Source organism: Arvicola amphibius, chromosome 17 (genome assembly GCF_903992535.2).
Source record: "Arvicola amphibius chromosome 17, mArvAmp1.2, whole genome shotgun sequence".
Classification (NCBI taxonomy): domain Eukaryota; kingdom Metazoa; phylum Chordata; class Mammalia; order Rodentia; family Cricetidae; genus Arvicola; species Arvicola amphibius.
In genome coordinates, this window is record NC_052063.2 from 29,922,790 (window position 1) to 29,994,878 (window position 72,089).

General features: G+C 44.6%; 1 protein-coding gene across 1 annotated transcript; it reads left to right on the forward strand.

Moving 5' to 3' along the window:
- The first annotated feature begins 16,441 nt into the window (after positions 1-16,441).
- Positions 16,442-58,075, forward strand: Best3 (bestrophin 3). The gene is made up of 9 exons (XM_038315003.1): positions 16,442-16,593; positions 20,378-20,472; positions 20,929-21,162; positions 35,946-36,100; positions 37,657-37,734; positions 38,166-38,318; positions 42,024-42,104; positions 43,769-43,920; positions 57,163-58,075. Exons 1-9 carry the CDS (start codon positions 16,442-16,444, stop codon positions 58,073-58,075), a joined length of 2,013 nt encoding a protein of 670 aa, XP_038170931.1.
- The last annotated feature ends 14,014 nt before the right edge of the window (positions 58,076-72,089 follow it).

Below are 72,089 nucleotides of genomic sequence, written 5' to 3' on the forward strand. Positions count from 1 at the left end.
CTTTGTGCTGTTTAAGAACCAGTGAGCTTCCTCCTGACAGCTTGAGCACTTGGCCTCAATGCCTCGTGACTGATGGGGAATTAATATGTGTATTAAATGATACGTTATCAACCTGCTTTCATTTTAAAGAGGACATGCACTCTGAATATTTTTCTCTTAAAAATCAGTCTTTCCTGGGAAAGATTGCATTGGGATCCTAGGGGAAATCAATATGACTAAAATTCTTTGGTGACTACCGCCCTTAAGAAATAAGACTCGAGGGGAGCGGTGGAGGCGGGGAGAGGGGGCAGTCACTCACCTCTTCATCTTTCTCCCTAAATACAAGAAAAAAACCTACCTAGGTGGTCTTGTGGAGGGTCCCAGACACCTAGGTCAGAGAAGCAGGAAGGCAGAAAACAAAGATTATCGCAAATGTGGAGATCTAGAAAAATGCTACCCGTCAACAGCTGCCCAGAGGTGAGAAGTTCAGACAGTGAGCAGATGACAGACAGGGAGGAAAAAGTAAGAAATGCAGACTTGTGGGAAGACGAAAGGAACAAAGGGGCGGGTGGAAGATAGACAGGTCAGACTCACCCACTTCAAAACCAAAGTCAGACTACTGAGGAGCCCCTAGACTGTGGCACAAAGAAAGAAATGGCTGATCTAAAGACCTGAACTCTTGAGTTAGGCTGAACCAAACGCTGTGTGTGTGTGCGCGCACACACACACACACACATCACACATACCACACAATATATACACCACACACACATATACTACACACCACACACAATACACACATATACACACACCTCACAAATATCACACACACCTCACAAATATCACACACACCTCACAAATATCACACACACGCCACACATATACACATATCACACATAATACACACATACACTACACACCACACACAATGCACACATATACACACACCTCACAAATACCACACACATGTACACACCACACACACATATACACATCACACATAATACACACATACACTACACACCACACACAATGCACACATATACACACACCTCACAAATACCACACACATGTACACACCACACACACGTACACACATCACACATAATACACATATACACTATACACCACACACAATGCACACATATACACACACCTCACAAATACCACACACATACACACATGTGCACATATGCTACACAATATACACACACAAGAAATACTACACACATACACATTACACATGCCACACACATACACACACACAAAATAATAATAATGAAAACAGACACAAGAACAAGTTTCTGAGAGATAATCTGGTCCTTTATGACTATAGTAATCACACACACACACACACACACACACACTACTGGACACCAGGCAATTTCCTTATCTACATATAGAAGTGTGACCTATGGTTGGAGTGATCGGTGTGGTTTTTGTGTTTCCAAATCTCCAGGAAAGAGAATCATCAAACAGTCTAACTATATGGCTGGATGTATTCTGAGGCCTTTTTTCAGGGTCAGGGCACAGGTATTTGTTTTGGTTGGTTTTAGGTACACGTTAGCTTCCTAGACTCCTTTAAACTGTCCCCCAAATAGCTGAGTTTCAAGTTAGTATTAGGGAGTCCTAGGAAATGAACGATGTGGGGAGGGGAGGCGCCTGAGTGTGTAGGATGGAGAATGGCTGTGTGAAGGGCAGGTTTACCGTCACCTCAGGGAAGCTGTCTGTCCACTCAGCCTGCAGCTCCCCTCAATCCTCTCTCTGTTAGTGATACTCGATTCCGCAGCCTATAACTCTTCCCTGCCTGACAACAACCTGTGTACCTATCTCCTCTAGATAGTGAATTCCTTGAAATCGGGGGCGGGGGGAAGGGGGTGTGAATTCTTACTCATCTGTATATTTCAAGTTCCTAAGGCCAGAAGAGGGCACCAGATCTCATTACAGATGGTTGTGAGACACCGTGTGGTTACTGGGAATTGAACTCAGGACCTCTGGAAGAGCAGCCAGTGCTTTTAAACTCTGAGCCTTTTCTCCAGCCCCTATTCCAAGCTCCTAAGGCCAGGCCTGGCACACAGCTGTTACTCAGAATCTTTTTGTAGAATGATTGGAGCCAGACACATGCCCCCTCCCCCATCCCTTCTGCCTTATGAAATGTCTGACCTCATGAGGCATATTGACTTATAAAACTTCCTGAACGACTATAACGCAACAGAAAATACATTGTTTTGTGCCCCCAGATCATTTTAGCCTCTGGATAGGCAATTAAAGTTTATGTGATCTGATTATTAATATTTATCACTAAACCTTGAGAACTGTCTCTAGCATTTTTTTTTTTTTTTTTTTTTTTTTTGGTTTTTCGAGACAGGGTTTCTCTGTGGCTTTGGAGCCTGTCCTGGAACTAGCTCTTGTAGACCAGGCTGGTCTCGAACTCACAGAGATCCGCCTGCCTCTGCCTCCCGAGTGCTGGGATTAAAGGCGTGCGCCACCACCGCCCGGCGAGAACTGTCTCTAAACTGCAGGATGACACACTAATTGGAAGACCAGAAAGGCATATAGGTGCTTCACACAATGGGCAATTAATACTACTTAGCTTAACAGTTATTAAAAATTTACAAGTCTTAGAATTAACACTAAGTAGAGGCTGCTAATTTTGGGTTCGCGGATCCTTAGCAGGTCTAAGGATGAACTCAGAGGGTGGGGTGGGACACGCAATGAATCACAAAACGATGAGGTTTGCGAATGTGTACATTGTGAAAGAGAGGCGCTCATAGCTCTTATTAGTCCTGGAGGAGAACCAGGATGATCCCAAAATAATGAAATACATGACATCAAACCTTAAAGGAACCTCAAAAGAAATATGCACACAATGCTGGTCAAACCATTGCTCGAGAGGGGGTGATGACCCGAGTGGACGCTAACAAGGGAACTCAGGGATCTATAGGACATGAAGGATGTGCAGCACACAGGTCACCATGTGCTGTTTAATGACACAACAGGTTGCTGCCACCTCATGATTTTTTTTCTACATGAAAAGAGCTTTTTCCTCTATAAGGCAATTTGTCAAAATTGCTTCTAAAATCCTAAAAGGGGCCTGTTCCGTTTTCCCCATTGGTTCCTGCATTTTAGGTCATCTTCAGAGAAAAACCTGATTGATCGTGGCATCCCCCCTTGTGGACTTGAGATCCCATATCTACAAATAAGTCCTGCACAATGACAACATGTACCATCTCACCTGAACGACTGTTGCTTTACATTTTCTTAGCCAGGATCTTTGTAGAAAGGAGAGAGCTTTAACACAACGACACTTTGTAATTAAAGTCTAATGACCTGGTTATTTTAACGTTTAGATTCGGAAATGTATTTTCTCACCATCTCTTACTGCTACAAGAGCTACTGACAGCAAAAGAGAGAAGATTATTGCGACTGAATCCACACGCTCCGTTCAGATATCATCTTTGAGAAGCAACCAAGAAACCCTTTAGACTGCTGGGCAGCCAGATCTAATCTCCCAGTCTAGACTAAATAAAAAAATCCATACATATAGAATTGGTGAAAGGTAATGGTGATAAGATATATGGTTTGCTGTTATTTGTTGCCTTTCAAAAACTGGGAAACAAAAGTAAGTATCTGTGCTTTAATGAAAGAAAGAGAAAAGATTGAGTTACCACAATGTGTAATGAGATCTCATTTGTGGAAATTGCAGGCATACATGCACACCTGGGCACGGACCAGAGCTCATTGTCTGAAGCAGCCTAGGATTGTCCTAAGTGGACCAAAACCCACTCCCAACTTCAAGGTGAACTGCTCTATCACGAGACTGACCCCGCCTCAGAAAGACTGTGTACAGTGGGTGTCCGCTGTGAGTGCTCTGGGCTCTTCTCAGGAATTCTCATACCCCCAGAGTGCTGCCCCAGGAATCCAAAGGACTGTGTGCTTTCCAGGTTTGTTTGGGTACCCCAAAGTTTCATATCTCCCATTATATAAGATGGATGAGTGGCAAGTTTTTTCTTTTGCCAAGTGGGAGAAGGGCGATTATGAAAAGCACAGGAGAGAGCACATATAAAGAAACTGTGTTTTAAAATTCGCTTAAAACAACCCATACTCATATTCCCTTAGAAATACATCAATACACCTGCACAGCGAGCCATAGAATCTGTCCAAATGCAACAGACGAATGGATAAAGTGTGCATATCTATGACATTATGCCATTTCCAGAACAACAAACAGAACTGGAGATTGGCATGTTAAGTGGAATGATCCAGACCCAGAGAGGCAAGCGTTACATCTTTCCTCCCGTGTGTGGAACCCGAGCACTCTGTGTGCATGCGTGCGTGTGTGCGTGCGTGCGTGTGTGCGTGTGTGCGCACATGCGTGTGCGTGTGTGTGCATGAGTGTGTGTGTGTGTGTACTTGTGTGTGTGCGTATGCCACACATGTGCACACTATACATGGCATGAAAATAGAAGGGGAATTATTTGAGAGGTAGGGAGACAAGAGAGGATAATGCGGATTGCATATGGTCATAGTACATGGCATGTTTGCATGAAAATACTATCAAACTCTTTGCTTTCTACCATACACTTAGCAAAAACTTGGCTTAGAAAATCATGTCTACCCAGAAGCAAGCATACACCACTGCTTTTGCCTACCCCTGTTAACTCATAGTATGGAGACTGAAGCCTAGTTGGTGGCCTGGCGAAGACAAGGACCTACTAGGTCTTCCCACAAGCAGACTGGTGAGTTTTCAATTCTCTCAAGCGCCGTTTTTGCTGTGATCTTGGATGAATTTCACTTCTTCGAGGGTCATTTCTGTTGTTCGCCAAGTGAGAAGGGAGAGGTGGATGGTGCCCTTCCTTTGTTCCTCCACAACACTCTCCTGTCAGTTCTGTGTGCAAAGGCCCTGAAGTAGACATGTTTGCAGTGACCTCTCACTTCTGACTGGGTGTGTCAAATGGAAAGCCCTAGCAACATGGAGTGACCCTTCCACAGGGGTCACCTAAGACCATCAGAAAACACAGATATTTGCTTTACCCTTCACAACAGTAGCAAAATAATGGTTATGATGTAGCAACAAAAATAATTTTATGGTTTTGGGGGGTCACCACAATATGAGGAACTGGTTTGTGTGTGTGTGTGTGTGTGTGTGTGTTTGTGTGATCTTTCAAGACAAGATTTCTTTGTAACTTTGGAGCCTGTCCTGGAACTAGCTCTTGTAGACCAGGCTGGCCTCAAACTCGCAGAGATCTCCCTGTCTCTGCCTCCCAAGTGCTGGGACTAAAGGCGTGTGCCACCACCACCTGGCTAAGGAACGGTATTAAAGTTTCTCAAGAGTTAGGAAGGTTGAACAATCCTGGTAAGCAGAGTAAAACTGGTGTACCTGTCAAGCCCTGTCTGGCTACTGTGGGTAGATGGAACCTGGCCCTGATGCCTCAGACCTGGCCTTAACGTTCGGTTGCCTTCTCCAAATTCTAGCATTTTTTTCTCCTTCCCCTTCAGCTGTAAGGGTGACGATGTTTTTCCAGGTGATCCCACCCAATTCATGGTAGACCACAACCGCAAGCTGAAATAAAACCCTCTCCTCCTCAAGTTGCTTTTTGGTCATGACTAAGTCAAGAGTCAAACTAGGGTATGGGGAGGGGGTCATACATTGTAAATAAGAAAGAAAGAAAGAAAGAAAGAAAGAAAGAAAGAAAGAAAGAAAGAAAGAAAGAAAGGAAGGAAGGAAGGAAGGAAGGAAAGGAAGATTTAGGCATTATTAGAGAAAACTTTGTATGTTTTGAGCTTTGTATTGTGACTTTCTTAGGTAGAACAGTTGCAAAACATAGCGCATAGTTCCCAAAGATTTGCCTGATTTCACATAATGTTAATACTTTACCAACTGGTTCACTGACTGATCAAAGCAGGAGGCTCGCTTTGACTGTATCCTGTTTGTCTGTTCCTAGCGTGGAACCCAGGGTCTTGCATACGCTAGGCACACACTCTATTAGTAAGCTGCACCCCCAACCCTGATCAACTCTGTTATTGACCTGGCAACTTTATCTATCTCTACCGTTTATCTCATAAATATCCTAGCTAGACCGAGATCCAGCAGTCATTTCTTTGCTCTCTCTTCCTACCTGCAACATCCCATAGCCTTTCTCTCCTTGACTCTTGAAAGGCACTGGTCCGATGTCCTGTCAGCTCTGGAACGCGGTGTTCTGATGATAGAACCCAATGCTCGGAGCATAAAACCCTGCACACAAATATTACACTCCAGCTAGCTAGTTCTCCCCAGAAGTTATTCTGGAACTACTTTAAGCATGTCACAGGACTGAGCGAGTAAGTGCAGGGTCCTTTGAAGAACTGGCGATTTCAGGGAAAATAGAAACTGAGCCTGCACTTTGTGTGTGTGTGTGCCAGAAACAGTCTGTCAGATAAGACTTGTCTAAGAGGCTGTCACCATAGGAGAAGGTCAAGCTGGGTACTTTATGAGAAAAGAGATCTAGCTGGTGGGTGGGAAGCTCAAGAGTGTATGATGCGGGAGCCTGTCAAGGGCCTTTGTGCCACAGTGCTGTGTGACAGAAAGACAAGCCGGCTCATGCGAGGGAGAAAGCATTAGGAGGCAGGATTGCTTCTCTCATGACTCTTTCGGAAAGACACTAATCCTTAGAAGAGCTCTGCCACCCAGCACTCTGACAGTGAAGATAAGCTGGCAGCTTGTGCTGTTGGGAGACACAACAAACCATACAGTGAAAAAGAGGGTGGAGAGAGGTGTCTACTGTATATTTAACAGTAAGTCATTAGTGCGCAGTTTAATATTCTGTCTATTTAGCAGAATTACAGTAATAGGTTCTCGCCTAGGGCCTAAGACCTGTCTCATCACAGGTCCTTGGCCTTGTAATGGGTTTGGGTTTGATCTTGTGAAGTGAGACAAATCCAGCGAAAACGTGGTTGGTTACATTACTCCCGCAATGCTCATGCCACTGTTGCTGCAGGGGCCATGTCTTGCCAGCCCAGTGACTTTTGTAGGTTGCAAGGGTCACAGCAAATATGGCTAGCAGTTAATTTTCTTGCCTGGTAGTATACATCGTACCTTCTGGCACCGTGAAAGCGCCAATAGGGATGGCGCTTCCAGGTGAGCTCCAGTTTTGTGCGCTGGGCACTCTAGAACTTGAGGGAAAGCCAAACGCAATATCAGTACCCTATAATGTTTGGGGGTCTATGGAACCTCACTGGTCAACAGGCCATAGGACGACCTTCAACTTTCTGAAGAACCACCAGTTCATTTTTTACTTTTGATTGGACCAACGTTTCTAATTTTTACCAGCAAGGTGCAAGGGTTTACATTTCTCCCTATCCTTGCCGAGTCTCCTGTCTCTTTGATTTTGTTTTTGTTGTTGTTTTAGACAGGATCTTGCTCTGTAGTCCAGGCTGGCCTTGAACTCCTGGTCCTCCTGCTTTAGCTTCCGGTGCAATGCCTTTCCCAGATTTGTTCGCAGTTCATACCCAACCTGTGTTCGTCTGACTTGCGTTTACTCTGTAACTAATGATGTCAAGGATCTCATCGTGTAAATCATACAGATTCGTAAGGATCTCTGTTGTTCCTTTTCATAGCCACATGTGTCTCATCTACCTAATGCACCACTGTAATCAACCACTCTCCTACATATGGGAATATAGTATTTCTTTCCAGCATTTTGCAATTTCAAACCATACTACAATGAATGCGTTGGCACATATGCATTTTTTATCATGACCAGACAGTGGGCTCTTATGGCATGAAGACAGCACAATGGAGACAAAGCCATATATTATGAACGAGAGAAGCAAAGAAGTTCGGCTCCTGAGCAAATGGGAGCTAACAGTCATCAAAGAAATGGACAGACAACTTGCTTCTCAAGGGGAGCAACAGGTTTTTATTGATTTTTTTTTCGGGAGTGGACTGAAGTTTGGTAATTGTTGGTCAAGGGGAAAATTTCAAAAGATGTTTTCCTTCTTGTACACAGGTATTCTAGCCTTCAGATTTGCTGCACAGAGGGCACTCAACTAAACCTAGGAACTGCTGAGCTACCATTGTTTGCATAAACATCCTGACCTTGCAAAGGCTTTCAGGTCTCTACAAAGAAAATACCCTGTTGCAGAATTCACCTACCCAAGACATCATCTGTAGCAGCGCTGGGCCAGAGCAAGCAGTGTTAGGTGCAACTGTGTGACCTCCCAAACTGGTGATTTTTTAAAATGCGTCTGAGAGCAACAGTGTAGATTTTCCCAAGACAGGCTAACATCTGAGCTAATTCTGGGGCTTCCCCAGGTCATTTTCCAAGATGAGTCTTTTCCTTAGCCACAATCCCCTGGCCTGCTTGTCATCTCTGTGGCCACCTCATATCCCATCAGGTCTAGTTTGATCCAGTCATAACAGGTTCTCAATCTGTAAACATTCTGGCTTTGTGGACTAATCTGGTGTTTTGTGAGAAGCTATTGAGACCACACATCTAACCAGTAACAGGTTAAAGACCCAAAGTCAATTTGACTTCTGGCTGTGTGTGTGTGGGGGGAGTCCCTACCCCTTCTGTTTGTAGGTATACTTAGGGTCCATGGAAATGGAATTGCCAAGGGCAAGATGTCAATTTACCTGCAATTTTGTTATATATTATTGAAGTTAGTAGTGGAAGCAGGAAGCAGAGGGAGGGCTCAATCTAAAGCACAGGAGCATCAAACCCAAGTTGAGTTTGTCTTACTTTTCTATTGCTGTGGCAAGACACCACAACCACAGCAACCAGTAAAGGAAAGCGTGTATTGGAGCTTATAGCTTCTGAGGGTTAGCGTCTATGACTAGCATGGTGGGGAACATGGTGGCAGGCAGGCCTGGCCCTGGGACAGGAGCTAAAAGCCTACATCTCAACCCATAGACACACAGAGAGAGAGAGAAAGAGAGAGAGAGAGAGGGAGGGAGGGAGGGAGGGAGGAGGGAGGGAGGGAGGGAGAGAGGGAGGGGGGAGGGAGGGGGAGGGAGGGGAAGGGAGGGAGGGAGGGGGAAGGAGGGAGAGGAGGGAGGGAGGGAGGGGGGAGGGAGGGAGGGAGGGAGGGAAGGAGGGAGAGGGAGGGAGGGAGGGAGGGGGGAAGGAGGGAGAGGGAGGGAGGGAGAGAGAGAGAGAGAGAGGGAGGGAGAGAAAAGGAGAGAGAGGGGGGGGTGAGAGAGAGGGAGAGAGAGAGAGAGGGAGAGAGAGAGAGAGAGAGAGAATGTCGAGTCTTTTGAAACCTCGAAACCTCAAAGCCTCCAACAAGGCCACACCAACCCTTCCCAAACAGTTCCAACTGAGGACCGAGCATTCAAACGCATGAGCCTGTGGGGGCTGTTCTCATTTTAACCACCACAGAGTTGAGAGAAGGTTGAGTTGAGCTGAAGGTATCAGCCTGGAAAATGTGATGGGTAACTTTTCCCACTTCGCGGAATTTAGAATCACCACAAGAACAAATCTCTGGCCATTTCTGTGAGGTGGTTTCTAGATCAGGTTAACTGAGGTGAGGAGACCTACCTGCTGTTCCGTGGGCTGGGGTGCTCGACCGCCTGAAAGGGAGCCGGTGCAATGAGTGCCGGCATTCCCCATGCTCTCCTCCCTGCCTGGGGGTGAAATCAACTAGTTGCTTCCTGCTTCTGCTGCGGTAGCTGCCCTGTGGTGATGAACTGTGTCCTGTGGAACTGAGAGCCACAACAAACACTTCCTTTTGTCTTTGTCTTTGATCAAGTATTGTGCCATAGCAACAGAACAAAATGGCAGCACCGAGAAGGGAAAGTGGCCAAGAAGCTATTTGCAATGTCTAACTACTGGGAAAGGGAAAACAAGTTTTCTCCAATGGAGTGTCACTGGGGATGTCAACCACATGCAGAGATAGACCCCATGCTCGGGAGTAGCTGGCTAACACAAAACAGACTCCATGTGTTTGCGTGTGCTTTTGTTTTGTTTCGTTGGTTTGATTTTAAGGTTTTTTTTGCTTCTTTTTTTCTGAGATAACACGAAGAAGGATGCGGGGATCATCTAGGAGAAGTTGGGGGAGAAAGACTTTAATCAGAATACATTATATTAAAAATTAATATTTAATTAATAAAATATTAAAATATGGATGTTACCTTTAAAATACAGTTTATATGAGGTAAAAACTAAAGTTTCTCTTTGACTCCTTTAGTCCAAATCCAGGAGCCTCCCCAGCAGGTTACCATTCAGGACCTATGACGAGGTACAAAATCTAAAAGGATGTCTGAAAAGTGTTCCATCAACCAAATCAGGAAACCAGAAGCAACGAAAGCTTTTCATCTCCACCTGTATCCCACCATTGTACTTGTGCTTTGAACCTGGGGTCACACGTAGCCCAGACCGGCCTTGAACTCGCGACCTGCTCGAGACAACTGGCCTTGTGTTCCACCTCCCGATTGCTGAAACAATGTGTCTGTACCGGCACACCCGGCTCATCCTCTTATTTCAGGGTAATATTTCCCTGTACCTTTCCTTGATCTACACAATAATATGATTTCCAAACACTGGTTGTGAAGTAACAGAATCTCATAGCTGTTCAGAATAAACAATATACTTGGGTTTACTGAGTTTTGGGTTGTTGTTGGTGGTGGTGGTGGTGGTTTTGTGTGTGTGAAATTGAACTGATTTATAATTAATTCTATGCTGTAATTCTTTTTCCCCTCTAGCAATCTGGAATGTGTTTGAGCAGAGCGTACCATCCACTTAAGAAATGGCATTGATTATTGAGCGCAGGATATGTATTCAGCACTATAAGTCATAACTCTCTAGACTCAGAGCTTTCATTTCTAAAATAGAACCAGGTTTCCATAGCGGCCATTTCAACAGAGATCACCTTCAGAGCTTGAACTAATGCGTTTTCTGTTTTGTTGAGTTGGCATTTAGTCTCGGCCCCAGGAAGTCTGATGACTCCTCAAATATCCAGTCTCCTCTGGGTTTAAAGCTGAAAATTTGTAACATGCAGCAGTATTGCTAGTTCTGGGGACTCACTTTTGCTCCCTGAGATCCAAGAGAGAGCCTGCTTGAGGAGGTTTTTCCATAGCCTTTGGCTGGGGATGGGGCAGAGTTCCCCAGCTAATGGCGTGTGTGTCAGAAACGTTGCCCACCGGCAGTGCCACGTGACTTCCCAAGCTGGTTTAGAGCCATAGAAAAGCCATTGAAGAAGCCCCAAACCAGGAAAACCCAAGATGGAATAGGGCGTGAGTTCTCGGGAATCTTACCACCTAAGGGGCTCAAAAAAAAAAAAAAAAAAAAAAACCACACACACACAAAACACCATTACCTATAGGAATAAGAATCGCTGTATACAGTTCGTAAAACATTGTTGAGAAAAGGATGATTTAACGGCAGGTGGGGAGATGACGCGGTCAGTGGTGCGCTCGCCTTGGAAGCTCGGAGTTCCATCGCAAGCGCCCACATGAAAATGCTGGGTGTGCTGGGTATGCTGTCTCGAGTTCGTAGTCCCAGGGCTAGAGAGGTGGAGACATGTGGCCCCCTGGGGCCAGTCAGCCTGGTCTACTGGGAAAGTTCTAGATCACTGAGAGGCTCGGTCTCAAAGCAAAACAGACGGACAGTAGAAAATAATCATATGAGAGTTTTCTTTTCCTTTTTTTTTTTTTTTTTTTCTTTTCTTTTTCCTTCCGAAACAGGGTTTCTCTGTGTAGCCCTGGCTGTCCTGGAACTCTCTCTGTAGACCAGGCTGGCCTCACACTCAAAGAGATCCGCCTGCCTTTGCCTCCCGAGAGCTGGGATTGAGGGCGTGCACCGCCACCACCAGCTTCCATAAGAGCTTTTAAGCTTTAAAGCTTTTTTTTTTTAATGGCGTTTTGTTTTATTTAAGTTTTGACTTTAGTCGTGTCTATCCGTCTGTGTCTCGTGACTTGTTTACGTAGGGATGGATGCCCTACTTCATCTGTTTTTGATGTTCCGTAACAGAAAAACCACAGCCTGATGGGAGCTGTGATGGTGTTTACCGAGCACCCAGTAACAATGCTTACGCTGCCCGGCAAAGCACGCTGGGCTCCTGGTTCTCAGTTACGACTGCCGCAAAATATGCTGAGTTTGGGGGACCACCATACACCCATTAGGAGGTGCAGCGGGGAGGTAGAGAGCCCGCACTGTTTCTCTTTTGTACACATGAGGGTTTGAATAAACTCCCTAGGGCTCACCAGTCCCGAAAGCCTTTGTAAGTGCGATTGCAGGTCTATCCGCGACCACTCTTCGTGGCAGCTCACACATAAGATGTGAAATACTGTGTCTATGCTTTCTGCATATTCATAAATCCCCCAAGATACTCACTGTTGGGAAATAGTGAGGGAAAGTGATCATCAAACAATAATAATATCCAATATCTGTAGCTGGAGCCCCAGTGGTGCAATCAGGTAGCACACAATTACTAAGTGAATATTCATTACTTACAGGAATGAGGTTAGGAACAAGGGATTAAGGGCAGAAACGTAAAAAACACCTACAACTGTTGGGACTGTAAAACACTTTCAGTTTGACAACGTTGGTCAAATGCACTTACAATTTAATAATTCTTTAATTTTTAGTTCTATGGATTTCTTCCATTTTATATATTCTTAAGGGTTTTAGGGGGAGGGGTTTGTCCATTTGTTTGTTTGTTTCTTTGTTTGTTTGTTTTTTGCTTGTTTGGTTGGTTGGTGTTTTGAGACAGAGTCTAATTTATTAGCCGAGGTTGTCCTGAAACTTGTTGAATCGCCCAGGCTAGGCTTGAACTCATGGCAAGTCTCCTGCTTCAGCTTCCCAAGTGATAGAATTACAGGCATGACCCACCAGGCATAGCCTAGTGTTGATTTTTCAGATATTTTCTTCTCCGTGTTTCTCTATAAAAACAAACACATTTCCCCATCATTCTCCTTAAGCTCACGGCGCAATGACAGGCACACGAGTTACTTCAGAGAGCTGAAAGGGTTCCAGGAAACGGCCCTCAGACTAATTATTCTACCACCTAAGGAACTCGGGTGAACATTCCCTTTTAAGGAAGAAAACATGCATTGTTCTCAATCCGAAAGTAACCACTCAAATAATTTAAAGTTTTCCCTGTTAACCACGGCGAAAACATGGTAAACCCACGTGTTGTGGTTTTTCACTACGCCACATTGTCACATATCATAATTCTCTGTGAACTTCTAAAACATTCACCCCACAACACACCACACACATATACTACACACAAACACACACACCCCTAGATACACATGCATACCACATACATACCATACACATGCCCACAAATATACATACGTGCATGTGCTTACACACATATATACACCACCTGCATGCACACACATGCACATCACATACATATCACATACATAACACACATGCATACAAATATACATACACCCTAGGTACACACACACACACGTTGCTTTTAATGGGAGAACAGTCTCAATTACTCTCAGACAAACAGGATTCTTGTTTACATTCCTGTCTGCCCCAGAGTATGGTTTCATAAGAATTTATTCTTCATTTCATGCACAAAAGGCTGCCCTAATCTCCCTCTTTAGCGACTGGAGTATGTCCAGAACTTTTCAGTAGAAAAGGGCCTTTCTTCCTTGATCCCGAGCCAGAGCTGAAATGAATCTTACAGGACTTAAACAACCCAACGTCTTCACGTCACCACCGAAGTCTCGTTCAAAGGGGTACTTTGGGCGGCAGGTGGAGTTATAATTATAGATTAGAAAAAAGCAGCATCAGCAGCTGTCACTTCTGTTTGTTCCCAGCTATAACTGTCACCAGTGGGCAAACTGGCATAAACAGGTCTCTGCAAGTGGAAAAACATTTAACCCTGGACTCGCTACTCGCCGGAACCTCACGGCAGCCAGAGGACAGGCGGAAACCTGCCGGTCCATGAGTGTAGGGTGCAAGCAGAGCAGCGATCTGAAGGCGCCTCTTCAGGGAGAGCCTGACATTTGAAGATTCCCTTCCCGTGGGAGACTCCGAAGAAGCAGGTTAGTGCGCAATCGGGTTACGCACTTGACTGGTGACCTTGGTGCTCTGTGGGTTTCGGAGTCTTGTCAGAGCCTAAATAGAAGGGTGAAGGAGCAAACGGAAGAAAGGAAAGGCGGCTAAAGACTGTTATTCAACCCAACCTGCCCGGTGAGCAACTGATGACATTTGGTTTCATTTGCTGTGTCCCTCCCTGTGTCATCTGTGCCCTCCTCAGGCAAAGAGACGAGGGAGGGATGGAAGAGGAAAGCGTGTTTTGTGGCAGGCATTCCATCCTTTGGTAGGGCCACTAACTTAGGCAAAAGGCCTTGGCTTGGTTTTTAACTAAAATCAATAACGTTGAAGGGTAAATCAGTGATTTTGCTGTGGTTGCTGCTGTGTATACAGCTGCCAGCTCTTATTTCCTTAGAGAAATATAGAGAAGTTACAGTCGGGTGTGTGCTTCTCGGAACCAAACATTTTCTTACTTGTGGTAGAATGTCTGGTACAGGTTGCTCTATGGGAAAACTATGCTATGGGTCTTGTGTATGTGTGTGTGTGTGTTATAATTTGACTTAAAACCTACATGGCCTCAGTCTAAGTCGCTCTGTGAGAAGCGCCTCATAGTTTCATTGGAGAAAAGTTCATATTTTAAGGGAATCTCAGTTCATCCACATGTGACCTATGCTAGCCAGTAGCTGAGCAAGATATATATATATTCAGCTTTGAGATAGCTCAAAGTTGAACAACACATCTCAGTGAGAAGCAACGGCAAAGCAGAGCTCAGGGAAAAGCAGGCTTCGGGGTCCATCCTCATCCTAACTGCATCCAGGGCGCAGATCCAGATCCAGTACGAGGAGTCCTAGATCATGGACGCCCTGGGAATGGAGCTCAGTTGGTGGCGTGCTGGCCCTCCGCCCCCCCCCCCCCCCGCCCCTGCAACTCCCACCCCCACCCCCGCTCCCTCACAAGACTCAGGCCCTAGGAAACCAGGCCAGTAGCATAGTCCTACAATTTCAGCACCCACTCAAAAGGTGGACCCAAAGCTCAAGGTCATCCTTGGCTAACTACTACATTCAAGGTCACTGTCTTTAAAAAAAAAAAAAAAAAAAAAAAAAAAGAAGACTCATTCTGTTCAAGTTAGCCGCCTTTAAGGATCTCGCTGAGACTTTCCGAAGGGAAAATGCAGCATTTTAACTGCAGTATTGCCCAGCACATGGTCTCCTTTTGAAAGGGACAGAATTCCAACTGTGCATCCGGAGTTAGACACTCACATCCCACCCAGTGAGACCAGCCAGCCACGGTCACCCATCAGCGAAAGTGTTCCAAGGGCCAGGCTTCCTCCTCACAATAGCTCCCGCTTTCAAAGAAGTGGGCCGTGGCTTTTTTCTCTTAGGAAGTTTGAAAATGAACACAATACACCTCTTTACAGATTTTGCGGACATGGCCCCGAGAAATGAGTATAACCACCGCTTTTAAAAAGCATCAGTTTGGATCATGCGACCAAACCCGTCTCTCTGAATGTGGCCAACAGCGGGGGCTGACTGAGAAGCAAAGGACAATGGCTCTGGGCTCTGATTCTTCTGCATGGACTGGCTCTGTGGGAGCCTTCTCAGCTTGGTCGATCACCTTCCTGGACCTGGGGGGAGTTGGGAGGACCTTGGTCTTAGCATAGAGTGGGGAACCCTGATGGCTCCTTGGCCTTGAGAGGGAGGGAGGGGAGGTATGGGTGGAGGGGAGGGGAGGGAAGGGGGAGAAGGAGGGGAGGGAAGGGGGAGGAGGAGGGGAGGGAGGGGGGAGGAGGAGGGAAGGAGATGGAAATTTTTAAATATAAAAAAAATAAACCATGAGAAAAAAAAAAAGATAAAAAGCATCAGTTTTGCAAACAAGTTTCCTAAATCCTCCTACTGTTAAGAAGCTGCATTACGGCCGGGCGGTGGTGGCGCACGCCTTTAATCCCAGCACTCGGGAGGCAGAGGCAGGCGGATCTCTGTGAGTTCGAGGCCAGCCTGGTCTACAAGAGCTAGTTCCAGGACAGGCTCTAAAAAAGCTGCAGAGAAACCCTGTCTCGAAAAGCCAAAAAAAAAAAAAAAAAAAAAAAAAAAGAAGAAGAAGCTGCATTACGATGTGTGATGTGTCTCATATACCGTATGTGTTAATTTGGTATTTATTGAGCGATAGCTGTAGATTCTAAAATAAGATTTAACAATTACAGAAATCTCGGGGCTTTTAAGAACACTCTTTCCAGAAACCACTTTTCTCCCCTTCTGCGCGTCAAGGTTTAGTACTGAGATTCTAGACGGGGAGGTGGTGGTATCTATGAGTTCTAAATTGTGAAAGGGAGTGGGAGAAAGCAGGGAGGGTGGACTGGCTAATCAGTTGCCGGCTTTAGTCTCCTTTGATTAGAAAAAGTGCGTGCGTGCCAGTGCTGACATCAACCGTATTTTTCACCCGTGTTTTTGTCTTCTTGCTCTTCTAGAACAAAACTATCCGAGATGACTGTCACTTACTCCAGTAAAGTAGCAAATGCCACCTTTTTTGGATTTCATAGGTTGCTCCTCAAGTGGAGAGGCAGTATCTACAAGCTCCTATACAGGGAATTTGTTGTTTTTGCTCTTCTTTACACGGCAATCAGTTTGGTGTACAGGTACTTTTGCTTTGCATGTCTCCCTAACCGGCCCTCAGATGTTATGTAAGAACAGTCTCAAAAGTCGGATCCCCTTGGTTGCCGCTGGCCTTCGCATTATGTAACCTCTTCCTCTGCATGAACTTCTCTGTCATTGTCTCTTCGGGACACGGTATTTTAATCCACAGCTAACCATGTATTAGAAGTAAGCAGCCACAACTGAAGAGACAAGGGGCTCGCATTCCAGCCCCACAGGAACTGATCCTGATCAGGTGTCAGCCATTCTGTTTTGGGCGTAAATGGAAAGATTTTTATTTACACCCTCATCGTGTGATGATTAATGGCAAAGCCCACAGACAAATATTTTCGTGCTTCTCTCAACGATGTCATTCCGAGTCTGGACTTGTGGCCTGACAGCTTGTTGTGGCTCCATATGGAGCTAACAACATATGGGGGAATCGAATTTACAAGGCAGCTTTCCTTTCTTTAGTCTGGATGGTAAGCTCTGACCCAGGTCGGTGGCCTCAAACCTTACCAGTGCCTCAACAAAGGAACTAAGGTCCGAAGAATAATCTATTCTCTTACGTCTTCTGATTTCAGGATGTCACTGTCGCAAAAGGAGGTATTTGTTCTTTATAACATCAAAATGTGCTCATGTCAGGTTGAGAGACACTTTGAGGTCTAGCATATCTGCCTCTTATAAAATTTCAGTCTTAATAAAATTTCATCAGTATGCTAAAGCAGAAGCTTTATGGGTCATTAAACTAAAGTTGAATCATTGGAGGAAGCGAAAATAAGAAAATGTGAGGTTTTGAGGCTGCATTTCCACCTTAGCTAGAAATGGATTTTTTTTCTTCTACCACAAATGAACAGAGTCATCATCTTACCTACATTCTTCCTTGCAGCCACTAAACTCTACCCAGGAAAGGGATGCTCGCTTTGCCGGCTGAGCATTGCCCAAGCAAAACGTGAGCAACTACTTTGTTACCTGACAAAACCTCCATCCTAGGGCTGAGGATGTAGCTAGCTCAGGTGGCGGAGTGCTTGCCTAGCCTGCACGAAGTCCTTGGTTCATTCTTTAGCATCACGTAAAGCCAGGCATGCTGGCACAACCCTGTAATCCCAGAATGGAGGAGGTAGAGACAGGAGGATCCAAAGTTCAAGATAATCCTTGGCTACTAGCATTACAACAGACCCTGTCCCCAAAATAAAACACTATTATTCCAAACGAGTGTACCTATTAGGATAGATTTTGTGGGGCTGGGGATTTAGCTCAGTGGTAGAATGATAGATGAGCAAGTGTTAGGCTTTAGGTTCAGCCCCCAGGTCAAAATAACCAAAACAAAAAACGCCAAGACTAAAGTCACAAGACAACATTTCGCCAAATGTCCCTAGAGACTCCTAATATTTTTCAGATCTCTTATATACTATCCCAACAGTTTAGTCACGTGACCCACAAACCTTCAGAATATGACAGATTAGCAAGCAGCGTTCCAGGACAGCTGTCTCGTTAGTTTATTCTTTACTAATGTGAGTTGACTGTTGCTACTGCCGCTTAGAATAGACAAAGCCCTGAGAACAGGTGCTGTGTTGCCAGAAATGCTCCCCGGGGGTCTCAACGTTTGCGCCAATATCAAACTCATACCCTCCACCCCGAAAGTCTACACAGATTTTTGTCTTCCGAAAAATCAGAGTGTATACATTTGTAACACTCACTCTAACTTGGCTTCCCCTTCTTTTTTAGAAGTCTCATTGTAAATTCTTGAAACAGTAGATTTTTTAAAAAATATTTATTTCATGTGTATTGGTGGTTTTGCCTGCATGTATGTCTGTGTGAGGGTGTCAGGTCCACTGGAACTGGAGCTACAGACAGTTGTGAGCCACCATATGGGTGCTGGGAATTGAACCCGGGCCCTCTGGAAGAGCAACCTGTGTTCTTAACCACTGAGCCATCTCTCCAGCCCAAGTAGATCCTTTCTATCATAAGGATTTACCAAGAACTGTTAGATTAGTAAGTCAAGAAAGTCGAGCAGACCTGTGGAAACATCAGCAGAGTTCGTTCATGTGCCTACGATAGACTTTGATTCCGCCTCTTCCAGTTTGGAGGAATTTGAGAAAATAATCTCTGTGGTATTTTTCTAGCTAAGAAAATTCCTGTGTCTACTATTCATATTTCTTTGGCCAATTAGTATTAATACCACCTGTTTTGGTGCTATGTTTGAAGACATATGCTTTAAAAATTATTTATATCATTTTTTTTATCTCTACAACACCATAAACTGAAAAAACGGCAACTCCTAGAGCCTTGGCAATGCACCCGGCCTACATCTACGGCAGACCTGTGCTGTGCCCAGTCTGGGCCTAACTGATCCTAAGAGCTACACTTTCTACTCTAAATATTCTTTTGACCATTTCTAAGTTTTAGAATAGAAAATCCAGAATCAGAAAGCCACTCTGTCTGTGAATTGTCACCAGCTTGACCCTCACAGGCCTGTGAGTCCAGCCAGTGTCTCTCTCGCCATTTTCCCTGATTCCACGAACTCTGTCACCTCATCCAAAGCCGAGACAGGACCTATACACACCCTGGGACCCCAAACTCTTTCTCCACCAGTGGCAATTCCAGACTGTGTTCCACCTGCAGCCCCTTGGTTGGACACTGCTCCTCTGCTTCTCTATTGACATCATGCCCAAGGGAACTTTCAGTACTTATTCTGATGGATCTTCTCTTAGATTTCTTCATCCTTTAGATGACTGCACTTTTGATCTATGCAAATTCGTATGTGGTTTCTCTCCCCACATTTTGGTAATCATTATTAGCCTGTCCTTAGAGATTTCTTTGGGCTCTGAATTCCCTCCCTAAGACATAACGGTCTCGTTATGGGCAGGTGTGTTTAGCAATCTCAGAAAATGAGTTTGGGGAGATTAAGTCAGATCTACAAGAAGAGTTTTGAAGCAGTGGCCAAATATAGCCACGTTTCCACCTTTAAATCAGCTTTATTTATATTCCAAATAATTATGGGTGTTTAAGTAAAGAATTATAATATTACTTGACATGGGGTTTGCACAATCCAGAATGTGCTAATTTACTTAATTAAATTAATTAACACCTTCTGGATTAAGATCAAGATGTCTAATGCTGTTAATCAATAATGACTTAATAACTCTGAGCCACCAAATCAATACTCCCTCTCTTTTACGTATTCTGATGAATAATTGAAAAGCAGAAACCGGGTCTGGTGGGGCAGCCAGTAACCCCAGCTTCTTGGGTGGCTGAGGCAGGAGGATTACAAGTTCGAGACCTATTTGGTCTACAGAGTGAGCTCAAGCCAGCTTGGGCCACTTAAGTGAGACCCTGTCTTGAAAATAAAAAGGAAAAAATTGGGCTGGAATTCAGTGATAATGTCTGCCTGGCACCTGTGCTGCCCTAGCTTTAAATCTCAGTACAAAAAAAAAAAAAAAAAAAAAGACTCCTTTGTAAGATATCTTTCTCCAAAATCTAATGAATCAATTATATAAAACTTTAAAATTATAAAGTTTTAAGAAACAGAAAATGGTTAATAAATTATTTAACGGCCGACAGACTTATGTGCTTACAAACTTGAATACTTGAAGCACAAAGCAATTTTAAAAAAACATTGGAGACACATCCGTTTAAGGACAAAGGAACAAAATTATAGAGTTCCTTTGAGCAAAAACCAACCAACCTGAGATTATTTGTGCTTAACTGTTTGCACTTGATGTCGCCTGCAGCGCAGGTGCAGACGTGCCATATCGTAAAGGGCTGTGCGTTTTATTTTTGCTCCAGATTGTTACTTACAGGAGCCCAAAAACGTTACTTTGAAAAATTATCAATTTACTGTGACAGATATGCTGAACAAATTCCAGTAACCTTTGTGCTTGGTAAGTATAGGTCCCACGCAGAATGCAGCCACACAGCTGTCTCCATTAGATGACACAGGACTGCATGCGAGCGCTTCCGGGCTGAGAGGCATGCGGGGGAGAGCCGCCGCTTGCGATGGCACAGGGCCGGTCCCTAAGGTTTGCCTTCAGGGCTGCTTCTGCTACATTAACATCCAACAGTTTGAGGTCATAATCTGCTATCGGACAAAGCTTTCTCTCCACTAACCCTCCATTTTTGCAGTCAATATTACAGTTCTAATCCCGCTTACCGGGTGCCCTGACCTTGCCAGGCACCTACGACATTTCCTCCCCTCTTGGAGGGCAAGACCGTAAGGTTTGGATGATACCATCCTTCCAGATCTCGAACCCCTAAAAAGGCTAAAAATTCTGCTGAAAGCGTGTTCGTTGAGATGTCTCCTGTGAGAAACTGCATGATGGCTTCTGGTTATCCCGCAGGGTTCTATGTTACTCTGGTAGTGAACCGATGGTGGAACCAGTTTGTGAATCTGCCTTGGCCGGACAGGCTCATGTTCCTCATCTCCAGCAGTGTCCACGGGAGCGACCAGCATGGGCGCCTGCTCAGAAGGACGCTGATGCGCTACGTCAATCTGACCTCCCTGCTCATCTTCCGCTCGGTGAGCACTGCGGTATACAAAAGGTTTCCGACCATGGACCACGTGGTCGAGGCAGGTACGGTGCACGCTTTCTTCTCGTGGGCTCAAGATAGGGTATCTATCAGACGTGGGAACCACCAGAATACTCTAGAAAGTACCGAAGTGTATTCCTTCAAGAAATGTTTGTGGGTTGTCTCCTGTGTGCCAGAAGATTTCTTAAAGGGCAAAGATGAGGAAGGTATGATTCCTGCCTTCAAGAAGTGTACTTGGGAGGCAGAGGAGAGAAGCAGCCGCAATTCAAGACGTCTTGAGATAAGAGCAACTATGGTAGTCACAGTCATTAAAACAACCTTTCCTATGTTTTGTTTTACCTTACACTTTTCCAGGTGATTGTTTTCATTTTATTCTGAGTTTTTTTTTCTTTGCCTTGATTTCTGTTGTGACTTTTGTTTTTGAGACAAGTTACCATTGTGTAGCCCAGGCTGACCTTGAACTCACTGTAATCCTCCAGCCTCAGCCTCCCTGGTCGTGGTTGGGGGGGGGGAGCGGGGATTACAGATGTGACCCACGAGCCTACTTTATAGCTGTTTCAATTGTCTCAAGACGTCATGAAAGCAGTAAAGAATTTAAAGAGATTTCAAGCTGTCCTGAATCACATAGCTGGTCAGTGAAAGGAACAGAATTAAAATCCAGGTTCAGGAGCATCATGATGATGGATGAGTTTTGAAGCAATCAATTCTGGAAGGAATTTGCATGTCAGTTTTTATCCAGGTAAACCCTCCCCAGATGTGGTCGTCAAAGACTCTCTCGGTATGGATCTGTCTCTTCAGGGCTTTATATGGTTTCTTGGATCTAGCGTGCTGAAAAGGAGTCACGTGTGCAGGATGGAGCTCTGGGTTATGTAAATATTTAACAAAAAAGCTGTAAAACCAGCCTTCAGTGGCGTGAGAATTAAGTGAGGTCACTCTTGGCCGGTGTCGATGATCTGAGCACTCAGAGAGCTCTGCCTTCATTTAGGCTACAATCTCAAATCAAATTGTAATCTCCAATTTCTAAGTTTTCTAAGAATATTGTTGTTTTGGTGTTATTATTGTTTTGGGGTTTTGGGGGAGTTTTTTTTTTTTTTTTTTTTTGAGACGGGGTTTCTCTGTAGCTTTGGAGCCTGTCCTGGAACTTGCTCTGTAGACCAGGCTGGCCTCGAACTCACAGATTCACCTGCCTTTGTCTTCTGAGTGCTGGGCTTAAAGGCGTGCGCTACCACCACCCAGCTATTGTTTGTTTTTTGATTTGTTGGCCTTGTTATTGTGTGTGTGTGTGTGTGTGTGTGTGTGTGCGCGCGCGCGCACGCGCGTGCATGCACGCGTGTGCATGTTATGTGGGGGTTTTTATGGGAGACACAGATAACCACTAAGAGTTGGAATTCTGACTCCACTATTCACTAGTAACATGACATAGTTTAGGTACTTAGCCTTTCTGTGCCTCAGCTTCCTCATCTATAAAATGGGCTTATGCTAACACCTATGTTTCATACCTTGTAGGTTCACTATGAGAACTAAGTAAGTTAATGGTCACAAAGTGCTCAGAGCAGTTCCTAGCATCCATCAAATAGTATGCCATTTCTCATAAAGGAACCGTCTAGAACAGCATAGCACAGCATTTTGGTCACGTCGGCAGTCTCCTTGAATCCAGAACATCCCGGGTATTTTTGATCTATTCTCACCATGAGATTGAGAAAGTTGGGATGGAGAAAGAAAGCAAGGGTGCTATGTGAGAAAGTTGTGGGATGCAAGAAATCAGTGGAGGATCCAGGCAGAAGTTTGAGTAGCCTGGCAAATACACAGGTGTGTATTGTATGTAACACCAGGGACCAAAGGCAAATTAGCTGCCCGCTGTCCTCCAAAGGTAAAGGTTACTGCTTCAGAATAACTAACCTGAAACACTCCTGGGAAACTTCAGTTTCTTACCCTAATACTCAAGGAATAAAGAGATTAAGAATGACTTTCTCTGAAGAAAAGTGGAAAAACAAGCAAGGAAAGTTAGGAGGAACGAAAGTGCCGCTTCTCCAGCTCTAACGCATCCCGGCACGGAAGGGCTCTGCTCGGCCTCTTTCTTAAAACGAATCACACCCTCTTAGTGTGAGCTCTGTATTAAAAGAGTGTCCAGAGGAGCCCGGCCAGCCAGCAATAAAGAAGACTTTGGGGCCTCCCGTCAGACCTGAGCTGCCAGGACTGAACTGGACCTGGGTCCGCGGGCAAGTGAGCAAACAGCGTAGCAGGAGGCTGGTGTGACTTGGTTTTCTTTGCGTGTATAAATACACTTGTGCAAATGGCTGACTTGCAACCAAGCTTGCAACCTGGGGTGTTGGATTTTACTTCTCTCCCCACTCCCCACACCCCTACCACTCCAAGGGAATCTGAAAAATGAGAGTCCTTCCTTCCCTCGCTGGCATGCACTCAGAGTCGTGTGTCTGGAACCCCAGTTCACAGAGCCACAGACCTCGGCTGATGGCGGAGAGATCGGACGCTTAAGAGAAACCCCACGCTAGCTCAGAACTGAGAGATAGTTATTTATTTAGGGGGAAAACTTACAAATCATGATTCTCTGCTTGAACGGTGGGTGGAGATGGGATTCAAAACAAACCGAACGAGCAAACGGGAACGGGGGGGGGGGGGGGGGGGAGGGGGCGGGGGGGGGAGGAGAGAAGGGGCCGACTCCGCAGCGTCGTCCAGGTACATAGTGTAAAAGGCCACGCCCCAGTAGGCGGGTAATTACTAGCTGTAAACCTTCCCGCTGCACTCTGCATCTTGAGTGTTCATTTAAAGTGCGTTGTCCTGGACCCCACTTTGAATCTCCTGGATCAAAAAACCTGAGCCTTTAGAAGTGCTGCTTAGACCCCTTCAGTTAAACACGCTTCCGTGTCTCTCCTTCCTCTTTGTATAAGACAGTCTGGTCGTCATGTGTCCCAGACTTGCCTGATGTGGCAATCCTTCTGCCTCAGCCTCCTTGGGGCAGGGATAAAAAGTGTGTCTCTCTACTCTTGGCTCCAAGTCATTGTCCACACACCGACGTTGAAAAGTACTGACTCTTTTAAGGGATGCTTTAAAAACAAAACCAAACAAGCAGCAACAACACCTCTTTTTCTGATTCCTGGGGAGTGAGGGGGAATCTCCTGAGGAGAGAGAGTCGTTGCTACTAACAAAGTACCAACAATGAAGATGGAGTAGACTATGGGTTTAACCAGTGATTGCAGAGTTCAAAGGTGTGCCCTCGGGCAGTGAGTTTGAGTCACTTGTTTGTGCATAGCAAGCATAGTTCTGGCTTAAAATTTTTAGTTTCTTTGCATTGGCTGAAAGAGTCAGACACTAAGAAGGATTGGATGGAGCTCAAAATCTTTCTCAGAGCCCTTAAGCCCATGACTCATAACCTTCATTAAAAGGCCTTGTTTATCCTGAGGCAGGGGTCTATCCCGGAGGCTGTGGCAAACGGATTGTCTCAAGTTCAAGGCCAACCTGAGTGAGTTCCTGACCAGACAGGACCACATAGCAAGAGCACACCTCAAAGACAAAACAAAAGTAAAAGGGGCAAGGATTGTCCTTTAGTTTCCATGTGCTTTTTGTAAGAAGGGCAGAGGACACGGGTTATGCTCAGAGGAATGTAAACATGTGCACAGCACATATAGGATCTCAGGCCCATGTGTCAGGTGGCCACGGAGCTGCAGGAACAGCCCCAGAGCCCAGCATTTCCTGCTGCCCCAGCCAGCACGCTCTGTCCGCAGCAGCGCTGACTCATGCAGTGTCTCGCTCCTTCCCCATCCAGAGGGCTGACTCAGTCTCGTCCCGGCTCTGGTTCCAGGGTGTGCTGCTGGACACTCGCCTCCGCTGCTCCCTGACTGCTTTCCGCCTGTGCCAAGGGCTCTGGGAAGAATAGGAAGTTGGAGACGGTGGAAAACGTTTGGCAGATGTCCTGAATCTAGAGCCAGGGCACCTACTCCTGCCTAAGGGGATACAGGACTCACAACTATGCCACTACCCTGCATGGTAGGGGCAAAATAAGTGGGGTGATGCTGAGGACACACACATTCCCCCCACATACACACACATACACATGCACACACATGTACACACATAAACACACATATAAAACATACAAACATACACACAAACACAAATATAAGCACACATACATACAAAAATACACATACATGCAAACACACAAATACACACATATAAACACACATACATACAAACATACACATAAACACATATAAACATACAAGCACACATATACACACATACATACAAAGATACACATATAACACACATACATACAAACATACACATAAGCACATATAAACATGCAAACACACATATATGCACACATACATACAAATATACACAAACACACAAATACACACATATAAACACACATACAAACATGCATGCAAACACATATATAAACACACATACATACAAATATACACAAACATACATACAAACACACACACAAATACACATATAAACACACATACATACAAACATACACACAAACACACATACATACAAACATACACACAAACACAAATAAACACACACACATACACACCTCATCTACTGACTACCCTACTTAAAATCACCTATAAGAAAAAGTTATGTCTTTACAAGTTGAGTATACATCAGCCACTCTTAAAACCAATGCTGAAGATGTTAATGTATCTAACAAGCTCCTCTAGACGGTGGTAAGGGGCCCCGAATCACAGGCTGCGAGACACTGAGATTTAAGTCCGTGTCCTCTAAAGCTCCTACCCCAAAGCTTCGCAAGGGTCGTTGCCTGCATAGCCTCCATGCGGGGCAGGAGGAGGCAGGTGAGAGGGTGGGAGCACGGAGCAGCTTGCTCTGCATGTTCAGCAGAGCTTAGGCTGGAGTCAGCCACGCCAGGCCCTTCCCTACCGGTCTCTGAACCGCCTTTGTTTTTAAGTTAAACAGTTGCATTTTATCATTCTAAGGCATAGGAGAGCCACGCTGCATGCTTTGAGAAAAATATATCTAATTTGTTGTCATCTCAGGTTAAATTCTCAAATTAAAAATAAAAAGCTTTCTACTTCTGCTTATACTAAAATTGAACTCAAAATAAGTCAGTTACGCTGAAGAGCCCCTGAAGTGTGGACTGTCCGGTGTTTATCAGAGAGATCGCAAGAGAGGGAGGCTCTGCAATTTTGCTTGTTGACTCTAAACTTTTTCTGGAAAAATTCTAGTCATTCAAATCACCTGCCCTGGAAAATGTCACTCACTCCAAGTCAAGTGCATAATCCTGGATCTTCGCTAACGTGGGCCATGACCTTTGCTGATTGTTTATATTTTAGAACCAAGCTGAATCCAAATCTTTCACCTAACACTTCACAAGTGTCAGAGAAGAAAATAGTTCTCGTCAACGCTGCCCATCAGAAGCGCAAAGACGGAAATAGAAAATTACAGCCATACTCTGAGAGAACCAGTGACAGAGCCTGCCAATGACTATCGGGCATTTGTCCGTTCTGTGAAGTTTCCTGGGGCGGGGAATGCAGCTGGTTGATAGAGAGCCTGCCCTGCCTGGGCAAAGCTCTGGGTCTCATCCCCAGCACTGAAGAAGTCAGACACGGAGGCTTGTGCCTGTAATCCCAGCACTGGGCAAGTAGAGGCAAACCAGGGGTTCCAGGTTTTCTTCTGCTACATCGTGAGTTTGAGGCCTGTCTGAAGGTTAATTAATTAACTAGTTAATTAATTAAGAAAATAAGAGAATGGAAAGATGGCTTGGTGGTTAAGAAGAGCACTTGCTGTTCTTTTGGAGGACCCAAGTTTGAGTCTCGACACCACATGGCGGCTCACAACTATCAGTAACACTAGATCTCCCTAGAGAATCCAGCATTCTCTTCTGGTGTCCGTGGGCACCAGACATACATACAAGCAAGAATTTATATGAATAGATAAATAGATAGATAAACAAATACATAGATAAATCTTCTTTTAGGTAAAAATAAAGCAGAGTTGAGCGCGTACCGAGTACCAGGCACTGTGCTGAGCAGAGGGAACATAACCTAAGCAAGTATATAATGGTCCCGCTCAAGGGTCAGTAACAATTACCGTAAGTTTTGTCCCACATTAATGATCTTCAGAGACAAGTTACAACTGAACTTCATGTCTCTATATTGTATTTCTCTCTCTTCCACTGAAGCAAATGTCTTCCTTTGCAAGTTAGTAAGAATGGTTTAAACATGATAACTTTAAAGAAAGGGGTCGCTTTTACTTTCGTTTTTCTTTTTGGCAGCAGCGGAGGCTGGGGTGGGAGTGAGTTTCGTGATAAGTTTTTCTGTGTAGCAGTTCTGGCCCTCTGTAGATCAAGCTGATCTCAAACTCACAGAGATCCACCTGCCTCTGCCTCTGTCTCCCGAGTGCTGGGATTAAAGGCGTGCACCACCACCACCAGCTCATTTACTTTTCTTTTTTTAAAATATTTATTTATTTATTATGTATACAATATTCTGTCTGCGTGTATGCCTGCAGGCCAGAAGAGGGCACCAGACCTCATTACGGATGGTTGTGAGCCATCATGTGGTTGCTGAGAATTGAACTCAGGACTTTTGGAAGAGCAGGCAATGCTCTTAACCTCTGAGCCATCTCTCCAGCCCCCTCATTTACTTTTCTTAAAGCCCTGGAACCTTAACCAAAGTCCCCAGGTCTTTTCCTGAGACTGGTGGAGCCTGGTGAGGCTACCCTGGAGGTTTCAGTTACTGCCTCACATGGCATAAACACAGGTGAGCACTGGGCTGCAGAGTGACTGTTGAGTAGAAACCCTGATTTAAGATGCACTGGCCACAAGGCTAGCCCCTTGGGTTTTGTATATTTATCCCTGCCCTTCAGCTTGCTGTCATTTTCTTGGGTGTGTTCCTGGTTCTCGGGCTTGGTGTCCTGTGTTAGAGGAGAGATGTCCAAAGGGACAGTGGAATTCACGCCTACGCCAGCTTCCGCCACTGGCTGAACCTTTAGAGGCTGAGTCAGATATTCCTGTATTGTCACCTGAGGAGCCCGAGCAGACAGAATGTCATCCTGTGAGGGAAACCTGACTTACCATGTGTACTTCTTGCTCCACACAGGAGGCAAAGTGCAAGGCGGAACTGGCCCTCCTTGACCTGGCTGCCACCAGTGGATGGCCTCTTGGGTCCGTGACCGAGGAGAGTTTATCCGCCCAGTATTTCTGAAAGTGGGATTCCTGTCATTGAATTGTCAGGAGATTTTTTTGTTGTTGTTGTAAGCCAGGATTTTACCATGTGTCCCAGGTGTGTGCCACCATGCTGAGCCAGGCTCTTTTTGTACTTGTTGTCTGTTTGTTTGCTTGCTTGTTTGTTTTGAAACAGAACTCTGCGGTGTAGTCTGGGTTAGCCTGGAACTCAATAGGTAGTGCAGGCTGACCTGAAACTCAGGGCAATTGCAAATGGCCTCAGATCTATTAAGTCAATGAAACTCAAGGGCACCCATGTAGGCAAGGCGCTAAAAGCGCTAATTGTGTGTACGTTATTTCGTGTGTGTGTGTGTGTGTGTGTGTGTCGTATTTAATACAGTGACCTGCCAAATGGAACATCCACTTCTGGATGGAGAGATGGGTGACAACAGATATTTCGGTCATTTCAGGGAAATAACGGAATAGTTCGTCAGTCAGTATTGCCACCCCAAAAGCTGCTTTTACTCTGTTGTATCCTATTCCAGGCTTTTGATCAATGAGCTGTAACTCATTGTTGGGTTAATCTTCTTAAATCATTTAAAAAACTTCTGAGCATTATGTTGAGTGGGATTAGATGGGTAGAATTCAGGATAGAGTAGCAACAATACTATCTTGCATAGTACCCAGTAAACATAATGTAGAAGAAAGGACAGTTACTTTTTGAACCACATTTGTCTCATGGTCTGATGCCTTGCCCTGCACAACAATGTCATGACTTGATTCTAGCTCTGTCTCCATCCCACTTTGCACCTCCTTAATTTCCCCACCTGATGGGGATTCCTAAGCCTCTCCCACTGTATTTAAAGGGCATCTCTAGTCGAAGCGCTGTCTCTGTTGTATGCATTTGGGAATGAGTCAGAGACATTGGACTCTGCTTGAAAAAGTTGTCCCAAGACGCTGAAAACACAGCTTTCTCTTAGAGGGAGAACTGGCATCACGCCCACCCTTGTCTTTGAGCTTGGAGCTGCAGAGCTGTGCCCACCCATGTCTTTGAGCTTGGAGCTGTGGTTCCTCTGCTAACAGAGCCTCTATGGAAGGCCAAAGACACCTGCCTCTGCTTCAACCAGAGGACAAACAGGCCAGCTCTGCAGCAGACAGATCTGTGATGGCAGGGGTCTTGCCTGCTAATGGATTTAATTAGTCCTTTGGCTTAGGGGCATGACAAAGGCCTTCTACTTCCTGCTCCATCAAACTACAGCTCAAGCAAAGTCAGTGCAAGCATCGGTTCTAAGGATGGGTATATGGGAATCTTGCCCTCATTAGATATATTAAAGAACATTGTGATTTAATAAGTCTAATATGATTAGACATACTCAAGTTGTTTTGCACACAAATAATGTGAAAATCACTGGGCAGAGCTGAACAAGCCAGAAAGAAAAGAGATTTTGAGAGACTTTCTAGGTAGATGCAGTAGCTTTGCCAAACCAGACGTGGGGCCCGAAGGAGAGAGGATGGCCACAGGATGGTGGTACACCAGCCAAATTGTCATTAATTTGTAATGCCATTAAACTCAATACAGCACAGCAATAACTGTAATTAATTTGCCTTAGATATTAGGATAATAAAATTTTTAGAAATTGTAGGGCATGGGTGCCTAGTTACAATGACCTGAAAGGCTGATGAAGATAACATTCCACTTCATAACTAGCACCCCTTAAATGGATTTGAACCCCCACCCAGTCTAGAGCTTTTCTTTCAATTGACCATCAATTTGATTTCCGAAATCGTGTGACTTCGGATGTTTGAGCCAGCAGCGAATGCCTGGAGTCATCCCATCTGTGTACTAGGGAATGATGTGCTAAGCTCTGCTGCTTTGTTCATCTCCCCTAGAACCTATTAAATTATCAATAACTTTGGGCTGAAGTAAAACTTGAAAATTGCCAGCTTTCTTTCCTTTACATGGCCCCTCCCATCCATAAATGTCCTTCCCAGAGTGCAGGACCCGGCTCCGGCTTTAGCACTGGCGCTAACCAAGGCCTCGTCCTGCATATTTACTTTCTGTTTAGATGCCAAGAAAGGACTTGCTAGCACAACGTGATCCACACTCCTGAATAAAAAATAGCCAGACACAAAGTTAGTTGTTCCCTGGCCAAATTACAGAAATTGCAGCCAGTCTGTAAGTGCAGTCATCTTTCTTTCTTTATTTTTTTTCTTTTTTTGATTCTAGAATTGCACTCCAAATCCCAAGAATCTAAGTGTCAGACAATTGATACGGAGTAGCTAAGATAGGCTTCCAGTTAAAGGAGGGACAGCTGTGGCAAGCCTTTACGCCTGAAGTGAAGAAAAGCCAAGTTCATCTGTTAACTGTTTTATAAAGCACAAGAGACAGTTTGTTCTTGAGCCGAATAGGAGTGGTGAGGGCCTTGGAACACAGATCCAGGTTGCATGTTCCACAAAGAAGGGAAAATTTCACTGGTTACAGAACAAAGAAAGTCATAACCCAAGGCTAACTTCCTATAATAGCATTTAGTCATGCTCTGTAAGCCCGTTTTTAAAAGAAAAAGCAGATTATCTCCATCATACGGTGAATTAGTCGGGGTCACAGAATTTATGGAACGAATATATATGTGTGTGTGTGTGTGTGTGTGTGTATACACACACACACACACACACACTTATGACTTATGGTCTGTATTCCAACTAATCCAACAATGGCTAGCTATGAATGTAATATCCAAGAACTTATTAGGTGCTCGATCCCACGAGCCTGGGTGTCTCAGCTGGTCTTCCATATGCTGGAATCCCGAAGAAGTAGGCCCCAAGGCCAGTGAAGGGATGGATGTGCTAGCAAGGTGAGGGCAGCAGGCAAAGTGCAAAAACTTCCTTCTTCCACCTTCTTATATAGACTTCCAGCAGAAGGTGGAGCCCGTATTAAAAGTATGTCCCCCCCTCCCCCCACCACCGCTTCAAGATCTGGATCAAAGGTGTGTTTCTTCCTACCTCAAAGGTTTGAAATAGAAGTAGATTCGCCTCTTCAAACCAAGCGGAAAATCTCTCACAGGTGTGCCCTCCATTTCTGGACTGGAGTTTTTTCTAGACATAGTCAAGCTGGCAACCAGGAATACCCATCACGTGTGACAACTTTGGGTTTTATTGAGACACAAGAACAAAATTATTGGCCTTGCTTCTTTTTTAACTTCCAGAAGAAGCACCTAGGCATGGGCAGAACCTTAGCTAAGTAAACTGGATATAATTTGAGCCTAGTGTCCTGAAGGTAATTATCAGTTCTGTAGCTATCACTATGTCTGATTCATACACTGAATCAGCTGGACAGTGATCTTCACATTAGAATTCCCTTCAGGTCTTTGTAAGCATGCCACTGCCTGGTTCCCGGCTCGGTAGACCATCCAAGAAAATTTAGAGCGGCCCTACTGATCCCACCTAAGCCAGTCGAGACAGACTCTCTGAGGGAGAAGGCGGTGGCCTTTCTACAAGTATCCATGGCACCGTAACAGCAGACCTTACTCAAGAACTGCCCGCAAGTAGGGCCGGCCCTAACCCAAGTTTGCTAGAGGTCAGCAGCGAGTCTGAGAGCAAGGTCTTCTGTCTGAGACTTCCTTCTTGAGAACACTGGCCTAAATGGCACCAGATCTAGGAGACCTAGGGAACCCCACCACTCAAGGAATCGATGACTGTCAAACTAGTGTGACTGCCTCTTCGGTGACACATTTCTCTGTAGCATCACCTCTTCAGCCTTACATGCTAAGGAGGTGATACTGACTTGAAACAGAAAAACCAAACGTGTAAGCAGACTACAGACCAAGATGTAAGTGTGTTGTATTAAGGCGAAGTTGGTTCTCATTGGAGCTTCATTAGTAGCTCATCAGAATTCCATTAGCAAATGGTTACATTTTGGAGGCAAAAGTAAGCCAAAACGAGTATCTAATAAAATGAGTTTTATGAATAACCTTTCATTCAGAAAATATAACTCACACAAAATTAAAACATTTAGGAGCCATTAGAAAGAGTTAAAGGTGTACAAGCCGAGTCATGTCAACATGATTTTCAGAAACACCATTAGAACCAGGGCTGGGTATTTAGCTCAAGAGGTACAACCCTTGCCCTAGGTTTAATCCCTAGGGCCACAATAAAGAGGCCATGGTGGTTAAAAATTAGAAACAGCTTAAATGTCTATTCAAAATGGAATTAAATAAAACATTGCTAACAACTATTAATGTTAGTCGGGAGCAGTCATTGACATAGTGATTTTGCCCTCTATCTATTAGTTTTTAAATCTCTAATATACAAATAACAATAGAAGTAAATCATAAATATGTATGTAAATTACAATAATTTGTGTTTAACAAACATCCATGGGATTTCTCTCTCAAGTTATACAATAGACTGACCATAGCGATTTTCTCTAGGGAAAGAAACAACATGGTTAGGGAAGAAGGAAGGCTTATTTTCCCCACTAGTATTCATTTGGCCTTCTAGGATATTTCTATCACTTGAATTAATTAACCTTTAGTTTTAAAAGAAAGGTAAAAATCAAGCATAAACTGCAAGCTGTTAAAGTACATTTCTTTATAAGTAGGTATTAAGAAAATGAAGCTGGCCGGCGGTGGTGGCGCACACCTTTAATCCCGGCACTCAGGAGGCAGAGGCAGGCGGATCTCTGTGAGTTCATGGCCAGCCTGGTCTACAGAGCAAGTTCCAGGACAGCCAAGGCTACACTAAGAAACCCTGTCGGGGAAAAAGAAAAGGGAAACTACAGAGACATCTGAGCAGTTAAGGACACACACTGCTCTTGCGGAGGACCCCAGCTCAGTTCTCAACACCCAGTCTGACGCCTCTGGTTTTGGAGGGCACCCGCACACACATGCAAGGACACACATAATTAAAAACAATAAGAATAGACCCTCCTTCAATGTTCCTTGTTCCTCTTCTTTCCTTATGCGGGGAGAGAGGGAGTGAAGGGGGAACCCAGATACAGTATCAAAGATATACTATTCCCTAGCACTAAGTGTGCTAAACTCTTCATGTATGTTTAGCATGTCAGGTAACACCCCCCTCTCCTTGCGTGCCTTTCGGATGTGCGATGCTGGCTTTCAACATGATAGGCAAGCGCTCTACCACTGAGTTCTAGCCCCAATATCATCGTCGTAAAGCAGATATTATTACAGAGGAAAACGCCGAGGCTCAGGGAGGTCTCTGGAAACCCAAGCTCATTGCATTTTTATACACACACGTTTCAAAAATTTGTGCAAAGTAGTGTGGGGACTAAAAAGACAAATGTGGTCCTTGCCTTTCATTTATGTACAATATCACTTTTATGTACTCCACATCAAGACAGAGTGCCACATGGAAGCGTTAAATTAGAGAAATCCCTGGGAGGGAGAAGGAGGAATGAGAGATGGCTTTGCAGAAGGGGATGTGATAGAGCAGGATGCTGATGGAGAAGGCGGGAGGCACAGCCGTGGGAATCGCGCAGAAGGGGATGTGATGGTGCAGGACGCACAGCCGTGGGGATCGTGCACAACTCTTGCTACAAGCTCTATATAAGCTCTCAAATTTTAGTGTCTTAACCCTCACAATTTTAAGTATTATTGCTGCAGATTTTAGATTAATAAATAAAAATGTAAAGGAGAGACTTCCCTAGATATCCTAGATTGGGACTCTTAAACGCTCTCCATTCAACAACTCCCTTATACAGGAGACATTTTTATGACCACTTAGGCATATGGTGCTATAATATATGTATAACAGCAAACAGTTACTGAAAATAAATTGTAAAGAAATTTACTTGGGATAACATGATGGCCTAACAGGTAAATCAAATGCCTCTGCCACCAATCCTGGCAACCTGAGTTTTATCCACAGGAGCCGTGGAAGGGGAAAGCTAACCCCTGAAAGTGGCTCTTTAAGCCCCACACACGCCATGGCACCAACACACATACACACATGAATAAATCTAATTTTGAACCTTTTATAATAGAAATTTATTTCAGTGCGGTTTTCTGGTGTGCACAAATTTGACTTGTTATTACAAGTGAACGAATTAATCCTAAAGGTGAAAGGTGAAAATCAACAAGAGCTATAGCTCGGCCGGACCGCCTGCCTAACGCGCCCAAAGCCCTGGGCTTGACCCTCAGCACCACATAAAAACAAACAAACACAGCCACAGTGACACGCGCCTGTAACCTCGGTATGTGGGACAGAGAGGCAGAGGATCAGCGCCATAGTGAGTTTGAGGAGTTTGAGGTCAGTTTGGGCTACATGTCTCCCTGACTCAAAAAAAAAAAAAAAAAAAAAATGACGGTGGAAGTGGGAGAGATGGTTCAACGGCGAAGAGCACTTTGCTGCTATGTATAAAAGAACCAGAGCTGAGGTGCCAGCACCCACAAAGGGTGGCTCACAAAGCACTTGTAACTACAGTTCCAGGGGACCTGGCCACCATGCAAACTCGCATCTACACATATGTATACCCACAGATAACACGCATATAGATAAAGTAAAATTGTTTTCTTTAAAAGAAAAGCAAAACTGCATACAAATGAGATGATGTGCTTACTTATTTTTATACGCATAATTAATTATTGGTCAAATATTTGGTAGTGCCTGACATCTTCGGCGTTTTCAGAGTTACTGATATTCTGATTCTGTAATCATCAATTAGAATGCCACTTTTAATAAATACATAGCATAAAACAGCAGAAGTATGTCTAGGGCCGTCTCAGAAATTGTGGAAATTCTTGTACTAATCCAGAGGCAAATTCATTTAACATTTTAAAAAATGAAACAAATCAACAATTCAAATGGCAATTTTAAAATCAAACACTCTAGTGTAATACAATTAGTTCAAATAGGAAAATATTGTTTTTGCTTTCTGTAATTAAACCATTATGTTTCTATAAAAGCAGAATGCTCTATGTGGCTATGGAAGGCATTGCCACTTCTAGCATAAAATCGTCTCAACGCTGAGCCTAGATGCTTGAGGCCGCATCTGTTGCTGTTGTGTGGCAAAAAGTTATGTTGAATGCTGGGCGATGGTGGCGCACGCCTTTAATCCCAGCACTCGGGAGGCAGAGGCAGGCGGATCTCTGTGAGTTCGAGGCCATCCTGGTCTACAAGAGCTAGTTCCAGAACAGACTCCAAAGCTACAGAGAAACCCTGTCTTGAAAAACAAAACAAACAAACAAACAAAAAAAGGCACAGTGAGTCACTTTATATGCGGCTAGTAACACCTTGGATTCATTATATGTTTGATCTTGAATTAATTTCTGGTCATTGTATATTCAAAAATCCATTACCAATAGTTCACAACCCACATTCAGCTATGTGACCCCAAAGGGGGCTGTGCCTCACATTTTAAGAATCTATGTCCCAGACTCATGTGTCCCCTTTCCTACCTTTACCGTCAGATTGCCAAGATGATGCGTTGCTTCATATGTGGAAATATAATGTGTATGCAATTTGTGTATGTACATGCACACAACTCGTGTGCAAAACTCTTCATCTCTAGCAGAAATATAAATGACTGGAGACAAGAATATTTCTTTAGCACCCTCCGCTACCCCAGTATGCTTACATAGAATACTAAAATTATGGTAATGCATTAGGCTTAACTAAGTGTGTATAACATCCCTATTGTTATTTTGTGTAAAGGTTTTATGACAGCAGACGAAAGGAAATTGTTCGACCACCTCAAATCACCACATCTGAAATACTGGGTCCCCTTTATTTGGTTTGGAAATCTTGCCACCAAAGCCCGGAATGAAGGTAGAATCAGGGACAGCGTCGACCTTCAATCATTGATGACCGTAAGTATTTAGTAAGCCACGAGAAGATGCTAATTAGAACTCCAGGACCCTGGATGTAAGAGGTCAGACCAGAGGTTTGCTCTCGTCAGTCCAGATTCTGAGGAGCTAGGGAGACAGTGGGAAACCCCACCCAGATTCCTCGGAGCTAGGAAGCCGGTGGGAAACCCCACAGTGTGCAGAACAGAGAGTGAGCAAGATGAGCTCAGGCTCCTTGGAAGCGTCTACTGTCGGCACAGCATGTTCTATGAAAGGCTTGTAGGAAAACGGTAAAGCCAGGATTGCCAAAGACTCTGAAGAGGCACATTGCCCACGGGCCTTTGCGATCACTTGAGTAAGGATTCTAGATTAAAATTCTTAGTTTTCTTTCTTGGTGATGGGATGAACCACCGGCACCCAGAATAAAATCCTAAGGAAGAATAAACTTCAACCTTCCCCCCCCCCCCCAGATTTGAATAATCTAACCTTAAATCAGCCTCTCTGTTGCTCCAGGGAACGAAACAATGTCTTGCTGAATAAAAGACAAGATCGCCTGAGTAAATTGGGAGCGTGAGGGTCACGGGAGAAGGTAGAAGGAGAGAGGAAGGGAGGAGAGCAGGGGGAAATGTATAGCTCAATAAAAACAATTAAAGAGAAAGGTCTCGGGATTCATCAGAGAAATGTATACATGGAAAATCTGCTGTGACAGCTCTGATGGTCTCTGGCTTGGATGAGGCTAAAATGAGTAAATGGTTTTCAAACTGAAGTAATATTAGATTTTAGTCTCATATGGATAAGGCAAGAGATCAATGACTCTCCATCCTCCCTGTTACAGATAGATTTTCTGTCGATAGGAGCATTTTAAAGTCCCAGTTTGCTGGGCAGAAGGCTTAGCATGTATTCATATGTCTTTTCTAATATCTGTCATAAGAATGTTTTTAAGGAGATGGAAAAAATGCTTGCCAAATTTATACCAAAATAACCAGTAATTACTTATTTAAAATATTAACCTTCTTAGCTCCTTTTGAACACTTGGGGCCAGTCTATACGTTGAAGGGTGTGGATTAGAAAAACAAGTTTATCCTTATAACATTCTACCTTTTCTTAAGAAGATTTGTAAAAATACTTATAGAAATATTTGTATTTTTATATTTATAAAATTATATCCAAATGTCCTCATCATTTTTCTTTCCTTTTTACAAACTGCTCCATGGTATCATTTTCTTTTTTCTTTTTCTTTTTCCTGTTGTTGTTGTTGTTGTTTTATTTTTTTGATACAGGGCTTCTCTGTGTAGCTTTGGAGCCTGTTTTGAAACTCACTCTGTAGAGCAGGCTGGCCTCAAACTCACAGAGATCCGCCTGTGTCTGCCTCCCGAGTGCTGGGATTAAAAAGCCTGGCTTCCTTTCCTTTTTCATTCTCGGGACTTTCTTTTCACAGGAGCCTTGGGGACAGCTTACAAAGTTGGCCTTAGCATTAACTTCCATGTTCATCAATAGTCTGCCCGGGTTCTGAATCCCAGCTCATGTTTATAAGTGTGGTCATCGTTTGAGTAAAGTGTGTTTTCATGTTTTGGGCTTAGGAGATGAATCGGTACCGCTCCTGGTGCAGCCTCTTATTTGGCTACGACTGGGTTGGCATTCCGCTGGTTTACACACAGGTACCAAATACTGTGCATGTGATTGTGGTGGTGGCGGGGACCAGAAGGTGGGAATCTGAGGTCAATCTTGGGTGTCATTCCTCTGGAGCCATCCACTTTCTTTACTTATTTATTTCGAGATAAGATTGCTAACTGAGACCTGTACCTTGCCATCTTTCATTTAAACTTGCCGGCCAGTGAGGCCCCGGGATCTACTTATCTTCACCCCTTCCCCAGAATTGTGGTAACAGGAACAAGCCACCACTCCTGTCATTTTATATGGGTGCTTCTAATTGGACTCGGGTGCCCATGCGTGTGCTACAAGTACTTTGTTGACCGAGTTATCACCCCACATCCCATGCATGTGGCTTTCACCCCCACCTGCCCACTTCACAGGCAGTTTCTGTGGGCAGCTAGCGCTGACCCCTCCCTCGGGTCTCCCTCTGTCCCAGGTTGTCACCCTCGCGGTCTACACGTTCTTCTTCGCGTGCCTCATTGGACGGCAGTTCCTGGATCCCACCAAAGGCTATGCGGGGCATGACTTAGATCTGTACATTCCGATCTTCACCCTCCTGCAGTTCTTCTTCTACGCGGGATGGCTCAAGGTAGTCCACAGTCCTGGTGCCCAAGGCACTCTGGAACCCCCCCTTGTTCCAAACTCTCCTCTGTTGAGTCTTTGGCAAATCATTCATGCATAACTCAAAGGTAGACGTGGTGTGTAATAGCTCAGAGATGTGGTTGCTTCTCCATCAAGGTTAAAGTTCTGGGTAGAGAGGCTGGGGTGCAGCAGTTCATCACGTAAAGAGATGCGAAGGGCATTTCTCTCACAGATATTGATTTTTCTTCAAGTCTCTGTGTGCACCCATTAGGCTGAAGTAATGTAATTAAAGTAATAGCTGCACCTATGCTGGTTTTTAGGCACAACTGGGCAGAGGAAACGACGGGGGAAACAGCCTATGGGAGCAGACCTGAGCTTTAATACCGTAATAGAAACCCAATTCTGCTCCACTCCGTGAATCATAAGCAATCCCCTGAGTTCCACTAGCTGTCCCACACATTAACTACATTCCATTTTCAAAAAAAAAGAAGCTCATCGGGATTAAAAGCAGAAACAACAGGATTAACAATGACATGTAGTTTACCAGGAATCTAAAAGCATGCCGGAGCCGTGAGAACAGCTCATCCAGACACAGGTATGGAACTGTGTTTGTTCCCCTGACCCCCACCAATCCCAAGCCTCTTGAGATGTAAGTGAGTGTATATCAGAAGCTTGACTCTCCATCCCTTGAAGTATGTGACAGGGAAAAAAAGTTAAAAGCAACAGTTTCCTTAAGTAAAGTGAAATCCAGTAATACTTTCAAGGAGTCTAACAAAACAGAATTTCCAACCACTTGACCTTCCAAACAACCACCCGCGGTCAGGCCTTTGGGTTGGGACACATTCCCCTGCAAATACTGGTTCTCTTGTTGGTTCGACGCTTCATAAGTATGTTGGCACTTTAAGTTATACTCCAATGTCGAACAGCATGTCCTTTAAATGGCAAAAAATATCTTTTTCTTTTTGGTTTTTCGAGACAGGGTTTCTCTGCAGCTTTTTTAGAGCCTGTCCTGGAACTAGCTCTTGTAGACCAGGCTGGCCTCGAACTCAAAGAGATCCACCTGCCTCTGCCTCCCGAGTGCTGGGATTAAAGGCGTGCGCCACCACCGCCCGGCTGGCAAAAATATTTTTAAGCAGATGACAGTGATTCGGATTCTTTCCCTGCTTTCTCAGAGTGAGAAAGAGCAAGAGAGATGGCTGGCTCTCTCAGAGGGAAAGGTGGGCTTTACTTTATCAGCATACAATCGCCACAGTTGATCCAAATGCCCGACTCTCCTGTCATGCAGTTCCTTTCTGGCTTGTTTTGTCTCTTCCCTCTTTGTCCTGCTGAACTTTGTAACTGTCTGACTGCTTTGTTTGCGTATTAAATGCTTGGCTGAGCCATAAAGAGGTTCATGGCTCTTTTTTTGGTGAAGTGTCTAAATTCTTTCCCTCTAGAAACTGTTTTCTTTTTTTTTTCCCCCTCTTTTCTTTTTTTCTTCCTGTAGCTTTAGAGCCTGTCCTGGAGCTAGCTCTTGTAGGCCAGGCTGGTCTCAAACTCACAGAGATCCACCTGCCTCTGCCTCCCGAGTGCTGGGATTAAAGGCGTGTGCCACCACTGCCCGGCTGTAAACTGATTTTTAAAGGCCAAATATGAAAAAACACAAGTGTGACCTGTTCAAGATAAGCCCGCGTGATAAAAGTGCAGTTCCCACGCGAGTGGACTGTGTTTCCATTTGCAAAGAACAGCTCTATCCAAAGTGTAGAAAATACACCTTGACTTTTCTTACTGCAAATGGTGTCCTCCAGTAAAGTCATCTTTGTGACATATTCAATACACAGATGTGTCATGACTTCTAAATACAGGCTGCAATAATATACACAAGACTGATGCTATAAATGTGAAAAGTATGAACATAACAAAAATATTTTCATGACTAAAACAATGGCCTATTTAATTTAAGCAAAACCTCAGGCAAGGAAAGGAAGATAGCCTGTCACCACACAATGAAGGACTTCCAAAGCTACTGCCAGGAGGCTTACTAATGCAGGACTCCTGTACCCAAGCTAGCCCCTCTGCAGTTCTCTGGTTCTGCACCCTGGCCATGCACTAAGCTCTCCTACTGCCTCCTGGACTCATCCTCGCTCTGAGTAAGCGCGAGTGTCTGGGGAGGGACCCAGGTATCTGGTTTATTGGAGGTGAGGTTTGCTTTCTTTCTTTTTTTTTTTTTTTTTTGCTTGCTAATTTCTGTCCTGTTGAATCTCCGGAGTGAGTGTCATGCACACTGGAGGTTGGAAATAGCAGCTAAGTGGTTTAACTTAAACCCTGAAAACCAAGAGGGTAAAGTGCCTTTGGTTTTTATTTTTAATTCCATGTGACGTGTGTGTGTGTGTGTGTGTGTGTGTGTTTGATACACGTGTGAGTTTGCAGGGTATATACACTTCTGAATGTATGTACAGGCCAGAGCATAAAGTTGAGAGTTTCTCTTCTTCTTCCTTCTCTTCCTTCTCACCTCTCTCTTCTCTCTTCCCTCTTCCCTTTCTTCTTCTTCTTCTTCTTCTTCTTCTTCTTCTTCTTCTTCTTCTTCTTCTTCTTCTTCTTCTTCTTCTTCTTCTTCTTCTTCTTCTTCTTCCTCTTCTTCTTCTTCTTCCTCTTCTTCTTCTTCTTCCTCTTCTTCCTCTTCCTCTTCCTCTTCTTCCTCCCTCCCTCCCACCCTCCCCTATTGCCTTGAGACAGGGTTTTTCACTCTATAGGAAGCTTATCATTTCACTAGGCTACCTGGGCCAGGAACTCTCAGAGTCTACCTGTATCCATCCCTACATTCCTGGTGTTACAGACATGCTCACCCATGCCTGGCTTTTCACCTGGGTGCTAGGGTTTTGAACTCAGGCCCCTTTGTTTGCTGCTTAAGCACCCTTACCCACTGAGACATCTCCCCAACCCCAAACAGGTAGAGTTTTCACCAAATGGTCTCAGGATCTAGAAACTAATCAAACCATACCTTTATTTTGTGCACTTAAAATTTTTCTTCCCATCTGGAACCAATACACCCCCCCCCCCACACACACACATATACACACACATTCACAAGTAAAAAAAAAAATAAAGAAAATTGTTCAAAGAGGTTATATTTGATATCTAAGCCTCTCATTTAAATGGCTATTCCATCCAAAAACATGGTATGGATATTTAGTAAAGAGCAAATGTTAGATGTCACGGTCAGAAAGCGGCTAAATGGTTCAAAGGAGAACAGAACTATTAGGTAAGAGTGAATCTTTAATGTGAAACTAGACTAGCCTCCAGTTCCAGCTCTCGGGTGCAGTCACTTCACTGGTCCGTAGCTGACTATTGTGACATAATTGTTCATGTCTCATCATTTTGTCTTTCATTGTCACTTGACCTCATGTTATCAACTGGGCCTTTAAGGCTGCTCCAAAGCTCAGACGATATAATACATGCCTTGCACGTAGTTAATGGCCTTTAGTACTCAGTTTCCTTTGACTCCACGAAGCTCCTGGCTTCCCTGGGGTAGGGCAGCGCTGTCCAGATGAACAGACAGGTCCATCTGCAGAGCATGCCCGTGAAAAGGGCTTGCTGGGTGATCAACATCTGGAGAGCAGCCCGCTGCCCTGGAGGATGCATATTACAAGAGTGACAGGGAAGGGACACCTGAAGCAGGGGCCAACCTCAAATTCCTTCTCTGTCTTCACACGCACTGTGTTCTCCACTGCAGGTGGCTGAGCAACTCATCAACCCTTTTGGAGAAGACGATGACGATTTTGAAACAAACTGGTGCATTGACAGAAATCTGCAGGTGAGGAATGTTTCTGTCCTTTGTGAACAATAACGATAAATCACATGTAAATAGATTCTGGGTACAGGCTCCTGGACGTGAAGGGTTTTTTTGTTGTTGTTGTTTGGTTGGTTGGTTTGGTTTGGTTTTTCGAGACAGGGTTTCTCTGTGTAGCTTGTCCAGGAACTTCCTCTGTAGACCAGGTTGGCCTCGAACTCACAGAGATCTACCTGCCTCTGACTCCCGAGTACTGGGATTAAAGGCATGCACCACCTCTGCCCAACTCTGGACCTGATATCTTTTTTTAAAAAAATATTTATTTATTTATTATGTATATAATATTCTCCCTGTGTGTATGCCTGAAGGCCAGAAGAGGGCACCAGACCCCATTACAGATGGTTGTGAGCCACCATGTGGTTGCTGGGAATTGAACTCAGGACCTTTAGAAGAGCAGGCAATGCTCTTAACCTCTGAGCCATCTCTCCAGCCCTGGACTTGAGATCTTTAGCCGATCATGGAAGAAGCCTGACCATGCACTGCATTGTGTCTTTTGGAACCTAAAATGTCCTGGATCTTACTTCCAGCGCCATTATGTCAAGATGATTTTCTCTGTGAATTTTTGTTGACATCGTCTGTCCTCTTCCGTATAGTACAGAGCGATATTATAATTCATTTTCTTACCTACTTTGATTTGTCATTGGGAGAGATTAACAGTGACATAAAATGGTATCCAGACATAATCCACTGTGAATTCCTAAACATAACCCACCAGACCCCAGTAATCAGTTGTGTGGGGTGGGAGCCGAGGCTGCACTGGTTTCTTCCTCACATCTGCAGTCATGATTGAAGCCCCTTACTCCGAAACAGTGCTGTTGATAAAGGCTCATAAAGGTATGAGGGAAGGCTTTCTAGGGAGGGCTGCCTTCAGAACCTCTGTCTGAGGGCTTTATCCCGTCCATCTGTTTGAAGCCCTGCCAGTCTGTCGGGGAAGAAGCATAATGTTTCTCTCTCTCTGTCAAAACTGGATTCCCAGAGGCTTAATGGTTTATTTGTCGCTCCACCTAAGCCAAGACAGAGAGGTTGCCACCGCGATACAGGTCTGTTGATACACTACTTTAGCCAGGCCTGGTGGCGTAGTCTGTAATTTCAGCACTCGGGAGCCTGGGAAAGAAGAATCACAAGTTCAAGGGTGGCCTGAGATACATGCTGAGAGCCTGTTTCAAAGAAGGAAGGAAGGAGAGAGAGAGAGAAGATGAAGATAGGGCATACAAGAAGTGGTGGGAGACAGGCGTGTGTTTGTCTGGGAGAACTGAGAGTGTCCACCTCTCTGTGCTCTATGGTGTTGAACAGCGGCTACCAGGGAGCCACCAAGGCAATACTGTCACTGAGAAACCAAGAGACAGGAACCTTGCAGATGATGACATGAAGCTCCAGGCCAGGGCATGTAGACAAAGGGTGACCAGGAGGTGCACCAAGACTGGACAGCTCCACACTCCACTTACACCATTGTCCGGAGTTTTTGAGCAGAGAAGAACACATACTTGTTCCTGCTGCAGCCTCATTGTAGCACGGCAGTCTTTGGACCTTCGTATACTCCTCGCTCAGTCTCCCGTTCTCAAACTTGCTTCCGCCTGCCACAAACCCCTCCCATCTAAGCTGGTCTAACAATACGACAACGGTTTTAGGTCTCCCTCTTAGCTGTGGATGAAATGTACATGAGCTTGCCCAAGATGAAGAAGGATATTTACTGGGACGACTCTGCCGCTCGGCCCCCATACACACTGGCAGCGGCTGATTATTGCATACCCTCATTTCTGGGCTCAACAATCCAAATGGGGTAAGCATGTTGTTGTTGTTTTTTTAATCTTTGATATTTAGGAGGACATTTAAAAATGTATGATGTGTGTGTAAGTATGCCTGTGTATATGACAGAGGAGGCATGAGCCGTGTTATGCACACGGAGGTCAGAGGGTAACTTGGTACAGTCGGTTCTCTCAATCCACCTCTGTGTGGGTTTTCAGGGTCACTCAGGTCATCTGGCTTACACAGCAGGTACCTTTACCCACATTTATACACATTTCTGGGGCAGATGTGAATGACCTTGGAGGCCATCTCTAAGCTGAGTTCCACACATATGTTCAATGAAATATGATCATATCCACCTTCCATTTTCCTCTCCGACTTCCCCCCAATGTCGCCCCAAAACTCTATCTCCCAGCCTAATTATTATTTCTTTTTCTTTCTCTCTCCTTCTGCTCCCCCCCACCCCCTTCCCTTCAACATCTAATTAACGCTGCCAATATACACAGTAGACATGGGAAACCTGTCAGTGGCCACAGCTTCAAAAAAAAAAAAATGAGTCTCTCTCTCCCAGCTCAATAGTATAGGGGGAAGGGCCTTAAAACACACCTTCCCTTCATTTGTGCTGGAATTCAGGCTGGCTTTATCCTGTACAAGTCTTGTGGTTGTGAAGCAAGTGCATGTCCCATTGTTGCCGGTGTACCCTCTCCTCTGCTCCAGCACTGTCCTGGCTCCTGACTCCCCACGTTAGATGTCTAACCTCTATCCTGTAAAACTTTACTCCTGGTCAGACGACTCCAAATCCTCATAAGTAACGGTTTGTGGCACTCTCCTTCAAAAGGGGTGTCTGAAGCTCAAAGCCCTTCAAAAGCCAAAGCAAGGGATGCCTGAAAGTGGGTTGTCAGGAGCTGTGATGAGCTATGAGAGAGAGTCATGCACCTGGAGACTCCTGTAGGTGCCCACCAGCCTAGAGAAGGATGCCCACGGTAAGACAGGCTTGCTTCCGAGGCTGGACCCACCCATCCTTCCAGGCCATTATGGTCCTCCTTGCCCCAGCCTATTGCTCAGCCTTGATGAAGGGCAGTTGCCTGCTACTGGCCCCTGTTGACCTTCCCAGCTTCTTCTTGGTCACAGTTCATGGTCACTTAGCAAGTTTTTCAGTCACAGAGTTCATGGTCACCTAACAACCTTCTCAGTTTGGAAAATCAAGTAACGTGTTTTTCTGTGAGTTCACTTTTAGATGATTAAATAGGCTTTGTGCTTTCCCCAACTTCCTACATGGAGGAGCACAAAGTGTTTGAAGCTCTGACGTGTGGAGCAGAGACCACCAATACCCTGGCCAGAGCCTGGGAATCTCTGATTATTCTGTTTGACTCCATACGCCTCATTCCTAATGTCCATTTAGTTGTTTCTGTATCATGGTTAAAATGATTGAAGGGGACACAAGAATTTTATTTGATCCACATATTTGCTCTGATCATAACCTTGCAAATGGCTAAGTAAATGTCTATGTTCTTCAAAAAGTAGTAAGATGTCTTTCTCCTATTCCTAAATTTGGAAACATAGATTGACAAGATCTTTGAGACAATGCTTGCCCTGACAGATAATCGGGACTAGTAAATTATACTGTAACTATAAGATACTGTAGATGTGGTAACAGAATTCTATTATTATTATTATTATTATTATTATTATTATTATGAGTTAGTCAGGCCTTTGATTTATGGGTCTCAAACTGAAACACAGGAAAAATAAATAGAACTAAGTTCATATTCATATTAAATTAACTGTAGGGACAGAAAATAAAAGAAATGAGAAAAACGACGGAGATATAATATTTAAAACTGTAGTCAAAAAAATATCATTTGTTGGGGAGAAGGCCTCTAATCAAAATGGCCGACTTACTGGCCTGGTGAGTAATGGCGCAAGGGAGAGCCAGCATGAGGGAGGCTTCCAGGAGAGGTCCAGCCGAACTCCTCTGGAACCGGCTAAGCAAAGAAACCATTAGGTAGCCACTCACCTGATCTTGCTTGTCTGCATGAATAAGGGCCCTTAAAGGGAAACCTCACACTCCAGAGAATCTCCCTGCAGGAATACTGGCTACGGGAAGTCGGGCCTTCCCAGACTTGCCTTGTGTGAGCCAGGACTGCAAGTCCTTCCTGTGATTACAGCACTTAACTGTTTCTAATCACCTATGACAGAAAACCAAACTCAAACCATGGAAACACAAAAAGGGACCTATCGGGTCCTGCCCAGAAAATACCCAGACTTTGGGAATGGCTCAGAGAGGTTCGAGGAATGTGATGATGGGCTCATTGTTGCCTTCTGTCTCTCTCTCCATCCTGGGCCTCTCAACCAAGGCTCAGTTTTCAGGCAGGCTATGGCAAGAGGACAAGATAGCTGCTGGTGGCTCCAGGCTTATAGCCTGCCTGTTCCCGCGGGAAGTGCACAGAATTCTTTCCAACTTGTCTAACTCAAGTGCAGGCTTAACTGTGGTTCACTGTGCTTGGCTACCATATCTGTTCTCAAACTAACCCTAACCCTAACCCTAACCCTAACCCTAACGACAACTGACCAGGAGGCACGATATTTTAGTAGCCCAGGCTGGCTCATGTGTCCTTGCTGATGATTGCCTGTGAAGAAAATTTTCTTCTTTCTTGGATGAAGAAAATTTTTTAACATAATCTGTTTAAGGCAGTTCTCAACTAAGGTTGAGACCTAAGGTTGCGACCCTGTAATACAGTTCTTCATATCGCAGTGACCCCCATCCATACAATTATTTTCTTTGCGACTTCGTAACTGTAATTTTTGTATCGTTACAAATCACAACGTAAATAGCTGATATGCAGGATGTATTTTCATGGTTACAAATTGGCCAACAGGGATCTGGACCCACAGGTTGAGGTGTATAGTCCAAGCACATTTAATTCAGAACTCAAATTTGGCTTATATTTTTATATCACCTTTTTAGACTTATAGTCAGAGTTCCCACGAGCCAGAAATTCTAAAAATCAAGGAAATGCCCTTGAACACTGAGCCAAAGTACCACACAAGGGCAGCCTGGGAAATTTTTGTGCTCACATGCAACACAGTTAGAAATGAATGACTCTCACGTTCACACAATATCCGTTTCCACATGGAAAAGAATTTTCTTTGTTCTCAGTATTAAGGAGCATATTCAAACCATAGGCTTTCTTCCTGTATACTAGCTATATATAATAAAATGCCTTCTGGAATCTGAAATACAAATTTCTGCCATGTATGTACTTGTGCCTTCACAATGCATTCACTCGTTCATCCAGGTAATTTTTTTCCAGATTCCTACTATGTAGTAAATTGTGTGCCAGTTGCTAGAGAAAGGAAGAAGCAGGGGAGGGGACAGGTTAGACGGCATCCAAAGGCATGAAGCCCAGGGACAGTGGCAAGGAGCTAGGGCTGGCCTAGAAAGGGGGCTGAGGGTGGTGTCATAAAGGAGATGGGGAGATGGCACCGGGGTGGCTGGGGAAGGACAGGTCAGAATCTCACGTCATCTGGTGCCATATTATTTTATTCCAGTGCAGCAGTTCTCAACCTGTGGGTCATGACCCCCCCACCAGGGGTCGTGTATCAGACATTTACATGGCGATTCATAACAGTAGCAAAATTACAGTTACGAAGTGGTCATGAAAATAATTCTCTGGTGGGGGTCGGCACAACCTGAGGAACTGTATTAAAGGCTTGCAGCGTCAGGAAGGTTGAGAACCACTGCTCTAGAGGAAGCTCCAGCAGACCCGCCTGTCTAAGGAATATCCAGGAGGCCTGTCTGTCTCTACTCAGTCAGATCTAAAAGACTGTTTACAAAAATCTGTTTCATAAATTCAATACCAAATCAGTGCTGACGTTCTGCCCTCTGGTTTTGCATAGAATATACCGAAATACAAAACCAAAACCAAAAACCCTTCAGAGTCAAGACTTAGGGTGAAAGGCCTCCCGAAACTCTGAGAGAAGAACAGGGAGACGGGTCAGTGGCTAAAGCACTTGCCATGCAAGCATAAGGATCTGAGTTCAAGTCACCCAACACCCACGTGAAAATAGACCCAGAAGTACACAGCTGTAATCCCAATGTTCCTGCAGCAAGACTGAAGCTTGAGAGCCAGCTAGCCTGGTGTACACTGTCTCAAATAAAGTCGAAGGTGAGGGCCAGTGCTCAAGATTGACCTCTGACCTCCACATGCATGCTGTGGCATATGTGCATGAGCACTTATACACGTGAGCGCACACACACATCCACAGAGTCTGAGAGAAGTACCCACGTTAGAAACGGTATGATAAACAGACTGGCCTTGAGATTTAATAATTAGTGATTATTATTTTAATAATTAGTGATTACTGCAGCATCATCAGTCTCCTTTTGACAAGCCACCGTGTGAACTAACCGAACAACGGAAAGAGCATCTTCCATGTTTGAATCCTTCCCGTTATCTCACCCGAGATCGCGCCAGTGACATGCTAGTTTGTTGCTTCGTCGTGATGCGAAATGCTTTGCGACTACTGTGCTTATTAGTTTACCCATGAAGATGCTGTTAACCAACACTAAGAAAACTTCCGCAGAATTCACATGGGAACATACCTAAGACCCAAAATGAAAACTGGTCTTGGTGGGACAATAATAAACACTTATAATAACACATACTTGTAGTCCCGGCATGGGTTATAGAGTGACACCTCAGAGTCACCCAGTCCCAAAAAAATCGATCAATTAACTAATTCATTAATGAGAAAATAACACTTATAGGGTTAAAAAATCGATCAATTGACTAATTAATTAATGAGAAAATAACACTTATAGGGCTAAGTTTTTTAAAAGAAGATATCCCACTATCCCACTAGTGTAAATGCTTAAATACAAGTAGTGTTGTAATATATATACATATATATTAAAAACAACAACATCCAAAGTTATCTGCTACTACAAAGCAGAAGGAGAATGCTTTCATCTCCGTGCGATAGCACCCTGGGTCACTCCAGCATTCTATTTATCTTTACTTGATGTTACCCATGATATAAATGTTGGAGACGATGAGGAATACAGCAGATGGAAATTAAAGACCTGAGGTCTCATAAATTCCTTTGATCCCATCATGAAAATAAAAACAGCCAACAGAAAGGGAGCAGTAATCCTTCAAGAGTTTTAGAAGTACAGCTGTGCACCGTAACAGTTAGAGGCTTGCAACCTTGAGAAAAGCACCTGAGTCTGCACGTGAAATGGAGCACACGAGTATATTAGCACTGCTTGCTCTCTGTGCTGCTGGCCTCAGGCATGCTCCAGCATGCCCTACAAACTGCCCACTACTCCCATTTAAAGAGCATTATTTTATTATAAGTTTTCTGAGGTTAAATAATATACCACTCCTCCTTATATTTGCAGCAATCTAGAAGGATCTATGTGGCAAATGGATGCATTTAGAAGAGAGGAAAATAGCTCAGTGTGCTGCTAAGAATTCCTTCTAGTTAGGAATGGAAGAATTTAAGATTTATTGGGTACTGGGAAACTTAAACCACTGTGTTGAAAATGATGACTCTTGCTTACCTGTCTGTATGACAGAACTTCTAAGCATGTTTACCATACCATAATCCCCACTGTATAATTATGCAAGCATGCACTGGATATATGCAAAATATTCAAGATGATGCAATAGATTATACTAGTTCGAATACATGAAAATGTATATTGCAGCAAACAAGGGTAAGATCTTTAAATGTTTTTCTAGACTGTTGTTTTCAGTAATCATGTCTTACTTAGCCCACTATGCTCAAATAGTTTATTTTAGCCTTATAAGAAAATACATAGTCTGGTACACAAGGCGTGCTCGTATTATGAACCACTTAAAAATAGTCCAACTTCTAAGTCACTAACTTCTACAAAATGTACTCTTGGCACATTGATTTTCTTCCCCTTAATTGTACCAGGAAGGCAGGAGAGGCAAGTCTCCCAAGGAGACGGATGTGCACTAAGTTCATCATTTTAGAGCTTGGGGATTCTCCGTCTGCCAACGTGGGGTCACCTTGCTGCTCAGTCTTTACCTTTAAATGGCATCAGAGGTGTGCATGCACAGTTCTCTTTTCCAAGGGAACATCTACAGAATGCAGTGTGCTCAGGGAGAGGGCTTGGCTGTAGTCTAAGTGGTAGCAAGAAATTAGATATGCCTCGGGAAAGGTCTAGTACACCAAATTTGTCATAAATCCCGGTCTGAACTCTCAAATAGGCCACAAAAGGTGATGGGAAGGTCGAGGTTCTAGTGCAGCTGCCAGCCTAAATGCCTCCCAAGATCCTCTGCTCCTAGGAACTGTCTGCCAGAATGGAGCCGAGGGAAGTCTGGGTGGTCCTAATATTCCGGTCATTGAAATGTCCTCATAATCCTTAGCCCCTTGTCTCCAAGCTCAGCGTGAGGATTACATGTCCGTTTGTAAATCTGCAATTGCAGCTTTGACTGTCGTTCCACCATGACTAAGGTCAAAAATAAAGAGTGTTCCACTCTAATGGGTTCGGTACCTCCGTTGCTCAGGTCTCAACTGTTCCTCTGCTCAGGCCTGAGCCCCGACAGGTGCTCAGGCAAATCACCAACTCTTGCCGGTGTAGCCCCCGACTTTGAGAGCACTGCAGTTTTGAAATAATAAAGCTGATATGAAAAAATGGAACTCACAATATTAAATATCATTCTCCTCTACTCCTCACGTCAGTTATGTCAAGATGACTTTTTGCTGTTTGAATTTAAATTGTTCAAACACCACTTCGAAAGTGGAACGAAGCATGGTCAGCGTGGTGGGGTTTGTCCTTCCATCTTTCCGAAGCTCTGTACTTAATCACATCACTACACTAGTGCAGACAGCTCTGTAAGTAATGACGTCATTACACTAGCGAGGACAGAGTTGTTTTGAAAAACAAACAGACAACAAACAAAACCACATTAAGTCTTCTAAGTCATCTGGCAGGGGCAGTTTGGTCTTTAATATATCAGAAACGCCCTAAGAAGTAGGCACTGAGCTGTGGTCTTTGGAAGCCAGGCTCTTGCTTCTTCCTTGTTATAGTAATGTGTGTGTGTGTGTGTGTGTGTGTGAGAGAGAGAGAGAGAGAGAGAGAGAGAGAGAGAGAGAGAGAGAGAGAGAGAGAGATTATTCTGCACCCCAAACAGTCCCCACTGCTCACCCTTAGCTCTGCGGCTGATGGTCTTGTGGGTAGGTGCTCTACAGATGTTTTGAAGCACTGGGTTTTGCTATCCATCCTTTTTCAACACTGGATATGAAAACAGCTCCAAGGAGCATCCTCTGCACCCCCCCCCCCCCGCTTTCCCTCCTATGCTTCCTCTCTCTCTCTCAGAAGCAGACTGTATGGGACACCTTTCCCATTCCCATGTGTCCCGTATTGGTGTACGGATGACTTAATGGAGTTAGCAGTGTCTAGCGACACTGGCACAAACACAAGGCTGAAAGGCCAGGGCGGACCAGTGCTATCTCCATCTCTAACTCCTGCTATGCAGTCATCCCTGGGTCCCACCCCTGAAATTCCCAGCTTCTGCCAGCCCTTCCTCTCCCCACACACCCAGTGCCCTCGTCTTACTGTTCAATAGCTGCTAAGTCGTCCTATCCAAGGTTTTTTAACTGTCTGGGAAGTTCCCAGCTGCCGTGACAGTTTTTAAAGAACTCTTTCAAAGAAGAAAAAGGACTTTCAGGCAAGCGTTATCACTTCCTCGGGCACCTGGGGACTGCTGAGAGCTGCCAGTGATTGGCAGGATCTTTTTCAGACCCTCTGTTCTTCAGAGCCCTCTGACGCACGCCACCCTTTTCATCCCCCAAGCATCCTGGAAGGCAGGGGAAATGTTGCTGCTATCATCAGTTTACTGGGTGTGATGCTAAGTCACAGAGCGCCCCACGAGTCTCCCGACACGGCACAGCTAGTGTCAGCCTGGGCAGCAGCATCCTGACTCTCAAGTCTCCGGAGTCATTCGTCCTGCTGTTGAAACAAGACTCCCTCTCCACCTCTGGAAGCTAGTGGCTCCATGGCACTTCTCATGCATGTCCTGTCTTTACCCATCTGTCTCAGTCCAAATGAGTTCCGAAACACAAACTGGCCATCCCAAACACAGGGTAACATAATGAGAGCGCTCCTGTCCTCTCCTGTAATCCTCTGGCTGTGACTGTTCAAGTGCTATTATTTCTGCACCTCTGGCATGTGCTAAAAATACACTTTAAAAATTAAACAAGGGTGCGGGTATGCTCAGTGCCCCACACATCATCACCCAGGTGTGATGGGGTAATCCCGGTACTTGGGAGGCGGAAGCAAGGGGTTCAGTTTGAAGTCTCTCTGCATAGTGAGATCAAGAACAGCCTAACGTGCCCTGGGCTTTGTCTCAGTTTTATGATAACTGCTTTGATTGCCAGGGCATTCTGTTCTTCAGCTGAGTTTCTATATATCAGAAACACAAGAACCTCAAAACCCATGAAAACCTTGACCGTGACAGAAAGGATAGGCGCTGAGTGGCAGCGACAGTCTTTGGTGCCAGCACTCGGAAGAAAGGTCATTCATTCCCTAACCCTGGGGAGCTGTGCTCTGGCTCAGTCCTGGCACAAAGACCTGAGGATACCTCTCCTTACTTCATCACGAGGTACGTGAAACCTCAAGTGTCCTTCCAAAGGTCCAGCTTCAGGCTGGAAGTGTGGGACATTTCCAAGGCGTGTTTCCTACCTTATGCATTCATGGACACTGCTGTTCACATAGCCTTTCCCGTGCAGGCAATTCCAAAACCACACAATTTCAGCCAGGAGGACAGAGTCCAAACCCTCATAGCATACCCCAAGATGATCATCCCACCAACTAAAAAGCTTGCTAATTCCCGCTACCTCAGTTGTCTGAGGCACTGCCTTGGCAAGGAATGCCTTCATCACTTCTTCATCCACGCGGTTCGAATTCTTTGTAGAAAACTTGCCGGCACAAAGACTTCATTTCAAATGTAAACATCTGTATGCGTGCTATCTCCTTCCTTTGAAATTGTAGGTAATAAGGTCTATAATGCAGAGGATTCTTCACGGTAGAGGCTCAGTTAGCAATACAGTCTCGCAGATGAACCTTGTGTGTCCGCACCACAGTCTTAGGGGGCAGGAAAGTACAAAGGAATCTCCTCAGAGGGTCTCCCCAGTGTGGGTCAGTTAGCTGAGGTTTTCCCCGTCTCCTCACTTGCTTGTCTCGCCTTCTGCAGCCTGACTAGGGGTCTGTAGGTGAGAATACATCTCCACTACACTAGCGCACAGTTGAAGCCCTCTACTTTTTCCACACTTATTTGGGAGGGTGTGTGTGCATGAGCACGTGTGTGTGTCTGTGTGTCTGTGTGTTTCTGGTTTTGTTTTTTTGATCCCCCTCCCCAGATAGGGTTTCTCTGTGTAACAGCTCTGGCTGTCCTGGAACTCGCTTTGTAGACCAGGCTGGCCTCGAACTCAGAGGTCCGTCTGCTTCTGCCTCCCAAATGCTGGCAAATTAAAGGCGTGCGCCACCACCACCACCTCTGTGTGTCTGTGTGTAGGTCAGAGGATAAGTTACCGATACCTGTTCTCTCCTACCGCATAGGTTCCAGAGTTCAAACTCAATCCAGATAGGCAGCAAATGCCTTTATCCACTGAGCCATCTCGCTGGCCCAGTTTTTTATTTTGTTTGCTGTTTCCTTTTGCGTCACAAAGTTTTGAAATAATATTACTACAGATGTTTTTTGTTTTTTTTCCTAGAAAACCATGTGCCTCTTACCAGGTAGGGTACCTTACATGTAGTTAAGGGAGACAACCCGAAATAAATAGTCAGTGTCCCAAGTAGAGGGCATATGCCTGTCCTGTAAAGAGAAGGTGCCAGCCTGACCTCCTGTCTCCGAGTACCTCCAGCGTGGCTGTCCTAGTGAGCAACTGTGTTTGCCACTCCGCTGTGTCCTCCCCAGCTAAACAGACAGCTGTGAAGTGTGACTAATGAGGTCCTGGGAGCTGACCTCATGAAACCCAATGAGCAGGGTCACTGGGGCCACCGAAGCATGAGTCTGCATCTCCCAAGGCGATGTAACAGGATCTGCACTCGCTCTGGAGGGAGGGTCAGGAGACTATCCGTTAGCCAAGGACACTGCTGGGCTTCAGAACAACAGCACGGGGCTGTAATCGGGCACCATCCCGGGACATTTAGCTGTGTGATGGTCTCATCCATCTTTCATTTGTAACCACAGAAACGCTTTTTTTTTTTTTTTTTTTTTTTGGTGGTTCTCTTTGCACTTTCCTGGTTCCACCTGCGTTCTACCAGCCTTTTCCTTTATGGCACAGAAAACACACCTGGCATAAGGTAGCTCGTCACCACCGATATGATCACCAGTCCTGGACTGGCACAGCAGGGTTGCTGTTGCTCCCTAGGCCAGCATGAGCAACTGGCATTTCAGGACAAGTGTTTTAAGTTGTTCTCCGAACCCCCATTAATGCTGAAGTTGACAGAGATGTGGGACAACCCTGGAATCTGAGGAAGGAGTAGGCCTCACTGCCCAATGGGCCTCGTTGCCTCGCTGGCTCATTTTATTTTAGCCTTGAAGGAGATTTTAAAAGAGTAAACTCATTAAATGTCAGCATTTCAGTGGAAAATCCTTAGCCACGGCAAATCCTTCAAACCTACCAGGGACCCCAATCACAAGGAGAGCCCATCTCACCTCCACATCTCTTTTCCATGATGGGCTGACTTCTCCTCTCAAGTCCAAACAGAGTAGCAGAGATGTTGAGCTTTCAGGAGACATGTCTCAGTTCCTTCTGAGGTCTGCATTTTACTTCTTGTTCTGTCCTGGGCTCTAGTGCATTGCTTGATACCTGGGTGGCAGGTTTAACACCAAAGGAGAAAGTAACAAAAAGCATTGGCCTCCCTAGCTAGTCAGGCACAGTGAATCTCCCAGACCTCAATAACCTGTCCATAAAGTGTTGGTAACAATAGCAACATGAACTGACATCTTTATCATGATAGTTAAATGAGCATTCACTGTTGCTTACATCCCCTCTCCTTTGCATTTATGAGGTGGGGGAAGGGTGAGCACACATGCTAAGGCGCATATGCAGTGGCACAAGTGTGGAGGTCAGAAGAAACTTTATAGGTTGGTTCTCTCCTTTCACCTTTGCTTGGATTCTTGGGGTCATATTCAGGTTGCCAGATTTATGCAGCAAGCACTCATTCCACTGAGCCGTCCATCCCACCGGTTCTGACAGTCTCTAGAGTTTAGCTATTTGTCGGAGGAGCTGCTTGTTAGTTCCCGGCTGCTCAGACCCAAAATAATCACACAGAAACTGTATTATTTAAATCATTGTTTGGCCCATTAGCTCTAGCTTCTTATTAACTAACTCTTACATATAATTTAACCCATTTCTATTAATCTGTATATCCCCACGTGACTGTGGCTTACTGAGTAAAATTCCTCGCATCTGTCTCCGGTGGCTCCATGGCATCTCTCTGACTCTGCCTTCCTCCTCCTATGCTATAGGCCAAGCCAGTTCTTTATTCATTAACCAATAAAAGCAGCACATAGACAGAAGGACCTCCCACACCATTAGCTATGTCCCATTATTTTTTTATAGAGTGAGGGGAACGATGGGACCTGGGGAAATCTGTCTTTATTTCAACTCTACTAAAAACAAAAGAACACAGGTTTTGTATAGTACATATGAACATTCAAGTTCCTAGATCAGTAATTTCCAAAGTGTGATCTAGGAAGCCCCTGCAGGTCACCAATACTCTGGGAGGGAATCCGTATGGATAAAACTATTTTCATCCTAGCATTACAGTGTTATTCTTTTTTTAAAAAAAGTATTTATTTATTGATTATGTATACAATATTCTGTCTGTGTGTATGCCTTCAGGCTAGAAAAGGGCACCAGACCCCATTACAGATGGTTGTGAGCCACCATGTAGTTGCTGGGAATTGAACTCAGGACCTTGGGTAGAGCAGGCAGTGCTCTTAACCTCTGAGCCCTCTCTCCAGCCCTACGGTGTTATTCTTTCATTTTCATCCTTTTTCTAAGTGTACGGAAATCCCCTCTGTTCTGCCATTTTATTTCCACAGATTGTAGTTACACAGACTCAACCATAGTCCAAAAATATTAAGCAGAAGGTTGCAGGAGCACACAGTTCATAGATTTTTAAATCGCATGCCGTTCTGAAGGGTGAGCTATATCCTGAGCCATCACGCTTTATGTCGTCTCCTGGGCTGTGCCTCAGTCTTTGTCCAGTGCATCTGTGTGCTTGCCCTACCTGCTCCTCACTTACGAGCCAACACGGTCCTCCGACCAACGGGCGCTGCATCCAAGGCTTGTGCTCAGGGATACCTTGACTTATGAATCTGTTTAACACACAAGAGTGGTGATGCTGGTAGCGTCTGGCTGTGTCTAGGAGAAGCTGTAAGATGTTCCCTTTAGTGAAAAATGAAAGCCTCGATTAATGCCGAGCTTTTTAAATATGGACAAGAATGCGACTCAGGATATTGTTAAGAATGGAAAAATAACCCATGCTGGTTTTGTTGTCAGGCTCGATGCTACCAAAGCTATGGCTGGATGGGCACGGTGGCTCAGCTGGTAAGAGCACTGGCCACGCAAGCCCGACGACCTGAGTTGGAGCTCTGGGACCCACGTGGTGGAGGGAGAGAACTGACTCCCCCTACCAGAGGTCGTTCTACAAGCATGCGATGGCACGTGTGCGCCCACACTCTCACACAAGCAACACACAATTAAAAGATTAATTAAAAAGCAAGTTATAGCCGCATAGCCAAGTACGGTAGCACCAGCCTATAAATCCCAAAATGGGAAGTGGAGAGAAAAAGACCAGAAGGTTAAATCATCCTAGGCAATATTGCAAGTTTGAGGCAAGCCCGGAATACACGAGAATCTGTTTCTAAATAAATAAATAAAGTGATAGCCACGTGGTTAGTACGTGTTTAGCTAAGGTGGAAAGGGCGTTACCATCTATGGTCTCGTGCTATCTGGGAATCCACTGGGGATCTTGGAATGTAGCTCCCAGCCATAAGGAGGGTAAGGGACTTCTATTCAGCGGAATTTCCCAGAGGCTACTAGATATATGATAATGCCACCGCTTTAACCTTAATGGAACACGTGCTCGTACATTCTTGCCTTTCACGTTCCTCGGTTATCACTTTGGGTGTGTAAAATAGCAGTTGCCGTAGGTGGCCTCTCAACTTTGAGACCGCTCACAATTCAGTCCTGCAGCTACTCTGTCTTTTGTCGCGCGCTTCAGGCTGTCCGGGTCCGAGTTCCCCGAGGAGGACTGGCTATGGAACTATGAGAAGCACGGCCACCGGCGCTCGGTGATGAGGAGAGTCAAGCGCTTCCTGAGTACCCACGAGCACCCCAGCAGCCCCAGGAGGAGGACTTTTGGCAGGCAAGCCAGCGATAGCTCCATGTTCTTCCCGCCCAGCCCAGCTCGGGATCTGTTGGACGTGCCTCCGAGAAATCCCCACCGAGCCTCTCCCACGCGGAAGCAATCCCACTCCCTAGAGGGTAGCCCTAAACTGCATTCCAGCATGGGCGAATTGTCCACCATCAGGGAGACCAGCCGCACGAGCACTTTGCAAAGCCTGACTCCACAGTCCAGCGTGAGGGCCTCCCCTACCAAAACTCCCCAGGTCCCTGAGGTCCTGATCACAGCGGCCGAAGCACCGGGGTCCTCATCAGATAGCCATGACCATGACTCTACTGCCTCCATCTTGAGCCTCGAGTTCACTGGGGTGCAACCTAGCAGGACCGAGCAGCAGGAAGACCCCTCAGGGAAGGCGACGCCATCTGGGGACCGCAATCCCCAGGCTGTCTCAACCAGTACTGAAAGAGACTTGTTTACGTTTGAGGAAGATCCGTGTGATGACAGATTCCCCCAAAGGTGGAGCCTTCCAGAGTTTCGGGAGTCCAGGCACACCTCCTTGGGAAACTTAGGTCCAGATCCTATGAGCCCCGGAGCTGCTCTCTTACCTGACACTGAAGCATCCTCAGAGACCAGCACAATCCGTCCCAGGGCTAGCTCTGGGGTCTCTCCTGACATCCTGTTCTTAATGGAAAACCTGGCCACTAAGGAAACAGACATCCTTGAGTTTAACAATGAGCACCCTGAAGAATCACCTAAGGGAACGCCCCAGCGCCCCAGGACCTGGTTCTAGCTCACCTTCTCCTCTCCACAGCTGTCAGTACCAGCTTGGGGACAGCCCCCAGGAGCTGGCCAGTGTTTAGAAAAATAATCCTACTGTACAAGCTTAGAACTCTGAAGGGCATTATGGTCCTGCAAAACCCAAACGCAACCACATTGTCTAACGCAAAAGGGCTTTCACGGAAGTTGTATGGCCCGAAATGAATTATCATAACCAAATATGGGATCTCATATAAATGTTCATGGCTTATACATCCATACATGATTAGCGTTGGAAAGGACCATTCAGATCATAGTCTAATCCCCTAGAAGGCCCAGACACAAAGGGTCCCATTTCTTTCCTGGTTCCATCCCCTACCTCTCTTCCTTTAGCTACAGAGACAAGGCTAGACCATGCCATGCCCAGAAGTTCTTTCTGCTTAGAGCTGTTCAACCGAAGCTTCCTGCCCACCCCACCACACTTTCTGTAACTATCTTTCCCGAGCTCCTAAAAATCCTCAGCATCAGAAAGTTCTGTCTCTCTTCCGTTACTATTTCTATTGTCTTCATTTTTCTCTTCATCTTTATTCTCTGCTATCTTTCTTCCACCCCTTTCCTTCGTCTAGCTCCTCCAGTGACTCTAATCTGTCCTCTTTCCAGGTTATATAAATTGTCTCTTTTCAACTATGTTGCTTACTCGCTGTCACAGTGTTCAAACTACGAGACACTGGTAAAGCCCGGTACAGGAATCAAATGCATCCCAGCCTTGCAGAAAGACGCGTGTGTGCCTATGATATCCACCATCTCAAACCTGCTGCTTCCGCTCTTTCGTCTTGGACGCTGGAGAAGACTGAATCTAAGAGGATCTGAAATCCGCATAGCCAACTGCTGCATCCCCAAAGTTTGACATTCTACTGAACTCGTACACAATCTTAAGCAAAACTATCCCAATTGTGCCACAGCATGGGACCAGTTACTGAGTCTGCTGGGTTGTTTTATATGACGTAGGATGTTAGAGATGTGTGGATTACAGGGTCCATGACTGCGTGATGACAACAGACTGTTGCCAGCTTCCTCTCAGAAATTCTTACGTTATGTTTTGCAAGCTCCCGGCTTTGAAAAGTGTGGCCTTTCTGGGTGCCATCTTTCCCATGTGTCATATGGTGGAACTTGACGTGTGGCTTGGTTGACTGTCTCAACGCTCCACGCAGCCGTATCTGAAGTTCACAGGTGAGTTCCCAATCCTTGAAGGATTCCCATGGGACCGACATACCCTTAAGAGCCACTTTAAAGATGAAAATAGAAGCAATGGAGAAACCATTTTCCCGAACTCACACAGCTGGGCTCACACTTCCTCACCATGCCACTGTAAGGCCGTGAATCTGCTGGCGATTTGCCCCAAATTCTGGGGGACGCTCCAAGGCGGCTCGTCGCAGGTTTGTGCCAAACCTCTTCAGCCTCGGAGACCTATCTGAATCCTCCCTGGCCGAAACAATTTCCAGTCACAGAGGAGAGCAGAGCTTTATGTGGTCCTCTCCTTTCACTGCAGAAGCTGGCGGGAGCCTCTTTTTCCTTCCCCCACTTTGGAGTCCTGGTGTGTTGGGTTATAGTGACCACATTAACACAAGGCCTCAATTCTCAGCAGGGCCCTTTCTTCAAGGACTAAAATGGTTTGCTATTAGAAGACGTACTGCATGTGGATGTCTCTCGATGTTGGCCCATACTGTTAGCGCCCAAGAAAGGGCTGTAATCCCCAAACCATCACAGACAGACAGACAGACACGAGTGTTTGTCACAGACACATGGTGTTTCTAAAAGATCAGAGCCCCGACCTTTCCCCAGTCACCATTGTCTTCAGTCATTTTTCTTGAGTGCTTCAATATAAGTCCCTCCATCTGCTTCTTTGGCTCTGTTTGCTCAGGTATAAATAAGTCTCTACTTAGCTGTCTTTGAAGCATAATCAGTTTTTATTCTTCAATCCTAAGTTGTAAACTCTACACAGAAGAATAGTTTTATGGAGAAATGGGAAGGTGTTCATGTATCTATTCCTATGCGTCTCTTATCCGCCCTCATTCCTGAGAATTTTCTAAGTTAGTCAATATTTCTTCAAATTTTGGGATGGCTTCCTATTTTTCTCCTCGCTCTGAAAACCGAATTATGACTTGCTCAAAGAGCCCAAATGAGGAGATTTTCCATTCTAGAATGAGTCTTTATCCTGCATGGCCAAGGCTACAAAAATAAAAGGATTTATTCTCTTGTGCCTGATTATTTTCACCTGCCTGGACTATTTCTCCTGAGCTCTAGAAAATCCTTTCAGACAAACAGTCATAGGTCTCTGTGGCATTGTCTTCAGGGTTTGACCAATCCAAGAACAGGCTGATCCTAGTCATGTAGTAACATAATCTGCATGGCAGGGTGAACAGAATGAGGCCTAGCCCTTGTGTGTTTCCTCCCTGCTCCTACAGATAGCTCTGCCCTGACTCCGGGGTTCAGTGTTAATGCAGTTAAAGCTCAACAACTGTTCTCCTGTCCAAGCATTTAGAACTGCCTAGCCCCTGGTTTTACTCTCCCCTTCTTTTTTTAAAAAAGATTTATTTATTTATTATGTATATAGCATTCTGTCTGCATATATGCCTGCTCACCAGAAGAGGACACCAGATCTCATCATAGATGGTTGTGAGCCATCATGTGGTTGCTGGGAATTGAACTCAGGACCTCTGGAAGAGCAGCCAGTGCTTTTAACCTCTGAGCCATCTCTCCAGCCCCTCCTCTCCCTTTCTTTATTGTCCTGTCTAGCCAGTTCACCGCTTCCATTACTCCAGGCATTCACTTTCAGCCTTGTTCAGCCAAGTGATAGAAAACATAGAAATGTTTTCTTGATCACTATAACATGAAATGGAGCAATATAAAATTTACCATCAGTACAAAGAAAAATCTATGAATTGCCACTGAGTAGCTTCAAAAGCCCGAACAAAGCCCAGGTGTGGTGGCACATGCCTGTACTCCCAGCACTCAAGAGGCCGAGGCAGAACTGAAAGGTCAAAGTCAACCAGTTCTACACTATGTGTTTATGACCAGCTGGGGCTACATAGCAAGATCTTACCTCTAAAATACAAACCAAAACAAGCAAACAGCAATAAAAACAAAACTTTGAAAAAGAACAAGACAGGCAGGCAGGAAATTAAACAGATACATGTCCTTCCAACCATCAGGTTCTCATTTACAAAATGGGCTGCTCTCTAAAAGGTTTTCTAGTTTTTATTAGCTGTCATGAGAGTCAAAGAGAAAAGTTGGGAACCTCAGGTTGTTCTGTGTGACCAGCAAGCATGACTGTTTGGTTTGTTTGTTTTTTGACTGAATCATCCCAGGCAGGTACCTCAAGTTTTGTTTTTTTGTTTTTTTTTTCATTTTCTCTTAGTTTTGTGAACCAAATTTTTAGGATAGTTTTCCCATTGATATAGCCACTGAATTAAAAGAACCAATTGAACAATACCAAGATTCTTTGACTTCAAATCTTATCAAAATTCAAAAGACCCCCAATCTACTGACAACGCTTCAGAACTATAATCCACCTTGAATCCACCATGCTCTGAGCCTCTCTCTGGCTTTCCCAAATGTACAGTCAGCACATCTCTGGCTGTGGCAAATACAAAATGAAGGAGATTCCCTACAAACACTCAGTTGACTCAGACCAGAGATTAAATTTCTGTTTGACCGTCTTTGTTTCCTAATTAGTTTAGAAAATGGGCCCAAATCAGTCCCGTGCCCAAGGTTGGTTCAGCCTGATAGTTCCATGGAACAGTCTTCTCTGAGCTTCTAATTTGCTTAAGGGAGATGGCATAGGGAAAATACACCTTTGTAGTGGGGAGCTGCGGGCTGCGTTCCTGCCACCCAGCTCCTGGCCGCCTGTTAGCTTATGCCCCGAAATAACACACACAAACAGCATTCATTTAAACACTGCCTGGCCCATTAGTTCCAGCCTCTTATTGTCTAATTCTCACATCCTGCATTAACCCATTTCTAATAATCTGTGTAGCACCACGAGTGGTGTCTTACCGGTAAAGAATCAGCACATCTGACCTGGTGGCTGGCTTCATGGCATCTGTCTCCCTGAGGAGAGGCACAGCAGTCTGGCCCAGAGAGGCGAGACATGGCTATTTATCTCACTTAGGAGAGGCGTGGCATCTGACTGAGTCATCTACCTCACTTCCTTCTTCCTGTTCTGTCTACTCCACCCACCTAAGGGCTGGCCAATCAAATGGGCCAGGCAGTTTCTTTATTAGCCAATGAGAGTCCTCCATCACACCTTGTGTCCCCAACACAAACAAGACATTTCTAAAATTGATTTTGTGCAAAAATATTGTCCTGTTCCAAGTTCTTTGTCTAGGTTAGTGACTCTCAACCAGATGTGATCTTGTACTTTGGGCAGTGTTGAGAGACATTTTTGTTCATCATACAATAAGTGTTACTGGAATTTAATGGCAGAGGACAGAGATGTCACTGAATACCCTGAGACACGCAGGACAGACTCCACAGATGTCTGACCCCAAATACCCAGGCATAAAAACCTGATTTAGGCTAAAAGAAGGTACTGATTAAAAAAACAAACAATAAAAACCATTAAAGAGATTAGTGGTTAGAGAGGAGCTAGAGAAAGAATAGAACTCGAGAGAACAAATAGACATTGGATTTGATCCCAAAGCTCACTCGAATAATTCTGTGATAGCTATGTAGGAGAGCTTTTAAATGCCATGTTCTTAGTAGGCCAAATATCAGTTAAGAATTTGTCCTAAGAAACTGCTAAATCATTAACAGACAAATGTCGCAGCCCCTGCCCCAGTTTTTATAGCTCTTATCTAGATATATTTGTTTTTTTTCTTTTGTTTTTTATGGAAAGGGATTTGCAGTATAACTTCATCCCAGTGGATAGGATAGTACTCATTTACCTCCCAATTGAAGATAAATGCAAGGATTTCCCCAGCACTTGCAAGAGAATAACATGGGATGTCCTGAATGATGTCAGCAGCTGCCCTTCCTCTCATAGTCACCCGTGAAGCATTAACCACCAATACTGATCATCCAAGGCCCAGGAAGCCCACCTCCCAAACCCCTCACTGATGCACCACCCTCTTCTCAGGGTGTCAGTAAATAACATACGTGTTCACAAGTATATCTGTGTGTGTCCTTCTCCCCGGTCCTGTTTGGCTCCCGTGTCAGTTGGCTCAGCGTACAGATCTTTGTTTGCTTATATTGTTTTTTTTAAGACAGGGTTCCTCTTGTAGCCCCGGCTATCCTGAAACTCTGTAGGCCAGGCTGGCCTCAAACTCAGAGATCCTCCTGAGTGCTGGGATTAAAGGCATGCACCACCACTGCCCAGCTGCTTATATTCTTGTGAAAGCATCTATTAATGTCGTGTGCACAAGTGTTTGTGAGGCCAGTAAGCAAAACTAAGACCTCACACATGTTACCAGGAAACTACATCTCAAGCTCTTGGTCATCCGAGACAATATCTTACTATGTAGCCCAGAGTTGCCTCAAACTCAAAGCTTTGCCCCCACCCCCGAAATGCTGGGATTACAGGCATTGTACTCTCCCTGGCTCAAGGACAGTGGGAACCATCCAAGACACAGGCCCTCCTGTCCAGGCCTATTGGCAGCTGGCCTTGCAGTGACAACCCAGGGACAGCGTGTCACACGGCTGTGTCACTTTGACTGGGGAAACTCGAGTCTTTTCACTTAAGTTAGCTTGGCCACAGCTGGTGTTCATGGTACCCAGCAGGCTGGCTGTCTCTTGCCATGGACCAGGGCAGCCAGGAGCCACCGCGCTATTTACACCCATCAGTTCTAGAGCACCTGGCACTGAAAACAGGGACAACTCCAAAGAGCGGACATGCAATGTCGGGGGACTTTTGAAGCCAGCCCTACTTTTCTAAGCTATTGCACAGGTCGGTGCACAAAGGGAGAACAAACAGCTAAGCTAAGCCTGGTAAAATGTGAGGACAAGGGAGAGATACTTGGAAAGAAAAGCCCTGACCCAGTCACTACTTAGAAAACAGCTTCTAAAGGAGGTGGGAGATCAGAGGTTGGTGAAGAGACTGAATGCCACCAAGTACCAAATGCAAGAGGCAGGCCTATGCCTGTGTTTGAGCTCTCTCTTGATGGACACTGGCTTAGTGTGGAGCCAACAGAAGTCCAATCACTGCCCTCAGGATTATCCCAAGGGATGCCCAGAAAGCTAGTGGTATTCTAGATCAAAACACAGAAATCTCCACATCTGGTTGGTAAATTTATCTTCAGCCTGCTCATCAGAGCCCCGAGATTTGGCCTCCAGCCTCCCGACAATTCTCTGTAACAGTCCACCTTCCATTACCCAAAGTGAAAGTCACCTAGCCATGAATTTTTTTTTTGCACGCCCCACTCTGCTGCATCCCAGAGAAACATGCAGTACAATTCAGATACAGACAAACTCTGAGACTCCTTGGCTCTCCAAAGTCACCAGGGACATCCAGAATACAAGCACAAGAGTGCACAGACCCATCCCTTGTGTCTTTCATAATCTAAAACAGCTACAAGGATCTGCATGGGCAACTCCACCATCCTGTATGTGACATGAATGGGATACTGAGGGTCTAGTCTAGAAAAGTATGAGGTAAAGACAAAAGTGACGTCATGGATCATAATACAAACAGCATGGCAGTGCTAAATACATGGGCCAGGTGGAGTGTCAAAGAAGGCCTCTTAAGTAAAGGTTTATTGGGTTGTTATGGATACCAGGAAATGTAGATGGAGACTGCACCTTCACTTCCCAGCCACCCAGACCTGAATAATCACACAAAAACTATATTAATTGCAACACTGTTTGACCAACAGCTTAGGCTTATTATTAACTAGCTCTTACAACTTAAATTAACCCGTAATTCTTGTCTATGTATAGCCTCCTAGCTTGGTTCCTTTTCTCAGTGAGACATTCTCATCTTGCTTTCTCTGCATCTGGCTGGTGACTGGGTCTCTGCCTTTCCTATTCCCTGAATTCTTAGTCTGGTCACCTTGCCCAGTCAAGACTGGTTACTGGCCAGTCAGTGTTTTATTAAACCAATACAAATGACAAATCTTTACAGTGTACAAGAGCATTATCCCACACATTTCCCCTCTTTTTCTTTTCAAAACAAAAACTCTGAATCTAATCTCCTTTGTTTAGCTTTTTTCCTGACCATTATCCATAACAGCTTGTAACCAACATATTAAACAAAAACAAACATCCATAATCCACTTTTTGGGAATGTGGATATAGTTTTCTAGGCTAGTTTCTCTTTATTGGAGCACTGATAATCTTATGGAGACCCAAACAAAATTTAGAATTATGGCAAAGTCCTGACAGAGTATTCTGTGAGGCTGGATCCTCTCTGTCAGCAGTCTTGAAGCTGTTCTAGATGCAGAACTCAGAGAAATCTGCAACAGAGGTGCTCCTAAAGTTGGACCATCAGGGCCATCCATTCCCATTGGAGATTTTTCAGGGGGATAGAGGGTACACATGTGGAGATCAGAAGAAAATGTACTGGGATCAGTTCCACTATGTGAATCCCAGGAATCAGATTCAAGTCACCAGCCTTGTCAGCAAGCACCTCATCACTGAGCTGTCTCACTGGCCCCTCATTTTATCAGCACCAATATCATACAAAGGCCTCTGCATCACAATGAGAACTCCAAGCACTAATGTCAGCCTTAATGTTTACCATCAACAGTTTGACATCCTCAAAAGTCCAGGATGAGAGTAGCAGGCCGGGCAGCGATGTCACATGCCTTTAATCCTAGCACTCAGAAAGCAGAGGCAGGTGGATCTCTGAGTTCGAGGCAAGCCTGGTCTACAAGAGCTAGTTCTAAGACAGACACCAAATCTACACAGAGAAACCCTGTCTTGAAAAATGAAAACAAAAAAGAATATCTGGACAAAAGCTAAAGGTTACAAGAAGTAGAATTTAATTAGAATGTTGTAATTATTATTTTTTAAAAAGAGTAGAACTCAAAGAAAGATGCACACAACTGTTATGTCAATACTTAGGAGCCTATGGCAAGAGGATCCAGAAGTTCAAGGTCACCATGAGCTACCTAATGAGACCATCCCCCCACATGATGCCTATGTGTTCAGCTGACCTCCCTAAGTTGCAAGTCCCATCCACATGATGCTTTTGGAACCTGCAACAGTGAATTCCAAATAGCAAGAAGAATCTTAGAACTAAACCTAAAAATAGCATTCATTGATTACAAAATGCCCATCCCAGGTTCCATCTAATTGAGTTGTTAGCCAAAGGGGTCTCATAGGAATCCCCAAACAGCTCAAGCTGTTGCCAAGGCTACAGGTTGCTCTCTACAAGCTGACAGCAAGGCCCCATTACTGAAGACAACACCTAGACAACTCATTGAACACAGAGAAGCCAAGATGGTGCCTACCTAGAGTCTTCACCACTATGGGTTAATGCTCGTGGGACCAGAAAGTACTCTGAAAGCTACCAGAGGAGGAAAAAACACCAACCCAGCTACACACCCTTTGATCTACAATGGTAGCTTACCATTGTAGATTGTAGGTGGCACAAAACTTGGAGTAACCAACCAATATCTGATTTGACTTACGGCCCACTCCCCAAGATGGAACCCATGACCAACACTGCTTAGGAGACCAAGAACTTGAGAGTAGATAGCCCAGGGACCTGGGGAAAAATTAATACTAAAAGAATGTAGCAATGAAATGACTTCTAATGACCTTCTGCTATACGCATAGGTCAGTGCCTTGCTCAGACATCATGAGAGAAGTTTCCTTCTGCAGCAGATGGGAACACAGACAGAGACCTAACACTAGACATTAAATAAAGGGAGATCTTGGAAGACTCATTCCTAAATGGGATGTTTGTATCAAATCCTTTCCCTCAGGACTCAGGGAACCCCGAGGAAGAGGAGGCAGAAAGACTATAAAAGCCAGAAGGGATGGGGGATAGCAGTGAAGCAAAGCCCTCTAAATCAACAGGATCAACACACATATGCACTCACAGAGACTGAGGGAGTGTGCACAGGCCTGCACCAGGTGGGGTCCTAGAGCTGAAAGGTGAAGTGGACACATGGCTCCCATCCCTAACAAAGAAGCTGTCTCCAATTGTTGTAGGGAGGCTGCTTGTTCATTACCCAGCTGCTCAGACTCTTGAAATAACCACACAGAAACTGGATTAATTAAATCACTGCTTGGCCCTTTAGCTCTAACTTCTTATTGGCTAACTCTTACATATTAATTTAACCCATCTCCATTAATCTGTGTATTGCCACGTGGCAGTGGTTTACTGGCAAAGTTTTGGCATGTCTGTCTCTGGCTGCAGCTCCATGGCTTCTCTTCAACTCTGCCTCCCAGCATTCAGTTTAGTTTTCCCTGCCTAGCTCTGTTCTACCCTCTCAGGCTAAGCCAATTTCTTTATTAACCAATGGTATTTACAGCATACAGAGGAGAATACCACATCACCTCCCCTTTTCTGTTTAAATAAGGAAGGTTTTAACTTTTACATAGAAAAATTACATACACCAAAACAGATATCAAGCAAGAATTACAGTTATACTATTTATATCTACTTTATCTTTTATCATAACTAAGGAAAACTATAATTATACCTATCTCTTCAACTCCATCAAAGACTCCAGAAGGATATAATGTTACTTAAGTAAATAGGAAGTGCATTGTAAGCAACTTCCAAAACTCTAGAATTGACAGAGACATCTCGCTGCCTGGATAGTCACCGAAAGTTCTTCTGTAACATTGGGGCATCCATATTCAGCCTACAGGCCCATAGTATCCATCAGACTTTTCCACGAAGGAAGAAATTTCAAAGACAGTTCCACCTTGGCAGTTTGTCAGTCATTTTCTTTTGTGTCCTGCAAAATGTGTGGCAGACACTTTCATGATGCAGGAACCCCAAAGGATGGTCTCATGTTTAGACAAGTTCAGCAGTCATTTCTCTGTGGGTCCTGCATATCCAGTTCATCAAACAGTTCAGGCAAGAGCAGTCTCCTGTCTAAACTCCATAAGGAGCCTCTTTGGTGCCCATCTTCCTCTCTCCTCTCTCTCTCTCTCTCTCTCTCTCTCTCTCTCTCTCTCTCTCTCTCTCTCTCTCTTTCTCTCTCTCTCTCTCTCTCTTTGGTTTTTTGAGACAGGGTTCTCTGTAGCTTTGGAGGCTGTCCTGGAACTAGCTCTTGTAGACCAGGCTGGCCTCAAACTCACAGAGATTCACCTGCCTCTGCCTCCCAAGTGTTGGGATTAAAAATGTGTGCCACCACCACCACCCAGTTCCATCTTCCTCTTGAAGTTATTGGTGCTGCCAGGAGCAGATGTGTCTCACTGTCATGAAACGTCCTAAGTTCTTCAACATTTTAAATGCCATATTCTGAAGGTCTCTGAAAGATTTGAAGAATACCTATCTAACTGAAATATATCTCCATATATCTAGAAAGCCTAACTAATGTGACTACAAGCTTGACTATTATAGATGATTCTCTATTAACCTATATTTCTTAATTAAACATTACATTTTTAAATGAGCTGCACAAAGACAATACCTTAATCAAAAGCAGAAATATACATATAACAAAATTGACCTTAAATTTGTATCAATAAAGCAAGATCCATACCAATGCAAAGTATCCATCTCTATAGCATATCCCCCTTTAAATGTAAACAAACACTTATAAACAATATTGGGGACTATGAGTATAGTTTTCTCAAAACTGCTCTCTGCTGTTTATTGGGTGAAATAATTTTTGAGGGGTATTCAAGGTGATATTTCAGAGGGTCTTGGTCCATCAAACCACATTACTCTGGAAGGATTTCAGAAGTTCTTATCCTCTGTGGAAACAAAAGAAGAACCTCTTTTCCAAAGCAACAAATCCTTTGACCCAAATTTGGAAGTCATGATATCTTTAGAGCATATATGCTGGTTTAGCTTAGCAACCCATACAATGAAAGGCCTCTTTGTACTTAGCTCTTATGAAATGTCTCTCTGTACTTAGCTCCTTCACAGTCAAAAAAATTCAAAGAAAACATAATGGTATACATATTCCAGACTCTCTATATATATTGCATCTTTATGTGACATTAATTTTTTACTATATTACTTCTTAATATTTATTTTATCATCTTTACTTCTTTAATCTATGACTGTCTGTACTCTGTCTCTTTAAAGACTTTGTTTTATTTTTTTAAAGCCATTTAAATTTCTTTTTATAACTCTCTATACTCTTTTCCTTCTCTCCCAAGCCTACATGCATTTATCTAACACTGTGACCCATTTAGAGGTCTTTTTTATCTGAATCTGTTTTTATTGTGTATATGTAATTATTTTCTGACCAAAAGCACCTCTTAAAATGCTAAGCCGCAGCCTGACTAGTACTAAGGCTGCTTTGCCTTTTGTTTCTGCCCACCCAACATGACGGGGCAGAGGTCTGTTTAGCATAAGCCATGCTTAAAGCTCCATTTTCAGGCACACAGCAGGTCTATGTAGCCATTAAGAAAGTTGTGGTACTCTGTCAACAAACCCAATTTAAATGCCCTATAGCCGGAACTCTCGAAAGAGTCAGAGCCGTTTATGCTGGTGAACCAGGAAGCCACTGTTAATAAAGAAGCTGCACAGTTTTTACTACACCTCTCTTAAAGCAGCTGCAGCACCCCTGCTTGCCATGAGCCCATCTAGAAAATAAAAATTTGTGGCTATCAAAAGCCATGCTTAACTCTGTTCTTTTGTGTCTAGAATTCCTTTTCAAGCTTTCTTGGGTTTTGTGTGGATTTAGTCAACCACATTGGAGCACCAATTTGTTGTAGAGAGGCCGCTTGTTCATTTTCTGGCTGCCCAGACTCCCAAGATAACCACACAGAAACTGTATTAATTAAATAACTGCTTGGCCCATTAGCTCTAGCTTCTTATTGGCTAACTCTTACATATTAATTTAACCCATCTTCATTAATTTGTATATCATCCTGTGGCAGTGGCTTACCAGCAAAATTTCAGTGTGTCTGTCTCTGGCGGCAGCTCCATGGCTTCTCTCTGACTCCATCTTCTTTCTCCCAGCATTCAGTTTAGTCTTCCCTGCCTATCTCTGTTCTACCCTATCAGGCCAAGCCAGTTTCTTTATTACCCAATGGTATTCACAGCATACAGAGGGGAATCTCACATCATCCAACTGATACTATTTGCAAATGAAATTTTCTCCAAGGGAGTTTCACTGGGAAAACAAACAGCTCTCAAGGGTAGGCTGCATGCCCAGCAGTGGATGGCAAATAGAAAATGAACTCAACAGCATCATTGGAGGTTCTTTCCTTCATAATTCCATATCAGAGCTTTTTTTATTTTTATCTTATTTTTTATTTTTATTTCTTTAAACATATCTTTACATTTTTCTTTTTACCCTACAGAGTCTTTGGGTATAGCTTCCAGTTTAGTATTTTTATGGGATTCCTGAGTGAAAAAAAAAAAGGCCGTGTCTCTGATCTATATCTCTCTTTCTTGTGTCTTTCTCTTTCTCTCTCTCTCTCTCTCTCTCTCTCTCTCTCTCTCTCTCTCTCTCTCTCTCTCTCTCTCTCTCTCTTTCTCTCTTCTTTCTCCCTTTCTTTCTTTCCAAAACAGGGTTTTTCTCTGTAACAACCCTAACTGCCCTGGAACTCACTCTGTAGACCAGGCTGGCCTTGAACTCACAGAGATCTGCCTGCCTCTGCTGCCCGAGTGCTGCGATTAAAGGTGTGTGCTCCACTGCCCGGCATCTTGTGCCTTTTTGTGGGTTCTTTCCCTTCTGTTTGTTTTGTCCTATTCCAATGTGTTCATTTTTTGCCTTATCTTTTATATTTTATTATATTATGAACCCTTAAAAGTTGTTGTCTACTGAGACAGAAAGGGTGTGAGTCTGGGTAGGAAGGGGAAGTGGGGAGGAAGTGAGAGATGTAGATAAAGGGAAACCTGTGATCAGGATATATTATGTGAAAAAAGATATATTTTCAACAAAGGGGGAAATGTCCAGTCCCCTCTCACCCTAATATGTCCCAAATTAATAGGGGTTTACCAATAAATTCTGTCTTAAGAATTAAAATAAATAAATAAAAACACGGCCTGGGAATCTGTGGCACTCCCCTTTGTGGGGGAGGCTAGCCCTTCTTGCTGGAGGCAGCTCTGGTTTGAATGGCCTGTGTCCTCAGGTCAGCTTCTGCCAGTTTGAGCTCTGAAGGTGGTTTCTCTCTCAACACTTAGCTGGTGGCTTCCAGACAGACCAGCAAGCAAGGAGATCACATTTCTGCTTTCTCGCATCTGTCTACCTATGAATCATACTGGCCCAAGCTATGGTGGACTCCCAGGGCCAGGAGTGCCCCCTGCTGGTCATATGACTAACTTTTTTCCTCCTCTATTGGGTTTTGAAGCCAAGCCATCCATCCCCAACTCAGTAGTGATTGTTTTGATGTTGATAACTACTAATAGGCATTACCATGATCCAAATGTGTACTCAAAATCTTACTCAGGTTGTCCCCTTTGAGACACAAATTCTATGAAGTTTGCCATCCTGCAATTCATATTTCACAGATTGCTCTTCTCTGAACATCCAGTCCCCTCTTAAATACTTAAAAATATTTTGAAAATATTTTGCTTTATGTGTATGAGTAGTTCACCTGTTTATATGTATGTGTGCCATATTCATGCCTGGTACCTGCAGAAGAGGATTCTGGGTCCCCTGGGCCTGGAGTTATAGACATTTGTGAGCTTCCGCGTGGATGCTGGGAATTGAACCCAGTCCTCTGGATAAACAGCCAGCGCCTCTAACGGCTAAGCCGTCGCTCCAGCCCAAGAAAGATACTTTCCACCAAGTACCTCCCTTTTGACCCATGTTCTTTTCTGATTTCCACAGATTCGCATTTCCAGCAGCAGGTGTTTCCTGGGACATCCAGGGCAGCCTGACCTGGAGTTTATGCCAGTCCTTCATTGGCATCCCAGACTGCCTCAGGGCATTGCCCAGAGAGAGCCAGGGTTACTAAGGAGATTG

Bases quoted from the DNA above. Each gene is read 5' to 3' on its own strand.
- Best3 (XM_038315003.1), top strand. From the start codon at position 16,442: ATGACTGTCACTTACTCCAGTAAAGTAGCAAATGCCACCTTTTTTGGA. The intron at 38,319-42,023 runs GTAGTCCACAGT...TCTCCACTGCAG, and splicing joins TCTACGCGGGATGGCTCAAG to GTGGCTGAGCAACTCATCAA. The intron at 43,921-57,162 runs GTAAGCATGTTG...CGCGCGCTTCAG, and splicing joins GGCTCAACAATCCAAATGGG to GCTGTCCGGGTCCGAGTTCC.